Source organism: Somniosus microcephalus, unplaced genomic scaffold (genome assembly GCF_052327205.1).
Source record: "Somniosus microcephalus isolate GS21.2 unplaced genomic scaffold, FLI_Smic_1.0 unresolved_chr7, whole genome shotgun sequence".
Lineage (NCBI taxonomy): Eukaryota > Metazoa > Chordata > Chondrichthyes > Squaliformes > Somniosidae > Somniosus > Somniosus microcephalus.
In genome coordinates this window covers 9,599,885-9,670,600 of record NW_028225185.1, presented here as the reverse complement: position 1 = coordinate 9,670,600, position 70,716 = coordinate 9,599,885, and the positions used below count along the sequence as shown (strand labels likewise).

General features: G+C 52.6%; 1 protein-coding gene and 1 long non-coding RNA gene across 3 annotated transcripts; both read right to left on the bottom strand.

Moving 5' to 3' along the window:
• Window positions 1-2,952: 2,952 nt before the first annotated feature.
• Window positions 2,953-12,483, bottom strand: LOC147086497 (uncharacterized). Its single transcript, XR_015075732.1, has 4 exons — window positions 12,390-12,483; window positions 12,196-12,284; window positions 9,025-9,076; window positions 2,953-5,765 (listed from the first exon to the last, which is right to left on the bottom strand). It is a non-coding gene; the product is annotated as an uncharacterized LOC147086497 (long non-coding RNA).
• Window positions 12,484-21,934: 9,451 nt separating this feature from the next.
• paqr6 (progestin and adipoQ receptor family member VI) lies at window positions 21,935-58,879 on the bottom strand. 2 transcript variants are annotated; one of them, XM_085978584.1, is made up of 8 exons: window positions 58,701-58,879; window positions 49,712-49,900; window positions 46,026-46,153; window positions 44,991-45,196; window positions 39,616-39,742; window positions 32,555-32,651; window positions 31,619-31,763; window positions 21,935-27,867 (listed from the first exon to the last, which is right to left on the bottom strand). In XM_085978584.1, exons 2-8 carry the CDS (start codon window positions 49,760-49,762, stop codon window positions 27,596-27,598), a joined length of 1,026 nt encoding a protein of 341 aa, XP_085834710.1. In that variant the 5' UTR covers window positions 49,763-49,900; window positions 58,701-58,879; the 3' UTR covers window positions 21,935-27,595. The 2 variants fall into 2 exon arrangements, with proteins under 2 accessions (XP_085834710.1, XP_085834711.1); XM_085978585.1 differs by lacking the exon at window positions 49,712-49,900 and having other exon boundaries at window positions 58,705-58,879.
• Between the last annotated feature and the right edge of the window lie 11,837 nt (window positions 58,880-70,716).

The following is a 70,716-nucleotide window of genomic DNA, read 5'->3' as shown; positions in this document are numbered from 1 at the left end:
CCACAGGCGCGTGGCCTTTCCAGCGAGGGAGGCGGAGAGGCTGGTGGACCCTGATCGGGAACAGGGAACGCCCCCCCCCACCACCCTGCCTGAAAGACCTCGGTCCTTGTACAAGACCTTGGTCAGGCCACACTTAGAATACTGTGTCCAGTTTTGGTCTCCTCACATGGTGGGTGATATTGAGGCTCTGGAAAGGCTGCGGAGGGCGGCCATTAGACTAATTCCCAGTCTAAAGCATTTTGGTTATCAAGATAGGCTAACAAGAGTTTGGAGTCTAAACATCAGAGAAGCGTAGATGTAGAGATGATCTGATTTGGGTCACAAATTTAAGTTGTACGAGGCCAGATCTAGATCTCAGGAGGTGGTTCTTCTCCCCAGAGAATAGTGGCCCTCTGGAACAGGCTGCCGTCTCGTGCGGTCTCGCTGAATTCCTTCGCGCGAGCGCTGGATTTGTTTCTGGCTGGGGCGGAGATCACCTCTTACAGAAGGTAGGCACAGCAGGGAATTCAGGCCCAGAGCGATCTCCTGGACCAGTTTCGATTGCCTAGATGGTTTGGAGAGGAATTTCCCAGGTTTCCCCCCCCCCCCCCACCACCAAATTGGCCTGGTTTTTTTTAGCCTCTCCCAGCAGATCACACGGTTTCGGGTGGGGTGGGGAGTGTAGATATCGTGATACACAAGGTATCGCAATTGTGCGGGACAAGCTAGATGGACCAGAGGGTCTTTACCCGTCTGCCGTTGTTCGTAGGATCTGTTCTCCTCACTAGCTGAGGCGTTGAGACCAATTGCAAACCCTTTGACTGTAGCCCTGCCCCACACCAAGATCAGGCAACTTTGCACAGGCTGGGAATCAAACCTGGGATTCTCTGGCCTGTATCATTCAGTGCTGTGACGGAGGAGGTACCTTCACTCATCAGGGCAGGAGGGGGACCTCATCCCCATGAGTCAGAGAGTCATACAGCACAGAAAGAGGCTCTTCGGCCCATCGTGTCCGCGCCGGCCATCGAGCCCCGTCTAATTCTAATCCCATTTTCCAGCACTTGGTCCGTAGCCTTGTATGCTATGGCGTTTCAAGTGCTCATCTAAATGCTTCTTGAATGTTGTGAGGGTTCCTGCCTCTACCACCCTTTCAGGCAGTGAGTTCCAGATTCCAACCACCCTCTGGGTGAAAAGTTTTTCCTCAAATCCCCTCTAAACCTCCCGCCCCTTACCTTGAAACTATGTCCCCTGGTTATTGACCCCTCTATCTACCCTATCTATGCCCCTCATAATTTTGTACACAAATATGGGAATATAATGACTTGGATTAAACGGTGCCAGAGTACCTTGAACTTTGCCCATTGAATGTACAACGGCTATACGCAAGCAAATTAAGAGTACAGGCTAATCTAATAGATTACATGGTGTACATACAGAACAGTGGCTGCATATAATGACACCACTAGCCCCGGCCAGAATGGAGATGATTGGGTAATTTCCCTCGTCAATCATGCCTGGAGACTGCACTTCTGTAAGTGACTGGGATTGATTTGACTCACAGAATTTGTATTCTGTACCTACCCTCCACTCACCGCATTCACAGAATCACAGAAACCCCACAGTGCAGATAGAGGCCATTTCGGCCCATCGAGCCTGCACCGACACATATCCCACCCGATCCCCGTAACCCCTACACCAACACATATCCCACCCTATCCCAGTAACCTCACTTATTTAATCCCCCTAACACTAAGGGTCAATTTTTTATCATAGCCAATCAACCTAACCCGCACATCTTTGGACTGTGGGAGGAAACCGGAGCACCTGGAGGAAATCAACGCAAACACGGGGAGAATGTGCAAACTCCACACAGACAGTCACCCGAGGCCGGATTCGAACCCGGGTCCCTGGCGCTGTGAGGCAACAGTGCTAACCACTATGCCACCGTGCTCTGGAGAAATCACCCTGCTATTATCGGGAGACGCTGCTGCAGTTTCGGTCATGAGTTCTGTTTTGCTGTAGTACGCAGAGGCTCTTTGCAATTAGACTCTGCAGATGGTTTGCTGTAGTGTGCTGTTTAAATAGACCCTGTAGACTGTTTGCTGTAGTGTGCTCTTCAAACAGACTCTGCAGACTGTTTGCTGTAGTGTGCTATTTAAATAGACCCTGTAGACTGTTTGCTGTAGTGTGCTCTTCAAATAGACTCTGCAGACTGTTTGCTGTAGTGTGCTATTTAAATAGACTGTTTGCTGTAGTGTGCTATTTAAATAGACTGTTTGCTGTAGTGTGCTATTTAAATAGACTGTTTGCTGTAGTGTGCTATTTAAATAGACAATGTAAACTGTTTGCTGTAGTGTGCTATATAAATAGACTCTGTAGACTGCTGTAGTGTGCTGTTTAAACAAACTGTTTGCTGAGTTAGTAGACTTTGTTTGCTCTAAATAGATTGTTTGCTGCGAGTACTGTCCTGCTTCCAGCTCACTGACTGACACAGTGGTGTCAACAGACACTACTGCATTTATATAGGTCGCTTGATGGCTCAATACAGAAATGCACTAGTGGCGGTGTGGCATGGAGTCCGAAGTCTGTGGTTGATGCCTGATCTGGGTCGAGTTAGCTGGATCGCAGCCAATGTCAGCAGTCGGAGGGGGGGGATTGCGACAGCGGGCTCTTCGACCGAGGGAGGAGCACCGAGGCCAGTTGTAGCATTCCCCCCCGCCGCCAATCACCGACTCTCTTACTGGAAAATGCATGCGCGTGGATACCGGGTTGAGGAGAGGGCCGCGGCTCGGCTCCGGTGCCCCCTCCTGCAGTCGAGCAGCCGGTTGCCGTTCACCGTCTGGGCTCACCCGACGCACGGCCAGCCGGTAGGGGTACCGGAGGCGCCTCCCCCCTCCCGGTGAAACCGCCCCGCGAAGAGTCTGCGCTTCGGAACGCCGCGGCGAAAACAGGCGAGGGAAGAAAAATGGTGCGTTTTCTTTTCAAGACAGAAGCCACTTTAAGTAGCGGATACAGAGTATTAGGTTATACAGGTTTACAGTCAGTGGGTACAACACACAGGCTAAGTTCAGAACCGTATACAGCAAGTGAAGGTCAGTGAAAGACCCTTTTAAAATATATACATACACAGCTAATCGCAAAGGGGGGGCAAAATGCAAAGTACTGCGGATGCTGGCAATTTGAAATGAAAAGAGAAAATGCTGGACAAACACTCGGCCAGTCAGGCAGCATCTGAGGAAAGGCCATCGACCTGAAATGCCAGATTTCCAGCAATTCTTGCTCCCCAGATGCCACCTGACCTGCCGAGTCCTTTTCCGCTGATAGCGGGCGGAAGTATAGGACAAGGCGGGTGAGGGGACTGTAATGTTAAAATCAGCGCCAGGCCATTCAGGAGAGAAGTTGGGAAAGGCTTCTCCACCGCAAAGTGCGGAACTCTCTCCCCCCCCCGCCTCCCCTCCTCACCCGCCCCCAACAAAAGCGGTAGACGCTAGCTCAACCGGTAATTTTTTAGCCGAGGGTGTTGAGGGGAGATGGAGCCGAGGCGGGGCAGATGGAGTTAGGATACAGATGGGCCGTGATCTCACTGAATGACGGAGGGGCTGAATGGCCTCCTCCTGCCTCTGAATGGCAATAGATTGGGAGAAGGGGAAGTGCAACGAGACCTGGGTGTCCTTGTGCACCAGTCGCTGAAGGTAAACATGCAGGTGCAGCAGGCGGTTAAGAAGGCAAATGGTATGTTGGCCTTCGTAGCGAGAGGGTTCGAGTACAGGAACAAGGATGTCTTGCTGCAGTTGTACAGGGCCTTGGTGAGACCACACCTTGAGTATTGTGTGCAGTTTTGGTCGCCTTATCTGAGGAAGGATGTTCTTGCCATGGAAGGAGTGCAGCGAAGATTCACCAGACTGATACCTGGGATGGCAGGAATGATGTACGAGGAGAGATTGGGTCGATTGGGCTTGTACGCGCTGAAGTTTAGAAGAATGAGAGGGGATCGCATTGAAACTTATAAAATTCTGACAGGACTGGACAGACTAGATGCAGGAAGGATGTTCCCGATGGTGGGGGAGTCCAGAACCAGGGGTCACAGTCGAAGGATAAGGGGTAAGCCATTTAGGACAGAGATGAGGAGGAATTTCTTCACCCACAGAAGGGGGTGGAGGCCAGTTCATTAAATATATTCAAGAAGGAGTTGGATATATTTCTTAAGGCTAAAGGGATCAAGGGGTATGGGGAGAAAGCAGGGACAGGGTACTGAATTTGGATGATCAGCCCTGATCTGATTGAATGGCGGAGCGGGCTCGAGGGGCTAGCTGAGTATCAGCTCAGTGTTAGACTGGGTATTTAATCAGTAATTAGGAGCAACACTACAGAACACGAGTGAAAGAGCCACACGCACACACAGAGAAAGAGGGGGATAGATACCGGGCTCCCACTAATGACTTTCCCTTGACTGGGGGATGCCAGTCCCAACTGCGAGCCCATTTTGGGAGTGGTCAGAGCCTGCAGCTGATGAGTGACAGAAAGGGCTGCTGACCAATCAAGACAAGGGTGTGAGCCTCCTCCAGCTGAAGTTTGGTGTTCAGGACACTAACTTCTCCCCCAGAGAAATGACCCCGGGCCAGCTGTGATTGTCCAGTCTGCTTAAGCAGTACAGGAAACTCTCGATTTACTGGCACCTAAATAACCGGAAAACTGTTAACCGGCAAAATTCAGGAGTAGGTTCAGGTAAGTTTCACCTCATATTAGTGGCCGTTTCTGGATCTGTGACTGTGTAACCGGGGTTCCTGCACCTGTTGCTAAGCAACAGGGACGCTTGGATCTTGTGGCCGGGGTTCCTGCATCTGTTACTAAGCAACAGGGAAGTCTGGATCTGTTGCTGTGTACGGGGTTCTCGTACCTTTCACTATACCTATCTGTAATCCGGACTTTTTGATAAACCGGCACCACGCCGGTCCCGTCGGTGCCGGATAATAAAGAGTTTCCTGTAGTTGGGGGGCTCCCCTGCAGTAGCTGTGGCGGACTTGCCTCAGCCACCGTCCCACTGCACTGTACAATCCAAACGCTTTGCTAATCGGTCCATTTAACTTTGCCATCTCCCCTTTCCTCATGGCGCTGACTGTTGCTGGGGTGTAGTTGTGGGGGGGAAATGACAGCCCTCACCAGTGAGGCCGCTCTCGCTAGGTGAACCGCCGCGGATCGGCCATTTGACCGCGGGGGGCGTCATGGCCCCAGCCCCAATCCGGTCCATGGCCGACAGCCGCACGCACCGCCCAGCGTTAAAATTGTCGGATTGTGATCGGGAAAACCGTGGCGAATTCTTTTCTTCCCTCACCACTCCACACACCCCCCCCACCCCCCACTCTTACCGCACCCCCAACGCCCCCTTAGCGCCACTATCCACCAGTGCTAACGGGAGTGACCTCTGACACCGCAGACCTCCGCTCCTTTTCGAGCTCTCATTCAGCTGGGGGATGACGAGGGGGAAGGGAAGCAAAGCAAAAACAAAAATAGGTCCGAGCACAACCGCCGGCTATACATAGAAACAATGCAATCAGGGGTCTTGGTTGACGCAGGTACAGCCAGCTCACTGCGTTGTGGCCGCGCGCGACAGTCCATACAACGTTCTGCCACGCCGCCCCGGGGCCTGCAACTGTCCGCCGGTTACATCGTGTAGTACAATACCGGCTTATCCAGCCTACTCACTTTCCGCTCTTCCGCGGCCTTCTGTTCCTTCTGCTTGATCTTGTCGTGCAGCTTCTTTTTCCTCTTCTCGGGGACCTTGACTTCTGCTCGGGAGCCCAGAAAAAAACCATACAAAAACAGGAGCTTTAAATCAAAAGGACCTCGCGTTTCTCCAGCACCTTTCACCACCTCCCGACGTCCCAAAACCCTTTACAGCTGACATGAATCAGTCATTCATGAAAGAAAGACTTATGAAATAATACTGAGCGGCCTGCGGGCGGCGCTGTCCAGGGAGAGTATAAATACTCGGGCACGGGCCCAGCTTGCGCAGGACATTCTTAGCAGGAACTAGTGAAGGACACAACTCGACCTCCATGTTGTAAAACAGTTGATTAAATCTTTGTTTAACGCTTAGACCAAGTGCCTAGTAGTTTTCTTACGTCAACAGCCAATGAAGTACTTTTTTTGAAGTGTGGTCACTGTTGTAATGTAGGAAACGCAGCAGCCAATTTACGCACAGCAAGCTCCCACAAATACCAATGTGATAATGACCTGATCATCTGTTTTTAGTGATGTTGACTGAGGGATAATTATTGGCCCCAGGACACCGGGGAGAACTCCCCCTGCTCTTCTTCCAATAGTGGTTGCACGATCTTTTACATTAACCTGAGAGGGCAGACGGGGCCTCGGTTTAACGTCTCATCCGAAAGACGGCCCCTCCGACAATGCGGTGCTCCCTCAGTACCGCCCCTCCGACAGTGCGGTGCTCCCTCAGTACTGCCCCTCCGACAGTGCGGCGCTCCCTCAGTTCTGCCCCTCCGACAGTGCGGCGCTCCCTCAGTACCGCCCCTCCGACAGTGTGGCGCTCCCTCAGTACCGCCCCTCCGACAGTGCAGCGCTCCCTCAGTACCGCCCCCCCCCCGACAGTGCGGCGCTCCCTCAGTACCACCCTTCCGACAGTGCGGCGCTCCCTCAGTACCGCCCCTCCGACAGTGCGGCGCTCCCTCAGTACCGCCCCTCCGACAGTGCGGCGCTCCCTCAGTACCGCCCCTCCGACAGTGCGGCGCTCCCTCAGTACCGCCCCTCCGACAGTGCGGCGCTCCCTCAGTACCGCCCCTCCGACAGTGCGGCGCTCCCTCAGTACCGCCCCTCCGACAGTGCGGCGCTCCCTCAGTACTGCCCCTCCGACAGTGCGGCGCTCCCTCAGTACTGCCCCTCCGACAGTGCGGCGCTCCCTCAGTACCGCCCCTCCGACAGTGCGGCGCTCCCTCAGTACTGCCCCTCCGACAGAGCGGTGCTCCCTCAGTACTGCACTGGGAGTGTTGGGCTGGATTTTGTGCTCAGGTCTCTCGAGTGGGACTTGAAGCCACAACCTTCTGACTCAGAGGCAAGAGTGTGACCCACTGAGCCATGGCCCACATCAGAATGCATTGGACCAACGAAAATATACCCCACTGCTCAACGTGGGGACAAGGGAGGAGACGAGAGGGGGCTGAAAGTGCAGCCATGTCGTGAGGGAGAGAACCTTGTGTGGCAAAAATGTGCATAGCAGAGAAACAGACCATTCGGCCCCTCTGCTCCGTGCCGGTGTTTCTGCTCCACACCAGCCTCCTCCCGCCCCTCTTCATCTCACCCCATCAGCATATCCTTCTATTCCTTTCTCCGTCATGTGTTTATCCAGCTTCCCCTTAAATGTATCTATACTATTCGCCTCAACCACTCCCTGTGGTAGCGAGTTCCACATTCTCACCACTCTCTGGGTAAAGAAGTTTCTCCTGAATTCCCTGTTGGATTTATTGGTGACTATCTTATATTGATGGTCCCGAGTTCTGGTCTCCCCCACAAGTGGAAACATCTTCTCTACGCCTACCTTGTCAAAACCCTTTCATAATCTTAAAGACCTCGATCAGGTCACCCCTCAGCCTTCTCTTTTCTGGAGAAAAGAGCCCCAGCCTGTTCAGTCTTTCTTGATAGTTATAAACCTCTCAGTTCTGGTATCATCCTTGTAAATCTTTTTTGCACCTTCTCCAGTGCCTCAATGTCATTTTTATAATATGGAGACCAGGACTGTGCGCAGTGCTCCAAGTGCGGTCTAACCCAGGTATATGGGGACCAGAACTGTGCACAGTGCTCCAAGTGCGGTCTAACCCAGGTATATGGGGACCAGAACTGTGCACAGTGTTCCAAGTGCGGTCTAACCAAGGTATATGGAGACCAGAACTGTGCACAGTGCTCCAAGTGTGGTCTAACCAAGGTATATGGAGACCAGAGCTGTGCACAGTGCTCCAAGTGCGGTCTAACCCAGGTATATGGAGACCAGAACTGTGCACAGTGCTCCAAGTGTGGTCTAACCAAGGTATATGGAGACCAGAACTGTGCACAGTGCTCCACGTGTGGTCTAACCAAGGTATATGGAGACCAGAACAGTGCACAGTGCTCCAAGTGTGGTCTAACCAAGGTATATGGAGACCAGAACTGTGCACAGTGCTCCAAGTGTGGTCTAACCAAGGTATATGGAGACCAGAACTGTGCACAGTGCTCCACGTGTGGTCTAACCAAGGTATATGGAGACCAGAACAGTGCACAGTGCTCCAAGTGTGGTCTAACCAAGGTATATGGAGACCAGAACTGTGCACAGTGCTCCAAGTGTGGTCTAACCAAGGTATATGGAGACCAGAACTGTGCACAGTGCTCCAAGTGTGGTCTAACCAAGGTATATAGCGACCAGAACTGTGCGCAGTGCTCCAAGTGTGGTCTAACCAAGGTATATGGGGACCAGAACTGTGCACAGTGCTCCAAGTGTGGTCTAACCAAGGTATATGGAGTCCAGAACAGTGCACAGTGCTCCAAGTGTGGTCTAACCAAGGTATATGGAGACCAGAACTGTGCACAGTGCTCCAAGTGTGGTCTAACCAAGGTATATGGAGACCAGAACTGTGCGCAGTGCTCCGAGTGCGGTCTAACTAAGGTATATGGAGACCAGAACTGTGCACAGTGCTCCAAGTGTGGTCTAACCAAGGTATATGGAGACCAGTACTGTGCGCAGTGCTCCGAGTGCGGTCTAACCAAGGTATATGGAGACCAGAACTGTGCACAGTGCTCCAAGTGTGGTCTAACCAAGGTATATGGAGACCAGAACTGTGCACAGTGCTCCAAGTGTGGTCTAACCAAGGTCTATGGAGACCAGTACTGTGCGCAGTGCTCCAAGTGCGGTCTAACTAAGGTCCGCCACAAGTTTAACACAACTTCTCTGCTTTTTAATTCTCTCTCTCTAGAAATGAACCCCAGTGCTTTTTATGGCCTTATTATTCCTCCTGGCCCCCTGCCCCACCCATCCTTCGAGTGCGGCTAATCCCGTCGTACCTGATTGTTTTACTTCTTGCGTGCACCGTTCCTCCTCATCGTCCCAGTTATCCTGCACAGGAAGAAGACTGCCAGTTACAAGGAGCCGATTTACAACATCCATTTGTACAGCACCTTCTGGCCTGAAGAGCAATTTCCCTGATTTCACCCATTCCCCCCCGCCCGCTGCTAATTGGTCCGGGTTTTTAAAAATCTGCCTATCCCAGGAGACGAGATGGTTCCGGAGGTGGGTGAAAAAAAAAGTGTCTGCATCAGTACTAGACGGGACAGGCTAGACGCACCAGTGGGGCTTTTCCTGTCTGTCTTTTTTTTAAATGTATTTGTTCCTGGGATGTGGGCGTCGCTGGCAAGGCCCAGCATTTATTGCCCATCCCTAGTTGCCCCTTGAGAAGGTGGTGGTGAGCCGCCTTCTTGAACCGCTGCAGTCCGTGTGGTGAAGGTGCTCCCACAGTGCTGTTAGGGAGGGAGTTCCAGGATTTTGACCCAGCGACGATGAAGGAACGGCCCGATATATTTCCAAGTCAGGATGGTGTGTGTGACTCGGAGGGGAACTCGGAGGTGGCGGTGTTCCCATGCGCCTGCTGCCCTTGTCCTTCTAGGTGGTGGAGGTCGCGGGTTTGGGAGGTGCTGTTTCGTACGGTGTTCCCTCACCTGTGCTCTCTGCAGCTCCCCCTGTATACAGTGCATTCAACACAGGGGGGAAGTGTGTTCTGCTCCGATAGTGCCCAGCTCCTGTCATTCTATCCATCCTACAAGGTCATGAACTCTGCATGTGCAGGGATTGGTGGACAAGGAACACGAGAACTGCCCTCACTCTGCACCAACTTCATAAAAAGGAAAGACTCGCATTTCTACAGCGATTTCACCACCTCAGGACGTCCCAAAGAGTTTTACAGCCAACGAAGTACATTTTTTGAACCGCAGTCACTGTTGTAATGTGGGAAACGCAGCAGCCAATTTGTGCATAGCAAGCTCCCACAAACAGCAATGTGATAATGGCCAGATCATCTGTTTTTATTGATGTTGGTTGAGGGATAAATATTGGCCCCAGGACACCGGGTGAGAACTCCCCCCCGCTCTTCTTCCAATAGTGGCCATTGGATCTTTTATGTCCACCTCAGAGCAAATGGAGCCTCAGTTTAATGTCTCATCTGAAAGACGGCACCTCCGGCAGTGCAGCGCTCCCTCAGTACTTCCCCTCCGACAGTGCGGCGCTCCCTCAGTACCGCCCCTCCGACACTCCCTCAGTACCGCCCCTCCGACAGTGCGGCGCTCCCTCAGTACCGCCCCTCCGACAGTGCGGCGCTCCCTCAGTACCGCCCCCCGACAGTGCGGTGCTCCCTCAGTACCGCCCCTCCGACAGTGCAGCGCTCCCTCGGTACCGCCCCTCCGACAGTGCGGCGCTCCCTCAGTACTGCCTCTCCTACAGTGCGGTGCTCCCTCAGTACCGCCCCTCCGACAGTGCGGCGCTCCCTCAGTACCGCCCCTCCGACACTCCCTCAGTACTGCCCCTCTGACAGTGCGGCGCTCCCTCAGTACTGCCCCTCTGACAGTGCGGCGCTCCCTCAGTACTGCCCCTCCGACAGTGCAGCGCTCCCTCAGTACTGCCCCTCCGACAGTGCGGTGCTCTCTCAGTACTGCCCCTCCGACAGTGCGGCGCTCTCTCAGTACTGCCCCTCCTACAGTGTGGCACTCCCTCAGTACTGCCCCTCCTACAGTGTGGCACTCCCTCAGTACTGCCCCTCCGACAGTGCGGCGCTCCCTCAGTACTGCCCCTCCGACAGTGCGCCGCTCCCTCAGTACAACCCCTCCGACAGTGCGGCGCTCCCTCAGTACAGCCCCTCCGACAGTGCGGCGCTCCCTCAGTACAGCCCCTCCGACAGTGCTGCGCTCCCTCAATACTGCCCCTCCGACAGTGCGGCGCTCTCTCAGTGCTGCCCCTCCTACAGTGCGGCACTCCCTCAGTACTGCCCCTCCGACAGTGCGGCGCTCCCTCAGTACTGCCCCTCCGACAGTGCGGCGCTCCCTCAGTACTGCCCCTCCGACAGTGCGCCGCTCCCTCAGTACAACCCCTCCGACAGTGCGGCGCTCCCTCAGTACAGCCCCTCCTACAGTGCGGCACTCCCTCAGTACTGCCCCTCCGACAGTGCGGCGCTCCCTCAGTACTGCCCCTCCGACAGTGCGCCGCTCCCTCAGTACTGCCCCTCCGACAGTGCGGCGCTCCCTCAGTACTGCCCCTCCGACAGTGCGCCGCTCCCTCAGTACGGCCCCTCCGATAGTGCGGCGCTCACTCAGTACCGCCCCTCCGACAGTACGGCGCTCCCTCAGTCCTGGCGCTGTGGATGTCGGCCTGGATTATGGGCTCAAGTCTCTGGAGTGGGACTCCAACCCACGACCTTCTATTTCGGCTGGTTGGGGAGTCCAGGACTAGGGGGCAGAGTGTCAAAATTAGAGCCAGGCCTTTCAGGAGTGAAATTAGGAAACACTTCTACACACAAAGGAAGTTTGGAACTCTCTTCCGCAAACGGCAATTGATGCTGGATCAATTGTTAATTATAAATGTTGGATTTTTGTTAACCAAAGGTATTAAGGGATATAAGGGCCAAAGGCGGGTAGATGAAGTTAGGTCGCAGATCAGCCATGATCTCACTGAATGGCGGAACAGGTTGGAGGGGCTGAATGGCCTCCTCCTGTTCCTGTGTTCTGACTCAGATGGCAAGGGAGTGCTACCCACTGAGCCACGGTGGATACAGTCCGGACGTTGTTGGGTTTTGGGGTGGTTGGCAGGCTACGGCGCAGTGCGATAGCGGAGGAGACGTTAAACCGAGGCCCCCGTCTGCCCTCTCGGGTGGACGTGGAAGATCCCACGGCCACTATTGGAAGAAGGGGGGGGGGGTGGAGGAGTTCTCCCAGGTGTCCTGGGGCCAATATTTATCCCTCAACCAACATCACTAAAAACAGATTGCCTGCTCATTATCACATGGCTGTTAGTGGGATCTTGCTGTGCGTTTCCCACATTACAACAGTGACCACACATCAAAAAAAGTACTTCATTGGCTGTAACCAGTTGTGAGACGTCCTGAGGTGGTGAAAGGTGCGATAGAAATACAAATATTTCTTCATGCCAACCCCTGGATTATGTATATTGTTTGAATTAATTTTTTTTTGCACCTTCACCGTCTGCTCTTCGTCTTCTCCTTCCCACCGGTCTGACGCCGCCATTTTCCGCCCAGCTTCCTCCGGCTCGAAGCCTTCCGCGTCTGGGACGAGAGAATTTTTTTAAAAAAGAAGCGGAGGGGGAGGGTTAAAAATTGACTAAACTGGCGGCCGCCGGGCCCGAACCCGCCGCCACCATCGCCACTTACCCCAGGTATCCATGGTCGCCATCTTGTCTCTGGCACCGCGCCTGCGCTTTCAGCTCGGTCCTCCCAGCCGCCGGGTGGCGCTGCAGATTTAATACATCCTCATCCCAGCCGCTGGGTGGCGCTGCCGGTTTATTATCTCCTCATCCCAGCCGCTCGGTGGCGCTGCAGAATAAATGTATCCTCATCCCAGCCGCTCGGTGGCGCTGCAGATTTACTACATCATCCTCCCAGCCGCTGGGTGGCGCTGTAGATTTTATACATCATCCTCCCAGCTGCAGATTTTATATATTCTTATCCCATGCGCTGTGTGGCGCTGTATTTGGAGGACAATTAAACCAATGGATGTATGGACTCTTGTAATCTACAGCAGCAATTGCACTACTGGATTAATTGCACCCTGCCCAAGGATTAATTTTTTTGATGAAATATATTGAAATGCATCCTAAATATATAACTAAATTTATTAAAACGCCCCCTCAGTACTGCCCCTCCGACAGTGCAGCGCTCCCTCAGTACTGCCCCTCCGACAGTGCGGCACTCCCTCAGTACCTCCCCTCCGACAGTGCTGCGCTCCCTCAGTACTGCCCCTCCGACAGTGCGGCACTCCCTCAGTACCGCCCCTCTGACAGTGCTGCGCTCCCTCAGTACTGCCTCTCCGACAGTGCGGCGCTTCCTCAGCACCGCCCCTCCGACAGTGCGGCACTCCCTCAGTACTGCCCCTCCGACAGTGCGGCGCTCCCTCAGTACTGCCCCTCCGACAGTGTGGCGCTCCCTCAGTACTGCCCCTCCGACAGTGTGGTGCTAACTCAGTACTGTCCCTCTGACAGTGCGGCGCTCCCTCAGTCCCGCCCCTCCGATAGTGCGGCACTCTCTCAGTCCCACCCCTCCGACAATGCGGCGCTCCCTCAGTACTGCCCCTTCGACAGTGTGGCACTCCCTCAGTACTGTCCCTTTGACAGTCCGGCGCTCCCTCAGTACTGTCCCTCCGATAGTGCGACGTTCCCTCAGTCCCACCCCTCCGACAGTGCGGTGCTAACTCAGTACTGTCCCTCTGACAGTGCGGCGCTCCCTCAGTCCCGCCCCTCCGACAGTACGGCACTCTCTCAGTCCCACCCCTCCGACAGTGCGGTGCTCCCTCAGTACTGCCCCTTCGACAGTGCGGTGCTCCCTCAGTACTGCCCCTCCGACAGTGCGGCGCTCCCTCAGTACTGCCCCTCCGACAGTGCGGAGCTCCCTCAGTACTGCCCCTCCGACAGTGCAGTGCTAACTCAGTACTGTCCCTCTGACAGTGCGGCGCTCCCTCAGTCCCGCCCCTCTGACAGTGTGGCACTCTCTCAGACCCACCCCTCCGACAGTGCGGCGCTCCCTCAGTACTGCCCCTTCGACAGTGCGGCGCTCCCTCAGTACTGTCCCTTTGACAGTCCGGCGCTCCCTCAGTACTGTCCCTCCGACAGTGCGATGTTCCCTCAGTACTGCCCCTCCGCCAGTGCGGCGCTCCCTCAGTACTGCCCCTCCGACAGTGCGGCGCTCCCTCAGTACTACACTGGGAATGTCAGCCTAGATTATGTGCTCAAGTCTCCGGAGCGGGACTTGAAGCCATCACCTTCATGACTCGCTCGGGAAGGTGTTACCAACTAGGCCAAAGCTGACATCTAAAGTAGGACAGAATGCTGCTGCAGTGTATACAACGAGCAATCTCACTTAATGGATCAATTGGTAAGAACAATGAATAGCTGAGCCACCTGGATCAGGAAGATCCCAGGTTGGAAAGTATCAGTTGGGTTAGCAATGTGGCTCAGCATGCTGAGGTTTGGGAGGTGAAGAAATAATTGGTCAGGGTTAGCGCTCCAGAAACTCCCCTTGAAATGGCCCATGTATGGATGTCATATTAAACGACAATTGGTTCCAATACCCACCAATCCATTGACAGACACTGTCTAGATTCACACATAAGGAATGGCTACTAGGCTGAGGCACGAGAGGGCAATTGGAGCCCATGGAACTGTACCCAAGTAAGGGGCTGAATGCCTTCAGGACTAAAACAGGGGGGCATAACCTTAAAATTAGAGCCAGGCCATTCAGGGGTGATGTCAGGAAGCACTTCTTCACACAAAGGGTGGTGGAAATCTGGAACTCTCCCCCAAAAAGCTGTTGAGGCTGGGGGGTAATTACAAATTCCAAGACTGAGATTGGTAGATTTCTGTTGGGAAAAGGGATTAAGGGATACGGAACCAAGGCGGGTCGATGGAGTTAAGATACAGATCAGCCAGGGTCTAACCTGTTGGGCCGAATGGCCTGTTTCTGTGCTGTGAATACGATGGAATACTATGAATTTGAATGGGGAGAACTGGCTCGAGGGGCCGAATGGCCTCCTCCTGTTCTAAGGCTCCTAGAGGAGTAGGAGAAGGGAGACCACTTAACAGAGAAAGAAAACAAAAAAAGTTCTAAGGTGGAATCTATATAAAAGCCGTGACTGATGTGTTTTTATTCATTCTTGGAATGTGGCGTCGCTGACAAGACATGCATTTACAGTCCATCCCTAGTTTCCCCGAGAAGGTAGTGATGGGCCTTCCTCTGCTTGAACATAACATAAGAACATAAGAAATAGGAGCAGGAGTCAGCCACACGGCCCCTCGAGCCCGCTCCGCCATTCAATGAGATCACGGCTGATCTTCGCCCTCAACTCCACTTTGTCGCCCGATCCCCATATCCCTCGATTCCCCGAGAGTCCAAAAATCCATCGATCTCAGCCTTGAATATACTCAATGACTGAGCCTCCACAGCCCTCTGGGGCAGAGAATTCCAAAGATTCATAACATAGAAACATAGAAGATAGGAGCAGGAGTAGGCCATTCGGCCCCTCGAGCCTGCTCCGCCATTTAATGAGATCATGGCTGATCATCCAAATTCAGTACCCTGTCCCTGCTTTCTCCCTATATCCCTTGATCCCTTTAGCCTTAAGAAATATATCTAACTCCTTATTGAATATATTTAATGAACTGGCCTCCACCGCCTTCTGTGGTAGAGAATTCCACAGGTTCACCACTCTCTGGGTGAAGAAATTCCTCCTCATCTCTGTCCCAAATGGCTTACCCCTTATCCTTAGACTGTGACCCCTGGTTCTGGACTCCCCCGCCATCGGGAACATCCTTCCTGCATCTAGTCTGTCTAGTCCTGTTAGAATTTTATAAGTTTCAAAGAGATCCCCTCTCATTCTTCTAAACTCTAGCGAATACAAGCCCAATCAACCCAATCTCTCTTCATACGTCATTCCTGCCATCCCAGGTATCAGTCTGGTGAATCCTCGCTGCATTCTCTCCACGGCAAGAACATCCTTCCTCAGATAAGGCGACCAAAACTGCACACAGTACTCAAGGTGTGGTCTCACCAAGGCTCTGTACAACTGCAGCAAGGCATCCTTGCTCCTGTACTCGAATCCACTCGCTATGAAGGCCAACATACCATTTGCCTACTTAACCACCTGCTGCACCTGCATGCTTACCTTCAGCGACTGGCGCACAAGGACATCTTAGTTTTAAATTGCCGACCCCTTATCCTGAGACTGTGACCCCCATTTTCTAGACTCTCCAGCCAGGGGGAAACAGCCTCTCAGCATCTACCCTGTCAATCCCCCTCAGAATCTTGTACGTTTCAATGAGATCACCTCTCATTCTTCTAAACTCGAGAGAGTATAGGCCCATTCTACACAATCACCCCTCATAGGACAACCCTCTCATCAATTTAGTGGTATAATTGAATGGCTCGCTAGGCCACTTGTTTTTCTTCTTCTTAGGCAGTCCCTCGGATCCGAGGATGACTTACATCCACATTAAAAATGAGTTCTCAGGTGACTGATGAGTCCAATGCGGGACCTACAGTCTCTGTCACAGGTGGGGCAGACGGTGGTTGAAGGGGCGGGTGGGTGGGGTGCTTGGGTTGACATGCGCTCCTTCCGCTGTTTGCACTTGGCTTCCGCTTGCTCCCGGCGAAGAGACTCGAGGTGTTTGGCGCCTTCCCGGATGCTTCTCCTCCACTTTGTGCGGTCTTGGGCCAGGAATTCCCAGGTGTCGATAGGGATGTTACACTTTTTCAAGGAGGCTTTGAGGAGGTCCTTGAAGCATTTCCTCTCCCCACCTGGGGCTCTGTTGCCGTGCTGGAGCTCCGAGTAGAGCGCTTGTTTTGGGAGTCTCGTATCGGGCATGCAGACAATGTGACCCGTCCATTGGAGCTGATTGAGCGTGGGCAAAGCTTCGATGCTGGGGATGTTGGCCTGAGGAAGAACACCGACGATGGTGCGCCTATCCTGCCAATGGATTTGCAGGATCTTGCGGAGGCAGTGTTGGTGGTACCTCTCCAGTGCTTTGAGGTGCCTGCTGTACATGGTCCACATCTCCGAGGCATACAGCAGGGCGGGTATCACTGCTGCTCTGTAGACCATGAGCTTAGTGCCGGGTTTGAGGTCCTGGTCTTCAAACACTCTCTTCCTCGGGCGACCGAAGGCTGCACTGGCACACTGAAGGCAGTGTTGGACTTCGTTGTCGACGTCTGCCCTTGTTGACAGTAGGCTCCCGAGTTATGGAAAGTGGTCCACGTTGTCCAAGGCCTTGTCGTGGATTTTGATAATCGGGGGGCAGTACTGTGTGGCGGGGGCAGGTTGGTAGAGGACCTTTGTCTTACGGATGTTTAGTGTAAGGCCCATGCTCTCGTACGCTTCGGTGAAGGTGTTGACGATGGTTTGGAGTTCGACCTCCGAGTGAGGCCACTTGAGAGGGGCAGTTAAGAGTCAACCACACTAGCGTGTGGACTGGAGTCACATATAGTCCAGACTAGGTAAGGATGACAGGTTTCCTTCCCTACAGTACTTTATATTGCTGACCCTTGATTTGGCCATGAGTTGGTTCATGCTGAATATTTCCCACAGGCCCTGATGCACTCATTTGGAAAATAAACAATAAGAAAGCAGTTCGGATTAAACTTTTATTATAGATTTTATTCCAGATAATGGGACATTCTTTTTTTTTTTGCACACATGAAGGAAATGACACAGTTACTTTTGGCCAAGCGTCATCCAATCAAATGACCAAGGCCACCATATTATCTTGACCAATCCTCGCCGCTGGACACAGGAGCTTGGAGCAGTTCAACCAGCGAGAAAAACTGACCCACTGTAATGGGAACAATCGCTGAGTTTTGGACGTATGAATTGGATGGCTTTCCCCCTCCCCCCCCCCCCGTGTCAAGCTGGAGGTGACTCAAGATGGTCATACAGGCCCAAGGGCTCACCACATTGAGGAGGCAACAATTCCCCCCCCACCCACCCCACGTTCCTGGCTCCTCACCAAGTCAAACCATTTTGGTGACTGATGTTACACAGCCACGTGTCAGCAACAGCCCACGGACAGCCGCGAGGTGATTGAGCAGTTAACTTGTTGGTGTTGGTTGAGGGAAAAATGTTGGCCAGGAGACCCTCCTCCGATCCCACCCCCCAACCTTCTCTTCTTGGAATAGTGCCACAGGGTCTTTAACATCCAACTGACCCCTTCAGTTTAACATCCTGCCATGGAGGGAGTGCAGCGAAGATTCACCAGACTGATACCTGGGATGGCAGGAATGACGTATGAGGAGAGATTGGGTCGATTGGGCTTATACTCGCTGGAGTTTAGAAGAATGAGAGGGGATCTCATTGAAACTTCTAAAATTCTAACAGGACTAGACAGACTAGGTGCAGGAAGGATGTTCCCGATGGTTGGGGGAGTCCAGAACCAGGGGTCACAGTCTAAGGATAAGGGGTAAGCCATTTAGGACTGAGATGAGGAGGAATTTCTTCACCCAGAGAGTGGTGAACCTGTGGAATTCCCTACCACAGAAGGCAGTTGGGGCCAATTCATTAAATATATTCAAGAAGGAGTTAGAGATATTTCTTAATGCTAAAGGGATCAAGGGATATGGGGAGAAGGCAGGGACAGGGTACTGAGTTTGGATGATCAGCCATGATCTCATTGAATGGCGGAGCAGGCTCGAGGGGCCGACTGGCCTACACCTGCTCCTATCTTCTATGTTTCTATGTTAAGAGCCGTAATTGGACAATGCAGCGCTCCCTCAGTACTGCAGGGGAGTGTCAGCCTAGCTCAGGAAAGCCACAATTTCTGACCCTGACCTCAGGCCACTGTGATGTCCATCGGGAATGCCATGAACCAATCAATCAAACTCTATTTCAGATCTGGTAGCAAGGAAATGAAAATCTCACACCTTAAAAGAAATTTGATAAACAGGAGATGGAGTGTTTCTTGTGGGTGCTGCCCCCTATGCTGTCCAATTGGCGCCTGGTTAAGTTTGGCTTCAATCCAGGTCCTTCGCATTTCTACTTTGGGGAGGGGCCAAGGGTCGAGGATTGGTTGGCAATATGGTTGACAAAGTGACAAGGCAGGTAAGTGCTATTAAAATAACGGTGTCCACATTTTGACATCGCAGGAGAATTGATTGGTCACCATGCTTGGCGGCACTGGGAACATGTTCTTCCCCAACGGGCTTGTGGTGTCGCTACACATATCAAACGGTCTTCTCCCCCCACGTTCTTACACAGATTCAGGCACTTGGAAGGACATCTGTTCCATGTTAGCATTTTTACTCATACAGAGAAACACAACAAGAGGAGACACAAGCATGGAGTCACACTTCAGGTGGGCGGTGTACAATATTAAGCGTAACCCTTGGCTACACAAGGATCTAAGGCACCCGTGATGACGGCAAGGTAACTTCGAAAGAAAAAAAGAGCGAGGTTTTTTCCCCCCCTTGCTTGGGATGAGGGGATTGACCTTTCACCTTTTTTGCCCATGGATGTACAAGGTGAAAGGCGTTCAATCGAACACGAAGTAGGCAACGGTGGGACAAAACACAGTGTTTTTCTAATCCTGCGCCCAACGTGGAGGTTTGCATCTTTAGCTGAGGCGGTTTTGAAAGCAGCTGGGGTCAAAGTTGAATGAAAAGGGAATTTCAAGATGGAGGACTGCTGACTGGAAATCTGGGCTGAAGCTTCAATGACCTTTGAACTCAAGCCAATCAACTCAATCGGTCCTTTGGCCGCACAACGGGTATTTTATATGTGAATCCCAGCTTGTGTCGATTATGTTTTCAACCCAATCTTTATCTACACAGGAATTATAAGTGGTTAACATCTAAATTGCTTGACCATTGAGAAGGAATTATTTGATCACCGAAAGGACCTGCCTTTAACATCAAAGGAAAGACATGCCGTATAATCGACGGTCAGTCTCAAGGTCCCCCGAGTGCTCCGCGTTGGATCGGCACTGCCGCGTGAGGGCATGGCGGCGAGGGCTCTGTGCGAGGGTTATGCCAAGACTTAATGTTGTGAATCTTATGATCCATGAAGAAAGACTCATGAAATAACACTGGACGGCCAGCTGGTGGCGCCGCCCAAGGAGTATAAATACTCAGGCGTGGGCCCAGCTTGCCCAGGACATTTTGTAAACAGGAACTAGTGAAAGATAACTAGACCTCCGTGTTTTGAAACAAGTTGATTAAAGCCTTGCTTTACACTCGAACCAAGTGCGTAGTGAGTTTCATTACGTCACTTAACTTCTATCCGGCAAGAAGGCCAGTCGCCAAGGGCTGGCCTTTACCCACCCTTGTTCGGAAAGTGGGCGATGAGAGGCCTAACGCTGACAACGCGACCTTTGGACCCACGGCCCTCGAGAGTGTCCCGCGGTTGTCGATGGCGGTACAAGCCCAGCCCTTCGCACGTTTCAGAAACGCGCCGAGGGTGACTTCAACTTTGAGGACGATAGCGGATTGGCCGCCCATTGTACATTGACGCCAATGGGGGAGGAACATTCGGGAGGGGTGTATAACGGGATTGGCCAATCTGATGGTGCCCGTCTGGCACTAGCACCAAAACTCAATGCTGCCCTCTCCACTACCTTTGGAAACAGGCCCCCCCTGTACGAGTAGGGTATCAGCTCGCTCCGGACTGGTGTCTTTGTAGAACTCAGACTGGCTGCACAACTACTCGAACACACTGATACCTGGTATTATTGACCTAGGGTGGAAGTTCTTGCTCGGTGAGGTTACCGGTGGGCCAGGAGATCCTTCCTGAGCAATCTTTGGTGTATCTGGTGACTTCGTGCCTATATTCGACAAGAAGCTGAAGTACTTTCCCTGCGCCGTTACACACATGGCACGCCCAGTCTCATAGGATTAAGAACATAAGAAATAGGAGCAGGAGTCGGCCATTCAGCCCCTCGAGCCTGCTCCGCCATTCAATCAGATCACGGCTGATCTTCGACCTCAACTCCACTTTCCCGCTCGATCCCCATATCCCTCGATTCCCCGAGAGTCCAAAAATCTATCGATCTCGGCCTTGAATATACTCAACGACTGAGCCTCCACAGCCCTCTGGGGCAGAGAATTCCAAAGATTCACCGCCCTCTGAGTGAAGAAATTCCTCCTCATCTCAGTCCTCAATGGCCGAGCCCTTATCCTGAGACTGTGACCCCTGGTTCTAGACTCTCCAGCCAGGGGGAAACACCCTCTTAGCATCTACCCTGTCAATCCCCCTCAGAATCTTGGACGTTTCAATGAGATCACCTCTCACTCTTCTAAATTCCAGAGTGTACAGGCCCGATCTGCTCAATCTCTCCTCACAGGACAACCCTCTCATCCCAGGAACCAATCTAGTGAACCTTCAGTACACCGCCTCTTAAGATAATGCCAATTCTGGTTTGACGTATTCTAGGAGGTTTTGTCACATGACCTCTCACCCCCACCCCCCCCAACCCCCCGCCATTGGCCGCCCAACACACCTATTCTCGCGTCGCCCCGCATTCCCACGGCCAATCGGAAAGCGAACAGACTCTTTGTTATCCGATTGGATAATTCTTGACTGTTAGTCGGACTGCCTTTATTCCCTGCTACTAAATAAGCCTTGGCCAATAATATGCCTACAAGGCCTTGGTGGGTAGGCCTCAAATGGCTTTCATTTTTTAATAGTGGTTAATACCCATTGTTCCAGTTACACCAGTGGTTTATTGAATTTTCCTAGTTATCAACTAGTTAGTTCATGAAACGTACTTTCTAAGCACCAGTTATTCTGTCATTGTCAGTACTTAAGTCCTAAATGTTAGTTTCGAAGTGTACATCACAATAAAAACAGGAGCAGGGAGGGATTATTCCCCTGGGAGCTGTACAGGAGGGGAGCTAACTGCACCGGAGAGTAGGAATGCAGCCCAACGGATCAGTCACTGTATTTACGTCTGTTTAAAGGGCTGTGGTGGGGAAAAGTGGAAGGTTCCTCCCTATGTGTTCCTCCCTATAAGGACACCCTCAAAGCCTCCTTGAAAAAAGTGCAACATCCCCACCGACACCTGGGAATCCCTGGCCCAAGACCGCACAAAGTGGAGGAGAAGCGATCCGGGAAGGTGCCGAACACCTCGAGTCTCTTCGCCGGGAGCAAGCGGAAGCCAAGCGCAAACAGCGCAAGGAGCGCACGTCAACTCAAGCACCCCGCCCACCCGCCCCTTCAACCACCGTCTGCCCCACCTGTGACAGAGACTGTAGGTCCCGCATTGGACTCATCAGTCCACCTGAGAACTCGCTTTTAATGTGGAAGCAAGTCATCCTCGGTTCCAAGGGACTGCCTAAGAGAGAGAGAATTCCCACTGGGAATGGGCCCAATCTGCGGCCCTCAGTAGCTCCTCTTGCCCGGCCGTTCGGCCAGAAGGCGGGAACCCTGGCTGGGAGTGCGGCGGCCATCTTCTCATCTGGGAACCCGGCCGGCGAGCGTCGGCCGGTTATTCGACTGTGGAGGGCACCGCGCTCGATCCTGTCAGTACCCGATGCCCACCCGTGCGCCCTGCGGGTCACTGGGTAGCATTCAGCGGTTTGGGGGGCCGCCTGACTGATGTCGGATCTCCCTCGTCCGGGGTGGGCCGCTGAGGGTTAACTGGCCGCTCCGACGCAAATCAGCAAAGATCGGAGATCCAAGCTGGGACCTACCCGGTCAGTGTGGCTCAATGCCACATTAGGCCAATGAAGCCACTGGGGCAAGTTTGGCCATTAACATCGAACACAGTGTAACATTGCCATTGGGAATGGGACCCCTGGTCTCCATAGTATAAAAAGGATATCGAGGCACTGGAGGAGGTGCAAGTGCAAAAAAGATTTACAAGGACGATACCAGAACTGAGAGGTTATAACTTTCAGCAAAGACTGAACAGGCTGGGGCTCTTTACTCTAGAAAAGGGAAGGCTGAGGGGTGACCTGATAAAGGTCTTTAAAATGATGAAAGGGTTTTGATAAGGTAGGCATAGAGAAGATGTTTCCACTTGTGGGGAGAGACCAGAACTAGGGGCTATAAATAGAAACATAGAAAAATAGGAGCAGGAGTCGGCCATTCGGCCCTTCGAGCCTGCTCCGCCATTCAATGAGATCATGGCTGATCCTCTATCTCAATACAGGAAACTTTCAATTTACCAGCACCTAATAACCAGAAATCTCGGTTAACTGGCAAAATTCAGGAGTAGGTTCAGGTAAGTTTTACTTCATATTGTACTTGCCTTCCTCCATCTGTTGCTGTGCAAGGGTGTGGCTGCAGCTGTTGCTAAGCTACAGAGATGCTTGGAACTTGTGGCCATTGTTCTGAACCCGTTGCTAAGCAACAGGGTTTGTTGCTTTATACAGAGTTCTCATCTCTCTGTATCTTTTACTGTAGCTGAACCGGCACCACGTCGGTCCTGTCGGTGCCGGATAAAAAAAAGTTTCCTGTACCATATTCCCGCTCTCTTCCCATACCCCTTGATGCCTTTTGTGTCTAGAAATCTATCGATCTCCTTCTTCAATATATTCAGTGACTTGGTCTCCACAGCCTTCTGTGGTAGAGAATTCCACAGGTTTACCACCCTCTGAGTGAAGAAATTTATCCTCATCTCAGTCCTAAATGTCCTACCCCGTATCCTGAGACTGTGACCCTTCATTCTCGACCCCCCCCCCCCAAGCCAGGGGAAACATCCTCCCTGCATCCAGTCTGTCTAGCCCTGTCAGAATTTTATACGTTTCAATGTGATCCCCCTCTCATTCTTCTAAACTCTAATGAATAGTCACTAATAATTCCAATCGGGAATTCAGGAGAACTTTCTTGACCTAGAGAGCGGTGAGAATGTGGAACTCGCTACCACAGGGAGGGGTCGAGGTGATTAGCAGAGATGCATTTAAGGGGAAGTTGGACAAACACATGAGGGAAAAAGGAATAGAAGGTAAGCTGATGGGGGGGGCGATGAAGAGGGGCGTGGAGCAGAAACTCCGGCATAGACCAGATGGGCCGAATGGCCTGTTTCTGTGCTGTAGACTCTCAGTAATTCTATGTAATGGAGAAGAGGTTTGTGCAGGCTGGCAGGGAGAGGGTTATTCTCCCCATTCAGGCAGGACGCCGATGCAATTGACAAACTAATTCTGATAGTTGTGTTAGCCCTAATTTCCTACCATTACTATTTTAACGCATTAGCTTAACCGTTTAAAAGTAACAGGTTGCACTAAATTAGCACAGACAGGAAGTTAACTGCTGTTGTTTTAAGATCCGTGACACTCTGAGGTGCAATGCATGACGCGTGACATCTCAAGTGTGACAGATGTGACCTCAAAGCACTGGAGAGGTACCACCAATGCTGCCTCCGCAAGATCCTGCAAATCCATTGGCAGAATCGGCGCGTCAACGTCAGTGTGCTCGCTCAGGCCAACATCCCCAGCATCGAAGCTCTGACCACGCTCGATCAGCCCCGATGGACGGGCCACATTGTCCGCATGCCCGATACGAGACTCCCAAAACAAGCGCGCTACTCGGAGCTCCGACATGGCAAGAGAGCCCCAGGTGGGCAGAGGAAACACTTCAAGGACAGCCTCAAAGCCTCCTTGAAAAAGTGCAACATCCCCCACCGGCACCTGGGAATCCCTGGCCCCAAGACCGCACAAAGTGGAGGAGGAGCATCCGGGAAGGCGCCGAACACCTCGAGTCTCTTCACCGGGAGCAAGCGGAAGCCAAGCACAGGCAGCGCAAGGAGTGCACGTCAACCCAAGCACCCCACCCACCCGCCCCTTCAACCACCGTCTGCCCCTCCTGTGACAGAGACTGTGGGTCCTGCATTGGACTAATCAGCCACCTGCGAACTCATTTTTAGTGTGGAAGCAAGTCATCCTCGATTCCGAGGGACTGCCTAAGAGAGACAAATGTGCGCCAGATGCAAGACTCCTATACAGTTATACGAACACTGGAAACTTCAAACTAACCTACGGACATGATCTGAGTTTCAATGTAAGGGACTGATTCACTCAACCCCCACTCCCAGCACAGGAGGCCGCCATTTGGCCCATCGTGCCATTTCCGGCTCTTTGAAAGAGCTCTCCAATTAGTCCCACTCCTTCACTCTTTCCCCACATAGCAAATTTCTCCATTTCAAGTATTTATCCAATTCCTTTTTGAAAGTCACTATTGAATCTGCTCCCACCGCCCTTTCAGGCAGCGCGTTCCAGATCACAACAACTCGCTGCGTAAAAAATATTCTCCTCATCTCCCCCTCTGGTTCTTTTGCCAATTATCTTAAATCTGTGTCCTCTGGTTAGAGTCATAGATTTATACAGCACAGAAAGAGGCCCTTCGGCCCATCGTGTCCGCGCTGGCCATCAAGCCCCGTCTATTCTAATCCCATTTTCCGGCACTTGGTCCGTAGCCTTGTATGCTGTGGCGTTTCAAGTGCTCATCTAAATGCTTCTTGAATGTTGTGAGGGTTCCTGCCTCTACCACCCTTTCAGGCACTGAGTTCCAGATTCCAACCACCCTCTGGGTGAAACAGTTTTTCCTCAAATCCCCTCTAAACTTCCTGCCCCTTACCTTGAAACTATGCCCCCTGGTTATTGACCCCTCTACTAAGGGGAAAAGTTCCTTTCTATCTACACTATCTATGCCCTTCATAATTTTGTACACCTCAATCAGGTCCCCCCTCAGCCTTCTCTGCTCTAAGGAAAACAACCCCAGCCTGCCCAGTCTTTCTTCATAGCTGAAGCGCTCCAGCCCAGGTAACATCCTGGTGAATCTCCTCTGCACCCTCTCCAATGCAATCACATGGTTACCGACCCTCTTGCCAGTGGAAACAGTTTCTCCTTATTTACTCTTATCAAAAATGCCTCATCACTTTGAACGCCTCCATTAAATCTTCCCCTTAACCTTCTCTGCTCGAAGGAGAACAATACCAGCTTCTCCAGTCTCTCCACATAACTGAAGGCCAGCATCCCTGTTTTGTGGATAATCTCTCAAACTGGCGCTCGATGGAAAGATGAAGCCCATGATAAGTTGCTCCGTGGCAGCACACTGTAGGGTGAGAGTGTGTCCATTGAACAGTGGAGAATTAAACACTGCAACCACCAGCTCCTCCAGCCCTTTAGAATTCTTAGATTGATTATTTTACACCATCTAACATCTATTATAGGTCGCTCTTGTTCGGTACTGGTATGGACTAAGATGATTTAGGGATAAGAATCTGATGTCATTGTTGAATGTTAAAGAAGACAATCTGTACAAACATTGCTGTCGAAAGCAGTAAACAAATGTTCCGTTAAAACCTCCAGATATTCAGTTTAAATACTCGATTAGTGTTGAAGACCATGAAAAGCAGCATTATTCTGAGAGTTTTACGTGTTATTGAGGGGAGAAGGGCACACTCCAGATCGTAAGGCACATGGGTCCTTCGTTTCAGTCAGAGCTATGACCTTATGGGCGTCCATGTTATAGCCACAAGAGACAGAACACACACACACACACACACACACACACACACACACACACTAAAACTAGCAGCTCTCTGTGGCATTGTTTGCAGGTAGTTTGGGATTGGGCGCGTGGTTACGGTGTTAAGTCGCTAACGGTGTTTAAGCTGACCCGTACCTTTCGGGACACTGCTCAGATACTTCCTGCGGGGGCAGTGGTCTGACCAGCCACACCCTGAAGTCAATGAGGGAATAATTGCTGAGGGGGGGGTTTCCGTACATTGGCGGAAACTGGTAAATTTCCCTTGTGGGGAAGGGGGGGGAGGGGAGGCAAGGCAGCGGGGTCTGAAAAAGCATCCATGACACTGTGACGCATGACATGCAACATCCCAAGTGTGAAGTGGGATGTGTGCCAGATGTGCATAGCTGTACAGCTGTGAATTGCAAACTTTGAACCAATCTCTTACTGAACCTATTTTGGGTGAGCTCTGGATATGACTTGATGTGTGACTTAACTCACCCACCTTCAGGCCTTGCGGACAGTCTTCGAGCAGCACTAAGTCCCGGCCGTTATGTTGGTCCCTTGCTGGTTTCTGAGTGGATCGTAGGGGTTAGATTGGGGGATGTGGTAGCTCAACGGGTAGCTGTCTGAATATTAGTGGAGAGTTTTAAGATCCCTTTGGGACCAGAGGGTAAATGGTTTCTGTACATGTGCATATAGGAATTGGAAGAGGCCATTCAGCCCCTCAAGCCTGTCCCCCCTCATTCAATTAGACCATGGCTCTTCTGTACATCAATTCCATTTATCGCCATAATCTTCTAATGATCTTGCGTAAGTGCTTCTCTGCGGTTGGTGGGAGAGGGGAAGAGGATGGAATATTAAGAAGACTTTGTTCTCTCGCAGCGTGGCCCAGATCTCTGCTATGCCTCACTCGCTCTCTCCCATCGAGTGGCTGACAAGACTCCCACTGACTGAGCACGGCCCAGGCCACCAGGAGCAGCTAAAAACCAACCCTGGTCAAAATACCCGGCCACGCTTTCCTGCGAGCGCAATTTCCGTCAGCAGATTGAGGCTGACCAATTGATTGGACCAATCAGGCATCTGGAAGGCCGGGGGTCCAGGCTTGGAACGTGAAAGTGTTCCAAAGTGGACTTTTCAAGGGCGGTCCAGTTCGGGCCTACCGACTATTGCCAGGGTGCCCGTCGCGCGTAATGGCACCGTCCACCATCTTGGTAAAGGCAATCGCCTCGCCTGCTAGCTGGCCAACCGAGACACGTTGGCGAGACGCGGCAGAGATGGGCTCGGGGTGGAGCCATGACCCAACGTGTCTCCCCAATGGCCAAGGGGGTTCGCTTCGCATCTCGCGTTTCCTTCCGAAAGGTGGTCAAAACCTCACGGCCTGCCAATCCCCCCCCGCCGCCCTCTCACCCACTCCGTCTCACTCCCTCTTCTGCTTGATCCTGTCGGGGAAGTTGCTCTGGAGAAAGGAGGAGGAGCTGGGGGACCAGGTCAGGAGGAGGACGAAGATTCCGATGACCAGGAGGTTGAGGAACACGGCGGCCACCATGACCCCCAGGGTCCCCTCCAGGGACGGGAGTGGGGTGTTGACCAACAGCCAAGCGTGGCGGCAACCCATGTCCACGATGATGGCCTCCAGCTGGAAGTGCGTGCCCGCCACGGCACTGATGTGGAACAGCTGGTGGCTGTGACCTGGGAGACACAAATATGCAAATCAGGAACGCGAAGCCACGGGTCCCGCCCGGCGATCGGGTTATCTAGCAACAGGAGGAGGCCATTCAGCCCCTCGAGCCTGTCCTGCCATTCAATGAGATCGCGGCTGATCTGTATCTTAACTCCATCTGCCCGCCTTGGTTCCGTAACCCTTAATCCCCTCACCCAACAAAAAATCTATCGCTCTCAGTTTTGACATTTTCAATTGACCCCCCCAGCCTCAACAGCGCTTTTGGGGGTGAGAGTTCCAGATTTCCACCACCCTTTGTGTAAAGAAGTGCTTCCTGACATCACCCCTGAATGGCCTGGCTCTAATTTTAAGGCGACGCCCCCCCTTGTTCTGGACTCCCCCCCACCAGAGGAAATAGTTTCTCTCTGTCCCCCCCATCGAATCCTTTAAACACAGAAACATAGAAGATGGGAGCAGGAGTAGGCCATTCGGCCCCTCGAGCCTGCTCCGCCATTCAATGAGATCATGGCTGATCATCCAAAATCAGTACCCTGTCCCTGCTTTCTCCCCATATCCCTTGATCCCTTTAGCCTTAAGAAATATATCTAACTCCTTCTTGAATATATTTAATGAACTGGCCTCCACTGCCTTCTGTGGTAGAGAATTCCACAGGTTCACCACTCTCTGGGTGAAGAAATTCCTCCTCATCTCTGTCCTAAATGGCTTACCCCTTATCCTTAGACTGTGAACCCTGGTTCTGGACTCCCCGGCCATCGGGAACATCCTTCCTGCATCTAGTCTGTCTAGTCCTGTTAGAATTTTATAAGTTTCAATGAGATCCTCTCTCATTCTTCTAAACTCCAGCGAGTATAAGCCCAATCGACCCAATTTCTCCTCATACGTCATTCCTGCCATCCCAGGTACAATCAGTAACGTTGAGCTTCAATGCGTTTGACAGCTTCAACCGAATGGAAGAAACCCCGACATTTATTCATGAAGGTGTTTTTTCTACATCGACTCCCAGTCCACCAACACCTCGATTTTAAAACTCTCATCCTCGCGGTAAAATCTCTCCATGGCCTCCTCTCCCCTCTCCCTATCTCCGTAACCTCCTCCAGCCCCACAACCCGCCCAGATCTCTGCGCTCCTCCAATTCTGGCCTCTTGAGCATCCCCCCGATTTCCATCGCTCCACCATTGGTGGCCGCGCCTTCAGCTGCCTGGGCCCCAAGCTCTGGAATTCCCTCCCTAAACCTCTCCGCCTCTCTCTCCTCCTTTAAGACGCTCCTTAAAACCGACCTCTTTGACCAAGCTTTTGGTTCACCTGTTCTAATATCACCTTACGTGACTCGGTGTCAAATTTTGTCTGATAATGCTCCTGTGAAACACCTTGGGACATTTTACTACATTAATGGTGCTGTATAAATAGAAGTTGCTTTTGATGATGATGATGATGAAGGCGCACCGTGGCTGCAGCCTGCACCATCTACAAGATGCACTGCAGCAACTCATCAAGGCTTCTTCGGCAGCACCTCCCAAACCCGCGACCTCCACCACCTAGAAGGACAAGTGCATAGGAACTTAGGAATGCGAGGAGGCCATTCAGCCCCTCGAGCCTGTTCCACCATTCAGTGAGATCATGGCTGATCTGCGACCTAAGTCCATCTACCCGCCTTTGGCCCATATCCCTTAATACAAAAATCTACCAATCTCAGATTTAAAATTAACAATTGACCCAGCATCAATTGCCGTCTGCGGAAGAGAGTTCCAAACTTCTACCACCCTTTGTGTGTAGAAGTTGACAAGAATCTTGTCACTCAGCTTTGAGTACAGGAGCAAGGATGTCCTGCTGCAGTTGTACAGGGCCTTGGTTAGACCACACCTTGAGTATTGTGTGCAGTTTTGGTCACCTTATCTGAGGAAGGATGTTCTTGCCATGGAAGGAGTTCAGCGAAGATTCACAAGGCTGATCCTTGGGATGGCAGGAATGACGTATGAGGAGAGATTGGGTCAATTGGGCTTATACTCGCTGGAGTTTAGAAGAATGAGAGGGGATCTCATCGAAACTTATAAAATTCTGACAGGTCTGGACAAACTAGATGCAGGTAGAATGTTCCCGATGGTCAGAGAGTCCAGAACCAGGGGTCATAGTCTAAGGATAAAGGGTAAGCCATTTAGGACAGAGATGAGGAAGAATTTCTTCACCCAGAGAGTGGTGAACCTGTGGAATTCTCTACCACAGAAGGCGGTTGAGGCCAAGTCTTTAAATATATTCAAGAAGGAGTTAGATATAGTTCTTAGACCTAAAGGTATCAAGGGATATGGGGAGAAGGCAGGTACGGGGTAATGAGTTTGGATGATCAGCCATGATCTCATCGAATGGCAGAGCAGGCTCGAGGGGCTGAATGGCCTACTCCTGCTCCTATCTTCTATGTTTCTATGTTTCTGTGAAATGACACATGAAATAATAATGGGCGGCCTGCTGGTGGCGCTGTCCAGGGAGAGTATAAATACTCGGGCAAGGGCCCAGCTTGCGCAGGACATTCTTAACAGGAACTAGTGAAGGACACAACTAGACCTCCATGTTGTAAAACAGTTGATTAAAGCTTTGTTTAACGCTTAGACCAAGTGCCTAGTAGTTTTCTTATGTCAGAAGTGTTTCCTAACTTCACTCCTCAAAGGTCTGGCTCTAATTGTTAGACTCTGCCCCCTAGTCCTAGACTCCTCAATCAGCGGAAATAGTTTCTCCTTAAATATCTGTTCCCCTTAATATCCTGAAAACTTCGATCAGATCACCCCTTAACCTTCTAAATTCCAGGGAATACAACCCTAGTTTGTGTAATCTCTCCTCGTAACTTAACCCTTGGAGTCTGGGTATCATTCTGGTAAATCTACGCTGCACTCCGTCCAAGGCCAATATATCCTTCCTAAGGTGTGGTGCCCAGAACTGCTCACAGTGCTCCAGGTATGGTCTAACCAGGGCTTTGTACAGCTGCAGCATAACTTCTACCCCCTTGTGTTCTAGTCCTCCAGATATAAAGGCCAGCATTCCATTCGCCTTTTTGATTATTTGCAGCAGGCGCACGGGAACCCCACCACCTCCAAGTTCCCCTCCGTGTCACACCCACACCATCCCCGACTTGGAAATACATCGGCCGTTCCTTCATCGTCGCTGGGTCAAAATCCTGGAACTCCCTCCCTAACAGCACTGTGGGAGCACCTTCACCACACGGACTGCAGCGGTTCAAGAAGGCGGCTCACCACCCCCTTCTCAAGGGACAAATTAGGGACGGGGCAATAAATGCCGGCCTTGCCAGCGACGCCCACATCCCGTGAACGATTAAAAAAAAAACTTTACGTCCATGTGTCTGACCTGGATGGGGAATCTGAGACACAGAGGTCAAAGGGCAGCTCTGATACATCAATTAGAGTGAATGTTGGACAAGCGGCCAATTACATTTCTAGCCGGGGTGCAGAGCGGTTGAGGTTAAATACACAATGTTATAAATCTCATCATTCATCAAGAAACTACTTGTGAAATAACGCTGGACGGCCAGCTGGTGGCGCCGTCCAAGGAGTATAAATACTTGGGCGTGGGCCCAGCTTGCCAGGGACACTTTGTAAGACAGGAACTAGTGAAGTACAACTAGACCTCCATGTTCTGAAACAAATTGATTAAAGCCTTGCTTTATGCTCAAACCAAGTTTGTAGTGAGTTTTATTATGTCACACCCCGCCACAATCCCCGTTCCCCTTCCACTCCCCCCAACACGGAAACTCACCGATGTAATCGAAGCAGCCGGGAGCCAAACGTTCCGGGAGGTGCGAGGCAAACAGGAAGCAGGTGAGGAAGGCAAATATCAGGTGGTGGTAGTGAGTGGGGATGGCGTCATTGTGGCTGCAGTCTTCACCCCAACAGAGTAACAGCTGCAGAGAGAGGGGAAAGGGAGAGGGCTGAGCATCCTTATGCCCCAAAGCTCCCGCGCTCTCCGGGAGGACTAACTCGTTCATCTGTCCTTGCCAAAGATTACAAATCCTGCCTCAGTGTTTACCTCCTGCCTACGAAACCTCACTTGCGGTTGTCAGATTTGCGATCACCCAATTGTGTTAGTTTCCTCCATTATAAGTTTCTCTGTCCACATTCATAAAAGGAAATGTCAATGTAAATATGTCACACTGCACTTACACCCTTCCGCCAGTGGTGGCGCTGTTGCGGCTCAGTTTTGCTCGTCTCAGCCTGAATTGCAGAGAAACTGCAGTTTTTTCCCCAAACAACTCTGTTTGTTAATTTGCCCAGCAACCCGCTGTGTGCTGTACATGTACAAGAGCTGACACTGAGACATACATGAGCCGTTCAGTACCAGGCAGGAGTGAATCGTTCCCTTTTACCCGGTGTGTACTGTATGTGTACAGGAGCCGAGACTGAGACACACACACACGACCCTTACAGTACCAGACGGGAGTGAATCATTCCCTTTTACCTGCTGTGTACTGTGCGTGTACAGGAGATGAGACTGAGACACACACACGACCCTTACAGTACCAGACGGGAGTGAATCATTCCCTTTTACCTGCTGTGTACTGTGCGTGTACAGGAGATGAGACTGAGGCACACACATGACCCTTACAGTACCAGACGGGAGTGAATCGTTCCCTTTTACCCGCTGTGTACTGTGAGCAACTGCCTATCTCCATTAGCTAGTTAGTTGTTCTCTTACCCTGTAGAAGAGTGGGATGTTGTCAAACAAGAAGGGATAGGTGAAGGCCGTGATCCTCAGTGCTTTACTCAGCTTGGGTTGTTCAATCTCCAGGAACCTGGTGACAGATAAAACAGCCAGAAAGACTTTAACAAGGAACCTTGTGGGGTCATTACTCTTTGTGTCAGCCGTGGCTCAGTGGGCAGCACTCGCGCCTCTGACTCAGAAAGTCGTGGGTTCAAGCCTCACTCCAGAGACTAGAGACCATAATCTAGGCTGACACTCCCAGTGCAGTACTGAGGGAGCGCCGCACTGTCGGAGGGGCAGTACTGAGGGAGCGCCGCACCATCAGAAGGGCAGTACTGAGAGAACGCCGCACTGTCGGAGTGGCAGTACTGAGGGAGCGCCGCACTGTCGGAGGGGCGGTACTGAGGGAGCGCCGCACTGTCGGAGGGGCAGTACTGAGGGAGCGCTGCACTGTCGGAGGGGCAGTACTGAGAGAGCGCCGCACTGTCGGAGGGGCAGTGTTGAGGGAGCGCCGCACTGTCGGAGGAGCAGTACTGAGGGAGTGCCGCACTGTCAGAGAGGCAGTACTGAGGGAGGGCTGCACTGTCGGAGAGGCAGTACTGAGGGAGCGCCGCACTGTCGGAGGGGCAGTACTGAGGGAGCGCCGCACTGTCGGAGGGGCAGTACTGAGGGAGCGCCGCACTGTCGGAGGGGCAGTACTGAGGGAGCGCCGCACTGTCGGAGGGGCAGTACTGAGGGAGCGCCGCACTGTCGGAAGGGCAGTACTGAGAGAACGCCGCACTGTCGGAGGGGCAGTACTGAGGGAGCGCCGCACTGTCGGAGGGGCGGTACTGAGGGAGCGCCGCACTGTCGGAGGGGCAGTACTGAGGGAGCGCTGCACTGTCGGAGGGGCAGTACGGAGAGAGCGCCGCACTGTCGGAGGGGCAGTGTTGAGGGAGCGCCGCACTGTCGGAGGAGCAGTACTGAGGGTGCGCCGCACTGTCGGAGGGGCAGTACTGAGGGAGCGCCGCACTGTCGGAGGGGCAGTACTGAGGGAGCGCCGCACTGTCGGAGGGTCAGTACTGAGGGAGCGCCGCACTGTCGGAGGGACAGTACTGAGGGAGTGCCACACTGTCGGAGGGGCGGTACTGAGGGAGCGCCGCACTGTCGGAGGGGCGGTACTGAGGGAGCGCTGCACTGTCGGAGGGACAGTACTGAGGGAGCGCCGCACTGTCGGAGGGGCAGCACTGAGGGAGCGCCGCACTGTCGGAGGGACAGTACTGAGGGAGCGCCGCACTGTCGGAGGGGCAGTACTGAGGGAGCGCCGCACTGTCGGAGGGGCAGTACTGAGGGAGCGCCGCACTGTCGGAGGGGCCGTCTTTCGGATGAGACATTAAACTGAGGCCCCGTCTGCCCTCTCAGGTGGACGTAAAAGCTCCCAAGGCCACTATTGGGAGAAGAGCAGGGGGAGTCCTACCACTGTAACAGACAGGATATTTTACTTCAAAAATTAAAAATAGGAGGTTTAAAAGTGAACTGGACGATTCCAGTTCTGTCCCTCAGGGATATGATATGTGCAAAACAGGTAACTGACTCTAACACCATTAGCAGGGGTGGGTCTGCACAGTGGAACTAAAAGTTGCAGCAGACACAAAACTGATCTACTTGCATTCTCTGAGGCAAGATACTCAAATCTATGGACAGGAGACACACCTTGAACGTTTGTAGAACAGGTGGGGATGAGGGAGCTTAGGGAGCATGCTGTCTGGCAATCGATGGGCTTTAACTCAATGCCCACTAACAAAGCTGGAATTGTAATCGGAACACTTTCTTTTCACTCCCTCCCCTTCTCCGAGCTCAGTATTTCTTTCTTGTACTTCTGTGTTGCTGCTTCCGGTTCAGGAGGGCAGAGCAGTACCAACCTCCCGGCACGGCCCAGCTCCAAGCCAGCCTCGCGGCTGCAGAATCAAGTCCAGGGGTCTCACCAGAGCAGGGTTGGGATGTTACAAGTATCTTATCTAGGCCCATCTCCCGACCCTGGGGCCTAGTTCAGGTGTCTCTCCTGGCCCTGGGGCCTTGTTCAGGTGTCTCTCCCGACCCTGGGGCCTTGTTCAGGTGTCTCTCCTGACCCTGGGGCCTTGTTCAGGTGTCTCTCCCAGCCCTGGGGCCTGGTTCAGGTGTCTCTTCCGAACCTGGGGCCTTGTCCTGGTGTCTCTCCTGGCCCTGGGGCCTGGTTCAGGTGTCTCTTCCGAACCTGGGGCCTTGTCCTGGTGTGTCTCCCAGCCCTGGGGCCTTGTCCTGGTGTCTCTCCTGACCCTGGGCCCTTGTTCAGGTGTCTCTCCCAGCCCTGGGGCCTTGTCCTGGTGTCTCTCCTGACCCTGGGGCCTTGTTCAGGTGTCTCTCCCGGCCCTGGGGCCTTGTCCTGGTGTCTCTCCTGACCCTGGGGCCTTGTTCAGGTGTCTCTCCCAGCCCTGGGGCCTTGTCCTGGTGTCTCTCCTGACCCTGGGGCCTTGTCCTGGTGTGTCTCCCAGCCCTGGGGCCTTGTCCTGGTGTCTCTCCTGACCCTGGGGCCTTGTTCAGGTGTCTCTCCCAGCCCTGGGGCCTTGTCCTGGCGTCTCTCCTGACCCTGGGGCCTTGTCCTGGTGTCTCTCCTGACCCTGGGGCCTTGTCCTGGTGTGTCTCCCAGCCCTGGGGCCTTGTCCTGGTGTCTCTCCTGACCCTGGGGCCTTGTCCTGGTGTGTCTCCCAGCCCTGGGGCCTTGTCCTGGTGTCTCTCCTGACCCTGGGGCCTTGTTCAGGTGTCTCTCCCAGCCCTGGGGCCTTGTCCTGGTGTCTCTCCTGGCCCTGGGGCCTGGTTCAGGTGTCTCTCCTGACCATGGGGCCTTGTCCTGGTGTGCCTCCCAGCCCTGGGGCCTTGTTCAGGTGCCTCTCCCAGCCCTGGGGCCTTGTTCAGGTGTCTCTCCTGACCCTGGGGCCTTGTCCTGGTGTGTCTCCCAGCCCTGGGGCCTTGTCCTGGTGTCTCTCCCGGCCCTGGGGCCTTGTCCTGGTGTGTCTCCCAGCCCTGGGGCCTTGTCCTGGTGTCTCTCCCGGCCCTGGGGCCTTGTCCTGGTGTGTCTCCCAGCCCTGGGGCCTTGTCCTGGTGTCTCTCCCGGCCCTGGGGCCTTGTTCAGGTGTCTCTCCCAGCCCTGGGGCCTTGTCCTGGTGTGTCTCCCAGCCCTGGGGCCTTGTCCTGGTGTCTCTCCCGGCCCTGGGGCCTTGTTCAGGTGCCTCTCCCAGCCCTGGGGCCTTGTTCAGGTGTCTCTCCTGACCCTGGGGCCTTGTCCTGATGTCTTTCCCAACCCTGGAGCCTTGTCCTGGTGTATTTCCCGGCCCTGGGGCCTTGTCCTGGTGTCTCTTCCAGCCCTGGGGCCTTGTTCAGGTGCCTCTCCTGACCCTGGGGCCTTGTCATGGTGTCTCTCCCAGCCCTGGGGCCTTGTCCTGGTTTCTCCCCCAACCCTGGGGCTTTGTCCTGGTGTCTCTCCCGACCCTGTGGCCTTGTCCTGGTGTCTCTCCCAGCCCTGAGGCCTGGTTCAGGTGTCTCTCCTTACCCTGGGGCCTTGATTTAGGTGACTCTTCCAACCCTGGGGCCTTGTTCAGGTAGCTGTCAAGTGGCAGATGGAATTTAATACAGAGAAGTGTGAGGTGATGTATTTTGGCAGAAGGAATAGGGAGAGGCAATATACACTTAATGGCACAGTTTTAAAGAGTGTGCCGGGACAGAGGGACCTGGGAGTTAATGTGCATAGGTCCCTGAAGGTGGCAGGACATATTGAGAGAGTGGGTAGCAAAGCTGATGTGCCTTCAATAACCACAAAACTAGAAGTTATAGACTTTAACAAGTTGGCTTTTAATCACTAAGATCAGAGCTAACATCTCAACACACTGACTGGCTCGCAGGAATGAGTCATACAGATCCTGGGATCTTTATGTAAGAGAAGTCAGGGGCGGAACCAAGAGCCAAGACCTGGAACCTTCCAGGTTAGTCAGGAAAGAGGAAGTGAAACTATACACCGTGTGGGGGAGGGTAATATACATGAGTGCAAAACGAATACAGGCAAGAACGAATACAGATTTCATTACAAAAGCATATGGGGATCTTGGGCTTCATAAATAGAGGTATTGAGTACAAAAGTAGAGAAGTGATGCTGAACCTTAATAAAGCGCTGGTTAGGCCACAGCTGGAATACTGCGTCCAGTTCTGGTCACCACACTTTAGGAAGGATGTGCAGGCCCTTGAGAGGGTGCAGAGGAGATTTACCAGAATGGTTCTGGGGATGGGGGATCTTAGCTACAAGGACAGGTTGGAGAAGCTGAATTTGTTTTCATTAGAGCAAAGGAGGTTGAGGGGTGATTTGATCGAGGTGTACAAGATTATGACGGGTTTGGATAAGCTAGACGGGGAAAGGCTGTTCCCACTAGTTGATGGTACAAGGACTAGGGGACACAGATTTAAGGTTTTGGGCAAGAGATACGGGGGGATGTGCGGAAAAACTTTTTTACGCAGTGAGTGGTGAGGACCTGGAACTCGCTGGCGACGGAAGTGGTGGAAGCGGAGACACTCAATGTTTTCAAGGGGAGACTGGATAGGCACTTGAGGGAAATAAACTTGCAGGGCTACGGGGATAGAGCGGGGGAATGGGACTGACTGGATCGCTCTACAGAGAGCCTGCACAGACTCGATGGGCTGAATGGCCTCCTTCTATGCCGTTTTGGCTCTATGAATATCCCAGCCCGGAGGCCTTGCTCTGCTGTCTCTCTGGCCCTGAGGCCTGGTTCCGGTGTCTCTCCTGACCCTTGGGGCCTTGTTCAGGTGTCTCTCCTGACCCTGGGGCCTTGTTCAGGTGTTTCTCCCGGCCCTGGGGCCATGTGGTGTCTCTCCTGGCCCTGGGGCCTTGTCCTGGTGTCTCTCCCAGCCCTGGGGCCTTGTTCAGGTGTCTCTCCCACCCCTGGGGCCATGTGGTGTCTCTCCTGGCCCTCGGGCCTTGTCCTGCTGTCTCTCCCAGCCCTGGGGCCTTGTTCAGGTGTCTCTCCCGACCCTGGAGCCTTGTCCTGGTGTATTTCCCGGCCCTGGGGCCTTGTTCGGGTGTCTCTCCCGACCCTGGGGCCTAGTTCAGGTGTCTCTCCCGACCCTGGGGCCTTGTTCAAGTGCCTCTCCCCGCCCTGGGGCCTTATCCTGGTGTCTCTCCCAGCCCTGGGGCCTTGTTCAGGTGCCTCTCCCAGCCCTGGGGCCTTTTCCTGGTGTCTCTCCCAGCCCTGTGGCCTTGTTCAGGTGCCTCTCCCAGCCCTGGGGCCTGGCCCTGGTGTCTCTCCCAGCCCTGGGGCCTTGTTCAGGTGCCTCTCCCAGCCCTGGGGCCTTGTCCTGGTGTCTCTCCCAGCCCTGTGGCCTTGTTCAGGTGTCTCTCCCAGCCCTGGGGCCTGGTTCAGGTGTCTCTCCTGACACTGGGGCCTTGTCCTGGTGTGTCTCCCAGCCCTGGGGCCTTGTTCAGGTGTCTCTCCCAGCCCTGGGGCCTTGTTCAGGTGTCTCTCCCGAACCTGGGGCCTTGTCGTGGTGTGTCTTCCAGCCCTGGGCCCTTTTCCTGGTGTCTCTCCTGACCCTGGGGCCTTGTTGAGGTGTCTCTCCCAGCCCTGGGGCCTTGTTCAGGTGCCTCTCCCAGCCCTGGGGCCTTGTCCTGGTGTCTATCCCGACCCTGGGGCTTTGTCCTGGTGTCTCTCCTGACCCTGGGGCCTTGTCCTGGTGCCTCTCCTGACCCTGGGGCCTTGTTTAGGTGACTCTTCTGACCCTGGGGCCTTGTTCAGGTAGCTGTCAATTGGCAGATGGAATTTAATACAGAGAAGTGTGAGGTGATGTATTTTGGCAGAAGGGACAGGGAAAGGCAATATACACTTAATGGCACAGTTTTAAAGAGTGTGCCGGGACAGAGGGACCTGGGAGTTAATGTGCATAGGTCCCTGAAGGTGGCAGGACATATTGAGAGAGTGGGTAGTAAAGCATATGGGATCTTGGGCTTCATAAATAGAGGTATTGAGTACAAAAGTAGAGAAGTTCTGCTGAACCTTTATAAAATGCTGGTTAGGCCACAACTGGAGTATTGGGTCCAGTTCTGGTCACCACACTTTAGGAAGGATGTGAAGGCACTTGAGAGGGTGCAGAGGAGATTTACCAGAATGGTTCCGGGGATGGGGGATCTTAGCTACAAGGACAGGTTGGAGAAGCTGGATTTGTTTTCATTAGAGCAAAGGAGGTTGAGGGGTGATTTGATCGAGGTGTACAAGATTATGACGGGTTTGGATAGGCTAGACGGGGAAAGGCTGTTCCCACTAGCTGATGGTACAAGGACTGGGGGACACAGATTTAAGGTTTTGGGCAAGTGATACGGGGGGGGATGTGCAGGAAAACTTTTTTACGCAGCGAGTGGTGAGGACCTGGAACTCGCTGGCGACGGAAGTGGTGGAAGCGGAGACACTCGATGTTTTCAAGGGGAGACTGGATAGGCACTTGAGGGAAATAAACTTGCAGGGCTACAGGGGATAGAGCAGGGGAATGGGACTGACTGGATTGCTCTACAGAGAGCCGGCACGGACTCGATGGGCCGAATGGCCTCCTTCTGTGCCGTTTTGGCTCTATGAGGCCTGGTTCGGGTGTCTCTCCTGACCCTTGGGGCCTTGTTCAGGTGTCTCTCAGGCCCTGAGGCCTTGTTTAGGTGTTTCTCAGACCCTGAGGCCCGGTTCGGGTGTCTCTCCTGACCCTTGGGCCTTGTTCAGGTGTCTCTTAGGCCCTGAGGCCTTGTTTAGTTGTTTCTCAGGCCTTGAGGCCTGGTTCGGGTGTCTTTCCTGACCCTTGGGCCTTGTTCAGGTGTCTCTCAGGCCTGGAGACCTTTATATCCCGTGCAGGAGTTTGAAGTTGAACACATATTTTGACAAGTGCAGGGTCGCGATTTGGAGAGTAAAGTTGCTGACAAGCTCACCGCCGACACCAAAAGAGTGTCTGAAAAGCTCAAGTCTGACGTTCAGCCGCATCGCCATGGTAACCGGGCCTACCTGGAGTAACAGGCGAGGGTTGTGCAAACCACGGTGTTGAAGACTGCCACGGGGATAAAGCAGGAATGTAGAGTGCTGTTAATCCAGCGGTCAGGCATGACATAGGCCCTGTAGGTGACCGCACATCCTGCAACGGAGAAACAAGGGAGCGTGTCGAGTTACAGCACGGTTGGTGGGGGTACGAAAAGGCCCTCCACTGGCTTTGTGATAAAATGCTTTATAAAATGCGATCAGCTAACTCAGCACAGGCCGGGGACGGAGCCTGGGCCTTTCCTGCTCTGTGTGTGTGGGGGTCGCATTGCGACTCTGAGGTCGAATGCCAAACCATCGTCAACACCTTCTCCGAAGCGTACGAGAGCATAGACCTTACACTACACATCCGTAAGACAAAGGTCCTCTGCCAACCTGCCCCCGCCACACAGTGCTGCCCCCGATTATCAAAATCAACGACAAGGCCTTGGACAATGTGGACCACTTTCCATACCTCCTGAGCCTACCGTCAACAAGGGCAGACGTCGACGACGAAGTCCAACACCGCCTTCAGTGTGCCAGTGCAGCCTTCGGTCGCCTGAGGAAGAGAGTGTTTGAAGACCAGGACCTCAAACCCGGCACTAAGCTCATGGTCTACAGGGCAGCAGTGATACGCGCCCTGCTGTATGCCTCAGAGACATGGACCATGTACAGCAGGCACCTCAAAGCACTGGAAAGGTACCACCAACGCTGCCTCCGCAAGATCCTGCAAATCCATTGGCAGGATAGGCGCACCAACGTCAGTGTTCTTGCTCAGGCCAACATCCCCAGCATCGAAGCTTTGACCACGCTCAATCAGCTCCGATGGATGGGTCACATTGTCCGCATGCCCGATACGAGACTCCCAAAACAAGTGCTCTACTCGGAGCTCCGACACGGCAAGAGAGCCCCAGGTGGGCAGAGGAAACACTTCAAGGACACCCTCAAAGCCTCCTTGAAAAAGTGCAACATCCCCACCGACACCTGGGAATCCCTGGCCCCAAGACTGCACCAAGTGAAGGAGAAGCTTCCGGGAAGGCGCCGAACACCTCGAGTCTCTTCGCCGGGAGCAAGCGGAAGCCAAGCGCAAACAGCAGAAGGAGTGTACATCAACCCAAGCACCCCACCCACCCGCCCCCTTCAACCACCGTCTGCCCCACCTGTGACAGAGACTGCAGGTCCCGCACTGGGCTCATCAGTCACCTGCAAACTCATTTTTAGTGTGGAAGCAAGTCATCCTCGGTTCCGAGGGACTGCCTAAGAAGAAGTAGTGTGGGGGTTGGTACCACGATTAAATTAATTTTAATCCCCTACATCATCGCTGGTCGCTGACTGCGCAGAAACCCAGGGGAACATTCAGCATTAATAAACTTTGAATGCAGGCAGTGTGACCGTGTACCGCCGCAATGTCTGTGCTCTGTGGATTCGAGTTCGATTCTCTCCCTCTGTAAGGAAGTTAAAAAGGACACGGCACTCTTGCCGAAATGTTCCCTTCGGTTTAACTTTTCGGCCATTCAGTGCGCGATATCTACTTAAAAAGCATCCCTGTGAGGCTTACATAGTGGAAAACAAGGGCAGTTTGTACGCTGTAAATGGATGCAGCACTGCGCTCAATAACAGGGCTGTGAATTGAGCCTTTATTCCCGGAGACAATGCCTCTGTCTATCTCTCTCCCAGTCAGGCCTGTTTGACTCAGAAAGCCACACAGAGCAGCTGGTAGGGACTACCCCCTCCCCTCTGTTTTTTTTTAAATGCCAGGAACTGCGTGATCTCAATCTCCCGGAGATCGCACTGATGCAGCTAAATTGTAAAGGCTCTATTAGGACAGGTTGTCAAAGAGGTAGGTTTGGCATAAGAACACAAGAAATAGGAGCAGGAGTCGGCCATTTGGCCCCTCGAGCCCGCTCCGCCATTCAATACGATCATGGCTGATCTTCGACCTCAACTCCACTTTCCCGCCCGATCCCCATATCCCTCGATTCCCCGAGAGTCCAAAAATTTAGCGATATCAGCCTTGAATATACTAAATATTCAGCATCAACAGCCCTCTGGGCTAGAGAATTCCAAAGATTCACAACTCTCTGTGTGAAGAAATTCCTCATCTCGGTCCTAAATGGCCGACCCCTTATCCTGAGACTGTGACCCCTGGTTCTAGACTCTCCAGCCAGGGGGAAACAGCCTCTCAGCATCTATCCTCTCAATCCCCCTCAGAATCTGATATGTTTCAATGAGCGTCTTAAAAGAGGAGAGAGAGAGGCGGAGAGGTTTAAGGAGGGAGTTCTGGAGCTTAGGGCCTAGACAGCTGAAGGCACGGCCCGCCAATGGTGGAGCGATGGAAATCAGGGAAGCGCAAGAGGCCGGAATTAGAGGAGCGCCGAGATCTGGGAGGGTTGCAGGAGGAGGTTAGAGAGATAGGGTGGGGGGGGGGGGCTGGTGGGGGGGCGAGACCATTGAGGGATTTGAAAACAAAGGATGGGGGGATTTCAAAGTGGAGGTGTTGCTGGACTTGGAGCCAAAGTAGGGCAGCGAGCAACAGATCAGCGTGGGCCGGGAAACAGACCTTGGAACTCCCTGGTCCTTCCAGATAACTCAGTAGCACAGTGGAGAGTGGACTTACCCTCTGAGCCTAGGGTCGTCAACGCTCCAGAGTTGGGCCTGGAGTCTCCAGGGAATGAAGATTAATCTCTAGGACACTGCTACAAGCAACCCTGGAGAAAAATCATAGGGGGCATTACAAAAAATGGCGTTTTCTTTCCATTTTTATTGAACAGTTTGGGCGAAAAATTGAGTCTCTACCCCTTTGGGGTGTTAACTTCATCAGGACGCTACTTTTAGCGCCCCCACAACTGAAATTGAGTGGTTGTGCCCCAAGAGGGAAGCGGGGTGCTACTGAAAGCGCTCCGCCTCCCTCTTATTGCGCTGCGAGGGAATATCGCGGCGCTGCGGCACGTCGCGCCGTGGTACTGCAGGCCTTCCTCCCCTTCTTAAAGGGGAGGGGCCTTGCGCAGTGCGAGCCGGGGCCCAGCTGGGCCGGGGATCGGCAGTGCCGGCAAAAGAGCTCCCGGCACTCAAGAGAAGTGCCGGGCTGACGGAGCGTGGCCGGTACTCCGAGGGGGGAGGCGGGTAAGGAGGACGGGGAGGGGGAGCGCAGGCAGGTGCTGGCAGCCGGGCCAGCAACAAAAAATGGCCGCCCGGTACCGCGCCTTTAATTAGCGCCGCCCCGGCCGCAGGTAGGCCCCCGTGACATAGAGTCCGGCGGTAAGTCAGGGGCGCTCCCAAAGATCACGGTCTGGGCGCGAGGGGAGACGCTGCGCATGGCGATGACGTCATCGCTGGCAGTGTAGCACCACGGGGCGCTAACGGTTAGTGCCGCCGCTAACCTCCCGCTGAATTTCGTGGAGGCGTTGGCGACAGTGCGCCCGGACGCTAGATGCTTTGCGCCCCGTTAGCTAACGGAAGGCGCAAAGCAACCGAATTTTTCTCCCTTTGTGTTTATTTGTATTGGAGACGGGGAGCGAAAGCCTGCCTGATTGGATGATTCTTCGCGGTCAATCGGATTAATGAAGAATCTGTTTGCTTTCCGACTGGACATTTTGGGCGACCAATGGTGGGAGAGCCGGGGGCGGGGGGGTGGTGGAGGCGGGGCAGTTGGAGATCATGTGATGAAAAACCTCCAACCAGAGTTGTCAACCCCCCCAATCCCTCAACTGAGCTACTGTGTGGGGGGGGGGGGGGGTGGGGGGTGGCGCAGAGAAATGACCCCACTTTTAACCACTTGATCACACGATGGTAGACAGTGAGTAGATAGTATCATAGAATAATACAGCACAGAAGGAGGCCATTCGGCCCATCAAGTCTGTGCTGGCTATTTCAAAGAGCAATCTAATCCCACTCCCCACCGCTCTTTCCCCAGATCCCTGCAATATTTTCACCTTCAAGTCTTTATCCAATTCCCTTTTGAAGGCTACTATTGAATCTGCCTCCACCGCCCTATCAGGCAGCGCATTCCAAATCCTAACCACTCGTTGCGTAAAAAAGTTTTCCCTCCTATCGCCTCTGGTTCTTTTGCCAATCACCTTCAATCTGTGCCCTCTGGTTACCGACCCTTCAGCCATTGGAAACAGTTTCTCTTTATCTACGCTGTCTAAACCCCTCATGATTTTGAACACCTCTATCAAATCTCCTCTTAGCCTTCTCTGCTCCAAGGAGAACAACCCCAGCTTCTCCAGTCGATCCACGTAACTGTAATCCCTCATCCCTGGAACCATTCTAGTAAATCTCCTCCGCACTCTCTCCAAAGCTCTTCACGCCCTTCCTAAAGTGTGGTGCCCAGAATTGGACAGAGTACTCCAGCTGGGGCCGAACGAGTGTTTTATAAAGGCTTAGCATAACTTCCTGGCTTTTGTACCCTATACCTCTATTTATAAAGCCCAGGATGCAGTATGTGTTATTAACTGCTTTGTTGGCCTTCATAGCGAGAGGATTCGAGTACAGGAGCAAGGATGTCTTGCTGCAGTTGTACAGGGCCTTGGTGAGACTGCACCTTGAGTATTGTGTGCAGTTTTGGTCACCTTATCTGAGGAAGGATGTTCTTGCCATGGAGGGAGTGCAGCGAAGATTCGCCAGACTGATACCTGGGATGGCAGGAATGACGTATGAAGAGAGATTGGATCGATTGGGCTTGTATTCGCTCGAGTTTAGAAGAATGAGAGGGGATCTCATTGAAACTTATAAAATTCTAACAGGACTGGACAGACTAGATGCAGGAAGGATGTTCATGATGGCGAGGGAGTCCAGAACCAGGGGTCACAGTCTAAGGATAAGGGGTAAGCCATTTGGGACAGAGATGAGGAGGAATTTCTTCACCCAGAGAGTGGGGAACCTGTGGAATTCTCTACCACAGAAGGCAGTTGAGACCAATTCATTAAATATATTCAAGAAGGAGTTAGATATATTTCTTAAGGCTAAAGGGGTCAAGGGATATGGGGAGAAGGCAGGGACAGGGTGTTATAAATCTCATCATCAAGAAACTACTTATGAAATAACGCTGGACGGCCAGCTGGTGGCGCCATCCAAGGAGTATAAATACTCGGGCATGGGCCCAGCTTGCCAGGGACATTTTGTGAGACAAGGAGCTAGTGAAATACAACTAGACTTCCATATTCTGAAACAAGTTGATTAAAGTCTTGCTTTATATGCTCAAACCAAGGGCGTGGTGAGTTTTATTACCTCACAGGGTACTGAATTTGGATGATCAGCCATGATCTCATTAAATGGTGGAACAGGCTCGAGGGGCCCAATGGCCTCCTCCTGCTCCTATCTTCTACATTTCTATGTTGATGTGGGAGTGAGCGTTTCTTACCTACCCAGGCTGTAGAGGCTGAGCGCCCCGTAGTCGAAGAAGTAGCAGATGTGCCGGGCATGGGCGGACATGGTGCTGAAGGTATGGGCACAGCTGGAGGTGAAAGGGTAGAGGCAGATGAAGAGCATGTAGACAAACAGTGGCCAGTTGTAAGCCTCGTTGTAGAAATCCACGGCGTGCGAGAGGACTAGAAACTTCCAGAGGAAGTACCTGCCAGAAAGAAGGAAAAGGCGTGAGCCGACTGGCGTGTCAATAAGTGAGGCGAGGGCCAATTGACGTGCCTCTTGGAGCAGGCATGCAAGGCGCTAGTGAGGGATCTGTTGTCCATTCTGGAGCCGCGAGGTCAATGGGGTTCACTCTGCTGTGGTCTAGTCTCTAATCTCAACGACACTCTGTGGGATCAATCTCAGTCATGTTACATGGAAGGCGGCTGAATAGAAGTCTTCAGAATTATGAAGGAGATTGATCGGGTAGACGTAGAGAAGATGTTTTATAAGAAATAAGAGCAGGAGTCGGCCATTCGGCCCCTCGAGCCTGCTCCGCCATTCAATAAGATCGTGGCTGATCTTCTACCTCAACTCCACCTTCCCACCCGCTCCCCATATCCCTTGATTCCCTTGTGGGGGGAGACCAGGACTAGGGGCCATCAGTATAAGAGAGCCACTAATAAATCCAATTGGGAATTCAGGAGAAACCTCTTTACCCAGAGAGTGGCGGGAATGTGGAACTCACGAGCACAGGGAGTGGTTGAGGCAAATAGCACAGATGCATTTAAGGGGAAGCCTGATAAACACACGGGGGGGAAAGGAATAGAGGGTTACGCTGATGGGGTGAGATGAAGAAGGACGGGAGGAGGCTCGAGTGGAGCAGAAACACCGGCATGGCCTTGTTGGGCTCAATGGCCTGTTTCTGCACTGTTAATACTTTGTAAGAGGGAACGCACGTCTAAAACATCATCAACAAACAGATTCGCCCCCTCCCCTTCCCCTCTCCACTGTACACCCGCCCTCCGCACCTCACCTCTAGACCAACCACATACCACGTAGGGAGGAAGTGGGTCCAAATGTTAAGCGTCTCATTGGTCATTTGAAAGGTGCTGAGGAGGCAGTCCACGGCGGAGCTCTTTGGGTGGCGGTAGCCGGAGATGATTCCATCTTCGCGGAAAACCTGGACATCGCGGAAAACACAAAGTAAAGAATGAGCTTGCATTTCTACAGCAACCTTCATGACCTCAGCGCTTTACAGCCGACGAAGTACTTTTTTTGAGGTGTTGTTAGGTAGGAAAGGCGGCTGCCAATTTGCGCACAGCAAGCTCCCACAGGCAGCCGCGAAATAAATGACCAGGTAATTGAGGTGCTAGTTGAGGGATAAATATTGGTCCCAGGACACCGGGGAGAACTCCCCCCTGCTCTTCTTCCAATAGTGGCCGTGGGATCTTTTACGTCCACCTGAGAGGGCAGACGGGGCCTCGGTTTAACATCTCATCCGAAAGACGGCCCCTCCGACAGTGCGGCGCTCCCTCAGTACTGCCCCACCGACAGTGCGGCGCTCCCTCAGTACTGCCCCTCCGACAGTGCGGCGCTCCCTCAGTACTGCCCCTCCGACAGTGCGGCGCTCCCTCAGTACTGCCCCTCCCACAGTGCGGCGCTCCCTCAGTACTGACCCTCCGACAGTGCGGCGCTCCCTCAGTACTGCCCCTCCAACAGTGCGGCGCTCCCACAGTACTGCCCCTCCGACAGTGCGGCGCTCCCTCAGTACTGCCCCTCCGACAGTGCGGCGCTCCCTCAGTACTGCCCCTCCGACAGTGCGGCGCTCGCTCAGTACTGCCCCTCCGACAGTGTGGCGCTCCCTCAGTACCGCCCCTCCGACAGTGCGGTGCTCCCTCAGTACTGCCCCTCCGACAGTGCAGCGCTCCCTCAGTACCGCCCCTCCGACAGTGCGGCGCTCCCTCAGTACTGCCCCTCCGACAGTGCGGCGCTCCCTCAGTACTGCCCCACCGACAGTGCGGCGCTCCCTCAGTACTGCCCCTCCGACAGTGCGGCGCTACCTCAGTACTGCCCCTCCGACAGTGCGGCGCTCCCTCAGTACTGCCCCTCCGACAGTGCGGCGCTCCCTCAGTACTGACCCTCCGACAGTGCGGCGCTCCCTCAGTACTGCCCCTCCAACAGTGCGGCGCTCCCACAGTACTGCCCCTCCGACAGTGCGGCGCTCCCTCAGTACTGCCCCTCCGACAGTGCGGCGCTCCCTCAGTACTGCCCCTCCGACAGTGCGGCGCTCGCTCAGTACTGCCCCTCCGACAGTGCGGCGCTCCCTCAGTACCGCCCCTCCAACAGTGCGGTGCTCCCTCAGTACTGCCCCTCCGACAGTGCAGCGCTCCCTCAGTACCGCCCCTCCGACAGTGCGGCGCTCCCTCAGTACTGCCCCTCCGACAGTGCGGCGCTCCCTCAGTACTGCCCCTCCGACAGTGCGGCGCTCCCTCAGTACTGCCCCTCCGACAGTGCGGTGCTCCCTCAGTACTGCCCCTCCGACAGTGCGGCACTCCCTCAGTACAGCCCCTCCGACAGTGCGGCGCTCCCTCAGTACCGCCCCTCCGACAGTGTGGCGCTCCCTCAGTACCGCCCGTCTGACAGTGCGGCGCTCCCTCAGTACTGGCACTAGGAGCGTCAGTCTAGATTTTGTGCTCAAGTCTCTGGAGTGGGACTTGAACCCAGAACCTTCTAGACCTAGAGGCCAGAGTGCTACCCACTGAGCCACGGCTGACACTAAGAGAGATGAAGTGAGCTGAGCAAGATCCCTCAAATCTTGGAAACCACTTTCCAGCATCCTCCATTCTGGAGTCACCTCTAGCGAGGAGAGGTTTCCGATCATAAGCTGCATTGCCACTGGGGTTGAGATTCCACTAGTTTCCGGCAGTACAGCGCAATCCCAGCGGAATCGAACGAACCAGTGTGAAAGACCGGGGAACTTTAAACGCAAGTGAACTATGCCCATAACCACTTCTATGTTTTCTGCAAACCGTTACACCAGTTCAAGACCCAATGTCGACTAACCACACCCCCAGGAAGACATTGCGAGACTCCGCCAATTGCGCTGGTTCGGTAAGGCTCTTCAAATTGAATTCATTTTTTGAGCTGCACTAGCAGGAACGTTGTAAAAGTTTTTTTTTCAGATCAAAAGATATTTAATTTCTTAAGAAAATGACTGGTGTACACCCCAATGAAACTATTAAATGGTTCAGTATAGTTTTTTTTTTAAGCCATCTTCAATGATTTTAAATCAGGTTACTCACAGGGGGAGCGCCGGACACCCTTATGAAAAATACATATTTTTGCAGATAAACCCATTTTCAGCTGTGCTAATTAATCATCACTAGGACTCCAGCAGGGGACATTGCTAAGTGATCAGGAGCAAGAAATGTTAACGCTAATTTTTAACCTGATAGCAGGAAGGGGGTCAGATAAATGATATTTCTGAGTATTATTCTGATAAATCTTTTAAATTTCGCACAGTCAGTTGATGAGTATGTAGTTTTTTTATATACATACAAGATTGGTGTTGGAATTGGGAGGGAGAGACTTTCGTAGCCTGCGCTATAGAGCCACCAAGTGGTCAGAGTCTGAAACTACACCGTGACCGTTTACATAGCAAATCTGATTGGGAAATGTTGACATAGCAAGTTATCATTGGACATGATGTCACAAAAGCGTGACCACAAACGTGACAGCAAGAAGTAAGGTTTGTGGACAGGAAGTGGGTGTCCTACGCAAGATTTTGTTGATTAATGTAGAGGTATAATAGACATGCAACAAGACCTGGACGATAATCAGGCTTGGGCTGATAAGTGGCAGGTAACACTCACGCCACACAAGTGCCAGGCAATGACTATCTCCAACAAGTGAGAGTCTAACCACCGCCCCTTGACATTCAATGGCATTACCATCGCCGAATCCCCACCATCAACATCCTGGGGGTGACCATTCACCAGAAACTTAACTGGACCGGCCATATAAATACAGTGGCAACAAGAGCAGGTCAGAGGCTAGGTATTCTGTGGCGAGTGTCTCACCTCCTGACTCTCCAAAGCCTTTACACCATCTACAAGGCACAAGTAAGGAGTGTGATGGAATACTCTCCACTTGCCTGGATGAGTGCAGCTCCAACAACACTCAAGAAGCTCGACACCATCCAGCACAAAGCAGCCTGCTTGATTGTCACCCCATCCACCACCTTAAACATTCACGCCCTCCTCCACCGGCATACCGTGGCTGAAGTGTGTACCATCTACAAGATGTACTGCAGCAACTCGCCAAGGCTTCTTCGGCAGCACCTCCCAAACCCGCGACCTCTTCCACCTAGAAGGACAAGGGCAGCAGGCGCATGGGAACACCACCACCACCAAGTTCCCCTCCAAGTCACACACCATCCTGACTTGGAAGTATATCGGCCGATCCTTCATTGTCGCTGGGTCAAAATCCTGGAACTCCCTCCCTAACAGCACTGTGGGAGTACCTTCACCACACGGACTGCAGTGGTTCAAGAAAGCATCTCACCACCACCTTCTCAAGGGCAATTCGGGATTGGGCCTTGCCAGCGACGTCCACATCCCATAAACGAATTAAAAAAAGTATTGTGATCACTATCGGGGTAATTAGTCCACAGTTCCAGAATGAATGAATTCTCTTTGCTCTGAAAGTTTGGATGAGATGTCAGTTACATTGGACTTACTCTGGGGACCTGGTGATTGTTTAAGAGGTGGGGCAATTTGACTGTTAACATCTCGGAGTTCTGTTCCCGGACAAGATGACGCACTACCCTGGTTTTCCGTAGGCGTCCTGTATTGGAAGACCAAGGTGGCTCAGTCTGGTGCCCTCCTCACCTTCTCTTTCTCAACTCCATTGCTGGTCCAGTGCCTGTCTGCAGGAAACACGTTAGAAAGTGTTTTAGAACAGAGAGAACAGACCATAAGGAAATTCCATGAATAACACTACAGCAGCTTGCATCTACAGAGCGCCTTTAATGTAGTAAAATTTTCCAGGGTGCTTCACAGGAGCGATTATATAACAGAATTTGACACCGAGCCACATAAGGCGATATTAGGACAGGTGACCAAAGCTTGGTCAAAGAGGTGGGTTTTAAGGAGCGTCTTAAAGGAGGAGAGAGAGAGGCGGAGAGGTTTAGGGAGGGAATTCCAGAGCTTAGGGCTGAAGGCACGGCCGCCAATGGTGGAGCAATGGAAATGACTATTTGGTCCAACTTGTCTGTATCAGTGTTTATACTCCACACGAGCTAACTCCCACTCTAATTGTCTCTTTCCTCCTTGCCCCTGTATCCCTCTATTCCTTTGTCCCCCATCTAGGCGTCAAGACTCCTCTTAAATGCGTCAATACTCAACCACTCCCTGTGGTAGCACATCCTACATTCTCAACACACTCTGTGGAAAGAAATGTCTCCTACATTCTTTATTTGATCTGTTAATGATTTGGCCGAGGGAACCAAAGTGTAACATTTCCAAGTTTGCTGATGACACGAAACTAAGTGGGACTGTGAATTGGGGGGAAGGATGCAAAGAGGCTCCAAGGCGATTTAGACAAGTTGAGTGAGTGGGCAAATACATGGCAGATGCAGTATAACGCGGATAAATGTGAAGTTGTCCACTTCGGTAGAAAACACAGAACGGCAGAGTATTATTTAAATGGTGATAGACCATGTACAGAGGGACCTGGGGGTGTTCTTGTACACCAGTCACTGAAAGCAAACATGCAGGTGCAGCAAGCAGTTAGGAAGGCAAATGATACGTTAGCCTTCATTGCAAAAGGATTTGAGTACAGGAACAAGGATGTCTTACTACAGTTATACAGGGCCTTGGTGAGACCACACCTGGAGTACTGTGTGCAGTTTTGGTCTCCTTACCCAAGAAAGGATATACTTGCCATAGAGGGAGTGCAGCGAAGATTCACCAGATTGATTCCTGGGATGGCAGGACTGTCGTATGAGGAGAGATTGGGTCGACTAGGCCTGTATTCACTAGAGTTTAGAAGAATGAGAGGGGATCTCATTGAAACGTATAAAATTCTGACAGGGCTAGACAGACTGGATGCAGGGAGGATGTTTCCCCTGGCTGGGGGGTGTCTAGAACGAGGGGTCACAGTCTCAGGATACAGGGTAGGACATTTAGGACTAAGATGAGGAGAAATTTCTTTACTCAGAGGGTGATGAGCCTGTGGAATTCTCTACCACAGAAGGCTGTGGTGGCCAAGTCACTGAGTATATTGAAGAAGGAGATCGATAGATTTCTAGACACAAAAGGCATCAAGGGGTATTGGGAGAGAGCAGGAATATGGTATTGAGATAGAGGATCAGCCATGATCATATTGAATGGTGGAGCAGGCTCGAGGGGCCGAATGGCCGACTCCTGCTCCTATTTTACTATGTTTCTATTAAGGGCTATATTATATTTATGTCCCCTAGTTCTGGAATCTCCCACAAGTGGAAACAATTTCCACACATTTACCCTATGGAACTTTTCCATAATTTGGAATTCAGATTTCCTCTCAGTCTTCTCGTTTCCCAGGGAAAAGAGCCTCAGCCTGCTGAATCTTTCCTGACCGTCGCATCCTCTCGATTCTGGCAATATTCTTGTAAATCTTTTCTGCACTTTCTCCAGTGCTTGAATGTCCACTGGGGTTTGTTTCTAGGGGGATAGAATTGAAAAGTAGGGAAGTTATGCTAAGCCTGTATCGAACCTTGGTTAGACCACAGTTGGAGCACTGCGTACAGTTCTGGTCCCCATATTATAGAGGCACTGGAGAGGGTGCAGAGAAGATTTACAAGGATGATACCAGAAATGTGAGGGTATACATATCAGGAAAGGATGAACAGGCTGGGTCTCTTTTCTCTTGAAAAAAGGTTGAGGGCTGGCCGAATAGAGGTCTTTTAAAATTATGAAAGGTTCTGTTAGAGTGGATACAGAGAGAGTGCTTCCAATTGTGGGGAAGAGAAAAACTAGGGGCCATCAATATAAGATAGTCAAAAGAATTCCAATAGGGAATTCAGAATTCTGTAAAAGTATCCTCCGGACTCAAAGGAAAACCATAAACAATGCATGCAGGGCAGAACTAGGCCAATTTCCACTAATAATTACTATCCAAAAAAGAGCCACCAAATTTTGGAAACACCTAAAAATGAGCAACCCCCACTGCTATCATTACGAAGCCTTGAAATGCCAAGAGAGGACCATAAAGAATAACTCCCTCAGTCAACTAGTCCTGGGACTCAGTGAAGCAACCACTAACACTACTAACAACAACCAGCCCCAGGACAGTGACATCGTAGCAGAGAGAATTCGACCCAACACAATTGTCACTAAACAAAAGGAAAAATACCTGTCATATTGGGCAGAAACAAAAACCCAAAGCAAACTCAATTGCTACTTGGCCCTAAACAGACAATACAACATGGCTGAGTACCTGACCATGGTAAAGGATAACAAACTGAGAAAAACCTTGACAAGGTACAGACTTAGCGAACATAGCCTAGCGATCGAAAAAGGCAGACACAGGCAGACCAGGCTGCCAAGAGAGGACAGGATATGCTCTCACTGCAGTCAGGGAGTAGTGGAGACAGAGATGCACTTCCTCACAGCCTGTGGAAAATATCAGGGCATCAGGGAGAATTTCTACCAAAAATTCTCACAAATATGCCCTGAATTCAGAAATCTGAATGACGACCAAAAACTCCCATACCTACTAGGGGAGGAGAGAAGCTGTGTAGCACTGGCAGCACACTATGTTACAGCTTGCCATGAACAGAGGGATAACCAGCAAACCTAAGAAAAGAGTATATATAAATAATGCGAATGTATATTTATACACTCAGGGATATACCTGTTTATACACTGTATGAATAGAACTGCGTTTATGTGTTCAACCATAAGTGTATTTTGATGCTTTGGCAACATAAGATGTACCTTATCATGCCAATAAAGCGATTTGAATTGAATTGAATTGAATTGAGTGGTGAGAATGTGGAACTCGCTACCACAGGGAGTGGTTGAGGTTAATAGTATAGATGCATTTCAGGGGAGGCGTGTGAGGGAGAAGGGAATAGAGGGTTATGCTGATAGATTTAGATGAGGAAACATGGGAGGAGGCTCGAGTGGAGCATAAACGCCGGCATGGACTGGTTGGGCCGAATGGCCTGTTTCTGTGCTGTATATCCTATGTAATCCTTTTGGTAGTATGGAGACCAGAACTGCACATGGTACCCTAACCAAGGGTCCAAATAAATTTAACATTGGCTGCTTGCTTTTGTAATCTACTCCTCTAGAACTGAACCTCAGAACATTGTTTCCATCTTTATGACCTTATCTATGACATTTAGCGATTTATGTAACTGTGTTCCCAGGTCTCTTTGACCCTCCACCCTATTCAGTTTCTTACCTTATAAGGAATAACTGGCCTCCTTATTTCTCCAACCAAAATGAACCACCTCACACTTTGCTTTCCTGAATTTCTTTTGCCATATATCCACCCAGTCTGCACGCCTGTTTATATCTTCCTGTATTTTCTTGCAGTCCACCACTTTATGAGCTATACCCCTCCAGTTTGGCATCGTCTGCAGATTTTCACACCATTCCTCCAATTTCCGAGTCCAAGCAATTGAGCGGTGTCAATTGGTAACACGCTCATCTCTGAGTCAGAAGGCAGTGGGTTCAATTCTCATTCTAGACTTGGTCACTTGAGGGAGCGCCGCACTGTTGGAGGGGCAGTACTGAGGGAGCGCCGCACTGTCGGAGGGGCGGTACTGAGGGAGTGCCGCACTGTCGGAGGGGCAGTACTGAGGGAGCGCCGCACTGTCGGAGGGGCGGTACTGAGGGAGCGCCGCACTGTCAGAGGGGCAGTACTAAGGGAGCGCCGCACTGTCGGGGGGGCGGTAATGAGGGAGCGCCGCACTGTTGGAGGGGCGGTACTGAGGGAGCGCCGCACTGTCGGAGGGGCAGTAATGAGGGAGCGCCGCACTGTCGGAGGGCGGTACTGAGGGAGTGCCGCACTGTCAGAGGGGCAGTACTGAGGGAGCGCTGCACTGTCGGAGGGGCGGTAATGAGGGAGCGCCGCACTGTTGGAGGGGCGGTACTGAGGGAGCGCCGCACTGTTGGAGGGGCGGTGCTGAGGGAGCGCCGCACTGTCGGAGGGGCGGTACTGAGGGAGCGCCGCACTGTTGGAGGGGCAGTACTGAGGGAGCGCCGCACTGTCAGAGGGGCGGTACTGAGGGAGTGCCGCACTGTCAGAGGGGCAGTACTGAGGGAGCACCGCACTGTCGGAGGGTCGGTACTGAGGGAGCGCCGCACTGTTGGCGGGGCAGTACTGAGGGAGCGCCGCACTGTCGGCGGGGCGGTACTGAGGGAGCGCTGCACTGTCGGAGGGGCAGTACTGAGGGAGCGCCGCACTGTCGGAGGGGCAGTACTGAGGGAGCGCCGCACTGTCGGAGGGGCAGTACTGAGGGAGTGCCGCACTGTTGGAGGGTCAGTACTGAGGGAGCGCCGCACTGTCGGAGCGGCAGTACTGAGGGAGCGCCGCACTGTCGGAAGGTCAGTACTGAGGGAGCGCTGCACTGTCGGAGGGGCAGTACTGAGGGAGCGCCGCACTGTCGGAAGGTCAGTACTGAGGGAGCGCTGCACTGTCGGAGGGGTGGTACTAGGGGAGCGCCGCACTGTCGGAGGGGCGGTACTGAGGGAGTGCTGCACTGTCGGAGGTGCCGTCTTTCAGTTGGGATGTTAAACCGAGGCCCCGTCTGCTTTCTCAGGTGGACATAAAAGATCCCACGGCCACTATTTCGAAGAAGGGCATGGGGGTAGTTCTGTGTCAATATTTATCCCTCAATCAACATCACTAAAACAGGTGATCTGGTCATTATCAGATGCTGTTTGTGGGAGCTTGCTGTGCGCAAATTGCCTGCCATGTTTCCGACATTACAACAGTGACTACACTTCAAAAAATGTACTTCATTGGCTGTAAAGCACTTTTTGATGTCCTGAGGCTGTGAAAGGCGCTATATCAATTCAAGTCTTTCTTTAATATGCGCGAACAACTGTGGTCCCTATGGGAAACCACTTCCCACTTACCGCCAGCCCGGGAATCAGACTTCAAATCTGTTTTTGTAGCCATCTTTCCATCCATTCTGCTAGCTGACCCCTGACCCCCTGCTCCCCATGCACCCTGACCTTTGTCATAGCACTTCCAGAAACCGCAGCAGCAACTCCATCTCCTCCCCGGGCGGCGCAAAACAGAACATTTACAAGTTGCTGCAACCATCGCTAAGCCTATATATTTTTAAAAGAAATTCCTACAGTCTTTCTGCTCCGAAATACAACACATTGTGCGGGAACTTTGCACAATTACTTTCGCAAAAACATTTGTTCGAAAGAAATTGCGGCTTGTTTGCTTGTAGTCAGCTAGTGTCAGCTGTGGCTCAGTGAGGTCCTACTCCAGAAATCCAGGCTGCCACTCCCAGTGCAGTACTGAGGGAGCACCGCACTGTTGGAGGGGCAGTACCGAGGGAGCGCCGCACTGTCGGAGGGGCAGTACTGAGGGAGCGCCGCACTGTCGGAGGGGCGGTTCTGAGGGAGCGCCGCACTGTCGGAGGGGCAGTACTGAGGGAGCGCCGCACTGTCGGAGGGGCGGTACTGAGGGAGTGCCGCACTGTCGGAGGGGCAGTACTGAGGGAGCGCCGCACTGTCGGAGGGGCGGTACTGAGGGAGTGCCGCACTGTCGGTGGGGGAGTACTGAGGGAGCGCTGCACTGTCGGCGGAGGGGGGGGTGGTTACTGAGGGAGCGCCGCACTGTCGAAGGGGCGGTACTGAGGGAGCGCCGCACTGTCGGAGGGGCAGTACTGAGGGAGCGCCGCACTGTCGGAGGGGCGGTACTGAGGGAGCGCCGCACTGTCGGAGGGGCGGTACTGAGGGAGCGCCGCACTGTCGGAGGGGCGGTACTGAGGGAGCGCCGCACTGTCGGAGGGGCGGTACTGAGGGGGCGCCGCACTGTCGGAGGGGCGGTGCTGAGGGGGCGCCGCACTGTCGGAGGTGCGGTACTGAGGGAGCGCCGCACTGTCGGAGGGGCGGTACTGAGGGAGCGCCGCACTGTCGGAGGTGCGGTACTGAGGGAGCGCCGCACTGTCGGAGGGGCGGTACTGAGGGAGCGCCGCACTATCGGAGGGGCGGTACTGAGGGAGCGTCGCACTGTCGGAGGGGTGGTACTGAGGGAGCGTCGCACTGTCGGAGGGGTGGGACTGAGGGAGCGTCGCACTGTCGGGGGGGGTGGTACTGAGGGAGCGCCGCACTGTCGGAGGGGCGGTACAGAGGGAGCGCCGCACTGTCGGAGGGGCGGTAATGAGGGAGCGCTGCACTGTCGGAGGGGGGGTTACTGAGGGAGCGCTGCAGTGTCGAAGGGGCGGTACTGAGGGAGCGCCGCACTGTCGGAGGGGCGGTACTTAGGGAGCGCCGCACTGTCGGAGGGGCGGTACTGAGGGAGCGCCGCACTGTCGGAGGGGCGGTACTGAGGGAGCGCCGCACTGTCGGAGGGGCGGTACTGAGGGAGCGCCGCACTGTCGGAGGGGCGGTACTGAGGGGGCGCCGCACTGTCGGAGGGGCGGTGCTGAGGGGGCGCCGCACTGTTGGAGGGGCGGTACTGAGGGAGCGCCGCACTGTCGGAGGGGCGGGTACTGAGGGAGCGCCGCACTCTCGGAGGGGCGGTACAGAGGGAGCGCCGCACTCTCGGAGGGGCGGTACAGAGGGAGCGCCGCACTGTCGGAGGGGCGGTAATGAGGGAGCGCTGCACTGTCGGAGGGGCGGTACTGAGGGAGCACCGCACTGTCGGAGGGGCGGTTCTGAGGGAGCGCCGCACTGTCGGAGGGGCGGTACTGAGGGAGCTCCGCACTGTCGGAGGGTCAGTACTGAGGAAGCGCCGCACTGCCGGAGGGAAAGTACTGAGGGAGTGCCGCACTGTCGGAGGGGCGGTACTGAGGGAGCGCCGCACTGTCGGAGGGGCGGTACTGAGGGAGCGCCGCACTGTCGGAGGGGCGGTACATAGGGAGCACCGCACTGTCGGAGGGGCTGTACTGAGGGAGCGCCGCACTGTCGGAGGGGGAGTACTGAGGGAGCGCCGCACTCTCGGAGGGGGGGTTACTGAGGGAGCGCCGCACTGTCGAAGGGGCGGTACTGAGGGAGCGCCGCACTGTCGGAGGGGCGGTACTTAGGGAGCGCCGCACTGTCGGAGGGGCGCTACTGAGGGAGCGCCGCACTGTCGGAGGGGCGGTACTGAGGGAGCGCCGCACTGTCGGAGGGGCGGTACTGAGGGGGCGCCGCACTGTCGGAGGGGCGGTTCTGAGGGAGCGCCGCACTGTCGGAGGGGCGGTACTGAGGGAGCGCCGCACTGTCGGAGGGGCGGTACTGAGGGAGCGCCGCACTGTCGGAGGGGCGGTACTGAGGGAGCGCCGCACTGTCGGAGGGGCGGTACTGAGGGAGTGCCGCTCTGTCGGACGGGGAGTACTGAGGGAGCGCCGCACTGTCGGGGGGGGGTTACTGAGGGAGCGCCGCACTGTCGAAGGGGCGGTACTGAGGGAGCGCCGCACTGTCGGAGGGGTGGTACTTAGGGAGCGCCGCACTGTCGGAGGGGCGGTACTGAGGGAGCGCCGCACTGTCGGAGGGGCGGTACTGAGGAAGCGCCGCACTGTCGGAGGGGCGGTGCTGAGGGGGCGCCGCGCTGTCGGAGGGGCGGTACTGAGGGAGCGCCGCACTGTCGGAGGGGCGGTACTGATGGAGCGCCGCACTGTTGGAGGGGCGGTACTGAGGGAGCGCCGTACTGTCGGAGGGGCGGTAATGAGGGAGCGCTGCACTGTCGGAGGGGCGGTACTGAGGGAGCGCCGCACTGTCGGAGGGGCGGTACTGAGGGAGCTCCGCACTGTCGGAGGGTCAGTACTGAGGAAGCGCCGCACTGCCGGAAAGAAAGTACTGAGGGAGCGCCGCACTGTCGGAGGGGCGGTACTGAGGGAGCGCCGCACTGTCGGAGGGGCGGTACTGAGGGAGCGCCGCACTGTCGGAGGGGCTGTACTGAGGGAGCGCCGCACTGTTGGAGGGGCGGCACTGAGGGAGCGCCGCACTGTCGGAGGGGGAGTACTGAGGGAGCGCCGCACTGTCGGAGGGGCGGTACTGAGGGAGCGCTGCACTGTCGGCCGGGCGGTACTGAGGAAGTGCCGCACTGTCGGAGGGTCAGTACTGAGGGAGCGCCGCACTGTCGGAAGTGCTGTCTTTCGGATGAGACATTAAACCGAGGCCCCTTTTGCCCTCTCAGGTGGATGTAAAAGACCCCGCGGCCACTATTTCGAAGAAGAGCAGGGGGGAGTTCTCCCCGGTGTCCCGGGGCCAATATTTATCCCTCCATCAACATCACTAAAACAGATGTTCTGGTCATTATCATATTGCTGTTTGTGGGAGCTTGCTGTGCGCAAATTGGCTGCAGCGTTTCCTACATTACAACAGTGACAACACTTTAAAAAAAAAGTACTTCATTGGCTGTAAAGCGCATTGGGACGTCCGGTGGTCGCTGTCTAAATGCAGCACTCTCTCTTCTTTTAGTCTTTTTGCAGTTATCGGCTGCTGCTCGGGGACTGATTGAAATGACTTCAAACAGACTGTTTGTAAAAGATTTAACGGGAAACTCACCAACCTGTTGTGGAGCGAGGTGCCTCTCTCTATTCCGGACTGTTTTGCCCCTGAGTTTTCCGACTGCTCATGATGCCTGGTGACACCATATGTGTGTGTGTGTGTGTGTGTGTATGTGTATTTCAAACTGCAGCCTGCTCTCCAGCCCCTTTCCCCCTTTGCTCCCTTCTCTTCCCCTCTCCTGCCTGAGCTTTGCTTTCACTGGACTTGGAGCTGGACTCAGTCTCCGCCTTCTTGGAGCGGGCTGATTGGAGGAAGGGTGAAGAAAGGGGCCTCTTGTTTTCCGAGGATCAGCCGAGGGAGGAAGCTGCCGTTTAAAGGGGCAGTGTCCTCCTCCTACTCCTCCCCAGGATTGCCCCTCTCTGTTTCAAAGAGGTGCGCTCACTGCAGTACGGTCCCTGCAATTTAAAGGGACAGTGTCCCGATGCTGTGCAGCCGCCAGTCCCATTTAAAGCGATAGTGTCGCCACTCTGCAAGGTGGCTCCTGCCATTTAAAGGGACAGTGTCGCCACTATGCAAGACTGTTCCCTGCCATTTAAAGGGACAGTGTCGCCACTATGCAAGACTGTTCCCTGCCATTTAAAGGGACAGTGTCGCCACTATGCAAGACTGTTCCCTGCCTTTTAAAGGGACAGTGTCGCCACTCTGCAAGACAGTTCCCGCCATTTAAAGGGACAGTGTTGCCACTCTGCAAGACTGGTCACTGCCATTTAAAGGGACAGTGTCACCATTCAGCAAGATGACTCCTGCTGTTTAAAGGGACAGTGTCGCCACTCTGCAAGGTGACTCCTGTCATTTAAAGGGACAGCGTTGCCATGCTGCAAGATGGCGCCTGCCATTTAAAGGGACAGTGTTGCCACTCTGCAAGACTGTTCCCTGCCATTTAAAGGGACAGTGTCACCACTATGCAAGACTGTTCCCTGCCATTTAAAGGGACAGTGTCGCCACTCTGCAAGACAGTTCCCGCCATTTAAAGGGACAGTGTTGCCACTCTGCAAGACTGGTCACTGCCATTTAAAGGGACAGTGTCACCATTCAGCAAGATGATTCCTGCTGTTTAAAGGGACAGTGTCGCCACTCTGCAAGGTGACTCCTGTCATTTAAAGGGACAGCGTTGCCATGCTGCAAGATGGCGCCTGCCATTTAAAGGGACAGTGTTGCCACTCTGCAAGACTGTTCCCTGCCATTTAAAGGGACAGTGTCGCCACTCTGCGAGACAGCTCCTGCCATTTAAAGGGACAGTGTCGCCACGCTGCAAAGCAGCTCCTGACGTTAAAGGGACAGCGTGCCTCTCTGGGGGATGGTGCCCTGCCATTTAAGAACAAAAAATCTCCTCTCGACAAGGCTGTCTCCACAATTTAAAGAGACCAATCTCCTCTTTACAGAATCCTACAAGTGCCATTTCTAATACTTTTTCTACGTTCACTTTTAATCTTGATTTGCTTCCTTCAAGTCTCCCACATCAAAATCATAAAGGATTTTGATAGAGTAAATAAGGAGAAACTGTTTCCAGTGGCAGGAGGGTCGGTAACCAGAGGACACAGATTTAAGAAAATTGGCAAAAAGAATGAGGCACGTTGAAGAGAATTTTATTTACACAGGGGACACAAGACCGGGAAGTCAGCGAAAGACCAGGGAGGTAAGACTAACTGGTAAGTACTTTCCTCAAACCTTCCTAGAAAGTAAAACCAAAACTAGTGGGATTTGGTTAGTTTAAAAAGGAATAAGAGGAGTACAGTATACATTGGTCTAAGTAAGCTTCGGGAAAACAAAAGTCGATAAATAAACTAAAACTAGAAAATTAAAAGTAATATAAGGGTTAAGTCATGGCAGTAGAGCTCGGACCTGTGTCATGCTCCTCCTGTAACATGTGGGAAATCAGGGACGCTTCCTGTGTCCCTGACGACTATGTGTGCAGGAAGTGTGTCCAGCTGCAGCTCATGTGGGACCGCATGACGGCCCTTGAGCTGCAGGTGGACTCACTTTGGAGCATCCACGATTCTGAGAGGGGTGTGGATAGCACATTTAGTGAGTTGGTCACACCGCAGGTTAAGGCCAGCGTAGACAGTACATGGGTGACCAAAAGGCAGAGCAAGGGCAGGAAGGTAGTGCAGAAATCCCCTGGGGTTGTCTCCCTTAGCAACAGGTTCACCGCCTTAGGTACTGTTGTCGGGGGGGGTGACACATCGGGGGAAGGCACCAGCAGCCAGGCTCATGGCACCATGACTGGCTCTGTTGCAAAGAAGGGAGGGAAAAAGAGTGGCAGGGCTATAGTAATAGGGGATTCGATTGTAAGGGGAATAGATAGGGGTTTCTGTGGTCGCGACCGAGACTCCAGGATGGTATGTTGCCTCCCTGGTGCAAGGGTCAAGGATGTCTCGGCGCGGGTGCAGAACATTCTGGAGGGGGAGGGGGAACAGCCAGTTGTCGTGATACATGTTGGTACCAACGACGTAGCTAAAAAAAGGGAAGAGGTCCTACAAGTAGAATTTAGGGAGTTAGGAGCCAAACTAAAAAGTAGGACCTCGAAGGTAGTAATCTCTGGATTACTACCAGTGCCACGTGCTAGTAAGAGTACAGAGAACAGGATAGTTAGGCTAAATACGTGGCTTGAGCAGTGGTGTAAGAGGGAGGGTTTTAAATTTTTGAGGCATTGGAACCAGTTTTGTGGTAGGTGTGACCTATACAAAAGGGACGGTCTACACCTGTGCAGAGATGGAACTGATGTTCTCGGGGTAATTTTTGATAAAGCAGTTCGGGAGCATTTAAACTAGTATGGCAGGGGGCTAGAAACCTATGTAGTGAAATAGAGGAAAGTGAAAGGCAGACAGAAATAAATGATAAAAGGGTGAGGAACAAAAAACAAAGGGCCAAACTAATTCATAAAAAATGTGAGCATAAAAAAAGCCTGAGGGTTTTATACCTTAATGCGAGAAGCATCAGGAACAAGGTAGATGAATTAGCTGTGGAAATAGAGGTTAATAATTATGATCTAATTGGGATTACGGAAACATGGTTGCAGGGTGAGCAGGGCTGGGAGCTTAACATACAGGGGTATTCAGTATTTAGGAAGGATCGACAAAAAAGAAAGGGAGGAGGGGTAGCATTGCTAGTAAAAGAGGGGATAAATGCAATTGAAAGGAAGGATATTAACTCAGTTAATACAGAATCTATATGGGTGGAGCTAAGAAATAGCGAGGGGCGAAAAACATTAATAGGAGTGGTATATAGGCCTCCAAATAGTAAAATAGAGGTTAGGGAGGGCATCACGAGGGAAATTAGAGAAGCGTGCAATAAGAGCACAGCTGTCATCATAGGTGACTTTAACTTACATATAGATTGGACTAGCCTAATCAGTAAAAATAATGAGGAGGAGGAATTCCTTGAGTGTTTGAGGGATGGTTATCTGGATCAATATGTCGAGGAACCAACTCGGGAACAGGCTATATTGGACTGGGTACTGTGCAATGAGAAGGGACTAATCAGTAATCTTGTTGTACGGGGACCCTTGGGTCAGAGCGATCATAACATGATCGATTTCTCACTCGAAATGGAGAGCGAAGAAATTGACTCAGAGACTAAGGTCCTGAATTTAAACAAGGGGAATTATGATGCCATGAGACGGGAACTGAGTAGGTCTGAGTGGACAACGTTCCTGGGAGGACTGGAGGTAGATAAACAATGGCAAACATTTAAAGATAGAATGACAAAATTGCAAAAATTGTTTATACCAATCTGGCATAAAAGGAAATCTAAAAAGGTGACTCAACCGTGGATAACAGGGGAAATTAGAGACAGCATAAAATCCAAAGATAGGGCGTATAAAATAGCCAAAAAAAGCGCCAGAGCGGAAGATTGGGAACAGTTTAAGATAGAGCAAAGGAGGGCAAAGGGCATAATCAAGAGGGGCAAAATAGCTTACGAAAACAAGCTGGCGGAAAATATAAAAACTAACTCCAAAAGCTTTTATAAGTATATCAAAAGGAAAAGACTGGTGAAAACCAAAGTTGGTCCATTGCAGTCAGATACGGGGGAATATATAATGGGAAATAAGGAAATGGCAGATCAACTAAATGCATACTTTGGGTCAGTCTTTACGAAGGAAGACACAAAAAACCTCCCTGGGATATCGGGAAAAATAGGGACATTGGCAAAGGAGGAACTGACGCAAATCAATATCTCTAAGGATATGGTGTTAAGGAAGCTAAAGGGATTGAAGGTGGACAAATCCCCAGGGCCTGATAACATGCATCCTAGGGTACTGAAGGAGGTGGCCCTAGAGATAGCGGATGCACTAAGGATGATTTTTCAGAATTCATTAGACTCGGGAACAGTACCGATGGATTGGAGGGTAGCTAACGTTACCCCACTATTCAAAAAGGGGGGTAGGGAAAAAGCAGGTAATTACAGACCTGTAAGCCTTACATCAGTTGTGGGCAAAATGCTGGAGTCCATCATTAAGGATGAAATAGCGGAGCACTTAGCAAATGGGGACAGGATAGGACAGAGTCAACATGGATTTACAAAGGGTAAATCGTGCTTGACTAATCTATTGGAATTTTTTGAGGGAGTAACTGGTAGAATAGATGGGGGAGAGCCAGTAGATGTGGTGTACCTGGACTTCCAAAAGGCCTTCGATAAGGTCCCACATAAAAGATTAGCATGGAAAATTGAGGCTCATGGGATAAAGGGGAAAGTTTTGGCGTGGATAGGGAACTGGCTGTCAGATAGAAAACAGAGAGTTGGAATAAACGGCTCATTTTCTGAATGGCAGGCAGTAACAAGTGGGGTACCACAGGGATCTGTCCTGGGCCCCCAGCTGTTCACAATTTACATTAATGACCTGGATCAGGGAGTCGGATGCAGCATTTCCAAATTTGCAGACGACACTAAACTAGGAGGGGGGGTGGGCTCAGAGGAAGAGACCAGGAAGCTCCAGAGCGATTTGGACAGACTGGGCGATTGGGCGGATAAATGGCAGATGCACTATAATGTGGACAAGTGCGAAGTTATCCACCTTGGGTGCAGGAACGGGAGGGCAAATTATTATTTAAATGGCAATAGATTGGGAGAGGGGGAAGTACAGAGAGACCTGGGTGTTCTTGTACACCAGTCACTGAAGGCGAGCATGCAGGTGCAACAGGCGGTCAAGAAGGCAAACGGTATGCTGGCCTTCATAGCAAAAGGGTTAGAATACAGGAACAGGGATACCTTGCTGCAGCTGTACAGGGCACTGGTGAGACCACACCTCGAGTACTGTGTACAGTTTTGGTCGCCTCATCTGAGGAAGGATGTTCTTGCCATGGAGGGGGTGCAGCGGCGATTCACCAGGCTGATACCAGGAATGGCGGGAATGACCTATGAGGAGAGACTATGTAGTTTAGGGATGTACACACTGGAGTTTAGAAGATTGAGAGGGGACCTCATAGAAGTGTATAAAATTCTGACAGGTCTAGACAGACTGGATGCAGAAGGAATGTTTCCCTTGGCGGGTGAGAACAGAACTAGAGGACATAATTTAAGGATAAGGGCTAAACCATTTAGGACAGAGATGAGGGGGAATTTCTTCACTCAGAGAGTGGTGAACCTGTGGAACTCATTGCCACAGAGGGCAGTGTACGCCAGCTCATTAAATATATTTAAGAGGGAATTAGATATATTTCTACGGGCAAAAGGGGTTAAGGGTTACGGAGAGAAGGCGGGGACGGGATACTGAATTAAAGGATCAGCCATGATCTCATCGAATGGCGGAGCAGGCACGAAGGGCCGAATGGCCTACTCCTGCTCCTATCTTCTATGTATCTATGTATCTATGTGATCTGGATCGTGCTGCCTGAAAGGGCGGTGGAAGCTTCGCCATAAAAAATGAACTGGTCGGACATCTCAGAGACTCCCCTAGTGGTATAAACGAGCACCTCATGACTCTTCGACTCACCCTAGCCCGAAACCAGTGCGCTACGGTCATCAGTGCGTATGCCTCAACACTGGAAGCCACAGATGAGACCAAAGAGGAATTCTACTCCAGCCTCGAACAATCCCTATCCCGAGTCCCAACGGGCGACAAGCTGATCCCCCTTGGCAACTTCAACGCCAGAGTTGGAAAGGACACAGACCTCTGGGGAGGTGTGATCGGCAGAGAGGGGGTAGGGAAAGCCAACTCCAATGGTACCCTCCTCCTGTCGAAATGCTTAGAACATGGCCTCGTCATAACCAACACCTTGTTCCATCAGGGAGACAAGTACAAGGCTTCATGGCAGCACCCTCGTTCCAAGCACTGGCATCTGCTGGACTATCTCATCATCCGAGTGAGGGACCGCAAGGACGTCCGCATCACCCATGCCATGACAGGAGCTGACGACTGCTGGACAGACCACCGCCTAATCTGCTCTGTCATCTCCATCAATGTAGCCCCAAAACAGCGGCGGTAACAGAAACAATGCCGCAGGAAAATCAATGCTGGAGCACTCAAAGACCCCGCTAAGAAAGCCCTATTCAGCCTGCACCTCACAAACAACCTGACGACTCCCAGTGATGCAGAGACACAGAGTGCCCACAGCATCTGGTCTGCACTCAAGGCCTCCATAATCAGCACCTGTGAAGAGACGCTCGGTCACTCAGCCAGGAAACACCAAGACTGGTTCGACGAGAATGACCAGGAGATCCAGGAGCTAATAAGCAACAAGCGCAAGGCATTCCTGATCTGGAAACAGCAACAGAACTCGAGAGCAAGAAAGCAGCTCTACAGATGCCTGAAGGCCGAGGTCCAACAAAAAACTCATGACCGAAAGAACAGATGGTGGGTGGAGAAAGCGCAGGAGATCCAGCAGCTAGCCGACAACCATGACGTGCGTGGATTCTTTAGCGCAGTCAAGACCATCTACGGGCCAAGCACCCAAGGCCCTTCCCCACTGCGGGCCAAGAACAGAGAGGTACTCATCAAGGACAGGGAAGCAGTCAGTGCCCGCTGGAAGGAGCACTTCGAAGATCTCCTTAACCACGACTCTGTCTTTGACACGAGTGTCCTCAACTCCATCCCACAGCATGCTACCCGCCACCCTCTCAGCACAACCTCAGCCCAGCATGAGGTTGAAAAGGCCATCCGACAACTGAAGAACAACAAGGCCTCGGGAGCAGATGGAATCCCCGCCGAGGCACTAAAGCATGGTGGAGAAGCACTACTGGCGCGAATTCATGAACTCATTTCTCTTATCTGGAAGGAGGAGAGCATGCCAGGGGATCTCAGAAACGCCGTAATTGTGACCATCTTCAAGAAAGGTGACAAGTCCGATTGCGATAATTACAAAGGAGTTTCCCTGCTATCTGCCACAGGGAAAGTCATCGCAAGAATCCTCCTCAGTTGCCTTCTCCCAGTGGCTGAAGAGCTCCTCCCAGAGTCGCAATGCGGATTCCGCCCACTAAGGGGCACAATGGACATGATCTTCACCACACGTCAATTACAAGAGAAATGCAGGGAACAGCACCAACCACTGTACATGGCCTTCTTTGATCTCACAAAGGCCTTCGACACTGTCAACCATGAGGGATTATGGAGTGTCCTCCTTAAATTCGGCTGCCCTCAAAAGTTTGTCACTATCCTCCGCCTGCTTCACGACGACATGCAAGCCGTGATCCTGACCAACGGTTCCACCACAGGCCCAATTCACGTACGAACCGGGGTCAAGCAAGGCTGTGTCATCGCACCAACGCTCTTCTCAATCTTCCTTGCTGCAATGCTCCATCTCACCCTCAGTAAGCTCCCCACTGGAGTGGAGCTAATTTACAGAACAAATGGGAAACTGTTCAACCTCCGTTGCCTCCAGTCCAGATCCAAGGTCATCCCATCCTCTGTCATCAAATTACAGTATGCAGACGACGCTTGCGTCTGCGCTCACTCGGAGGTCGAACTCCAAACCATCATAAACACCTTCACTGAAGCATACAAGAGCATGGACCTTACACTAAACATCCGTAAGACAAAGGTCCTCTACCAACCTGCCCCCGCCACACAGTGCTGCCCCCCGATTATCAAAATCCACGACAAGGCCTTGGACAACGTGGACCACTTTCCATACCTCGGGAGCCTACTGTCAACAAGGGCAGACGTCGACGACGCAGTCCAACACCGCCTTCAGTGTGCCAGTGCAGCCTTCGGTCGCCTGAGGAAGAGAGTGTTTGAAGACCAGGACCTCAAACCCGGCACTAAGCTCACGGTCTACAGGGCAGCAATGATACCTGCCCTGCTGTATGCCTCAGAGACATGGACCATGTACAGCAGGCACCTCAAAGCTGCCTCCGCAAGATCCTGCAAATCCATTGGCAGGATAGGCGCACCAACGTCAGTGTTCTTGCTCAGGCCAACATCCCCAGCATCGAAGGTCTGACCACGCTCAATCAGCTCTGATGGACGGGTCACATTGTCCACATGCCCGATACGAGACTCCCAAAACAAGTGCTCTACTCGGAGCTCCGGCATGGCAAGACAGCCCCAGGTGGGCAGAGGAAACACTTCAAGGACACCCTCAAAGTTTCCTTGAAAAAGTGTAACATCCCCACTGACACCTGGGAATCCCTGGCTCAAGACCGCACAAAGTGGAGGAGAAGCATCCGGGAAGGCGCCGAACACTTCGAGTCTCTTCGCCGGGAGCAAGCGGAAGCCAAGCGCAGGCAGCGCAAGGAGCGCATGTCAACCCAAGCACCCCACCCACCCGCCCCTTCAACCACCATCTGCCCCACCTGTGACAGAGACTGTAGGTCCCGCATTGGACTCATCAGTCACCTGCGAGCTCATTCTTAATGTGGAGGCAAGTCATCCTCGGTTCCGAGGGACTGCCTAAGAAGAAGAAGAACTTTCAAAAGGGAATTGGATAAATACTTGAAAAGGAAATATTTGCAGGGCTACGGGGAAAGAGCATGGGGAGTGGGAGTAATTGGAGAGCTCTTTCAAAGAACCAGCATGATGGGCTGAATGGCCTCATTCTACACTGTATCATTCTATGAACAAGCCTCTGGAGCCATGGAGGTGGCAGCTGATCGACTCTGGGGACCTTCGCATGCTGATGAGTGCAACCTGGGAGGGTGGGGGTGGGGAGGTGCGGAGGAGACATCACTGCATCACACAGTTGAATAGTCATAGGAACATAGGAACAGGAGGAGGCCATTCAGCCCCTCGAGCCTGTTCCACCCTTCAATGAGATCATGGCTGATCTGCGACCTAACTCTATATACCTGTCTTTGGCCCGTATCCCTTAATATCTTTGGTTAACAGCAATGTGTCAATCTCAATTTTAAAATTAATAACTGACCTTGTATAAACTGTCATTTGGAGAAGAGAGTTCCAAACTTCTACCACCCTTTGTGTGTAGAAGTGTTTCCTAACTTCACTCCTGAAAGGTCTGGCTCTAATTTTTAGACTCTGCCCCCTAGTCCTAGACTCCCCAACCAGCGGAAATAGTTTCTCTCTATCTGTTCCCCTTAATAGCTTGAATACTTCTATCAGATCACCCCTTAACTGTCTAAATTCCAGGGAATACAACCCTAGTTTGTGTAATTTCTGCTCGTAATTTAACCCTTGGAGTCCAGGTATCATTCTGGTAAACCTACGCTGCACTCCCTCTAAGGCCAATATATCCTTCCTAAGGTGCGGTGTCCAGGACTGCTCACAGTGCTCCAGGTGTGGTCTAACCAACAACAACAACTTGTATTTATATAGCGCCTTTAATGTAGTAAAATGTCCCAAGGTGCTTCACAGAAGTGTTTTAAAACAAATAATTTGACACCAAGCCACATAAGGAGAAGTTAGGGCAGGTGACCAAAAGCTTGGTCAAAGAGGTAGGTTTTAAGGAGCATCTTAAAGGAGGAAAGAGAGGTTGAGAGGCGGAGAGGTTTAGGGAGGGAATTCCAGAGCTTAGGGCCTAGGCAGCTGAAGGCACGGCTGCCAATGGTGGAGCGATTAAAATCAGGGATGCACAAGAGGGCAGGATTAGAGGAGCGCAGGTATCTCAGGGGGTTGTGGGGCTGGAGGAGATTCCAGAGATAGGGAGGGGGCAAGGGCCATGGAGGGATTTGAACACAAGCATGAGAATTTTTAAATCGAGGCGTTGCTTAACTGGGAGCCAATGTAGGCCAGCGGGCACAGGGGTGATGGGTGAATGGGACTTGGTGCGAGTTAGGACATGGGCAGCTGGGTTTTGGATGACCTCAGGCAGAATGTGGGAGGCCAGCCAGGAGTGCATTGGAATAGTCAGGTCTAGAGGTAACAAAGGCATGGATGAGGGTTTCAGCAGCAGATGGGGAAGGCGGGCGGAGATGGGTGATGTTACAGAGGTGGAAATAGGCGGACTTAGTTATGGCACGAATATGTGGTCGGAAGCTAATTTCAGGGTCAAATATGACACCATGGCCTCGACCCCCTCTCTATCTCTGTTACCTCCTCCAGCCCCACCCCCCCCGAGATATCTGTGCACCTCTAATTCTGCCCTCTTGAGCATTCCTGATTTTAATTGCTCAACCATTGTCGACCGTGCCTTCGGGGCTTTGCATCGCCTGTGTGACATGAAGCTAAGTGTCTGAATGTGAAGCCATTGGACAGCAGTAATCTGGGAGAAAGATTGGCCCCACAGTGTCTTGGGTCTGTGACCTTGTTGATTTCGTACTGCTGGATTATTTCTGTACCGAGGGGGCGAGGCTAAGTTGACTTGATGCCATAGAGTCATAACAGCACAGAAGGAGAGCAATCGGCCCATCGAGTCTGTGCCGGCTCTCTGTTGAGTGATCAGGTCAGTCCCATTCCCCCACTCTATCCCCGTAGCCCTGCAAGTTTATTTCCCTCAAGTGCCTATCCAGTCTCCCCTTGAAAACATTGAGTGTCTCTGCTTCCACCACTTCCGTCGGCAGCGAGTTCCAGGTCCTCACCACTCGCTGCGTAAAAAAGTTTTTCCTCACGTCCCCCCTGTATCACTTGCCCAAAACCTTAAATCTGTGTCCCCTAGTCCTTGTACCAGCAACTAGTGGGAACAGCCTTTCCCCGTCCATCCTATCCAAACCCGTCATAATCTTGTACACCTCTATCAAATCACCCCTCAACCTCCTTTGCTGTAATGAAAACAAATCCAGCTTCTCCAGCCTGTCCTTGTAGCTAAGATTCCCCATCCCCGGAATCATTCTGGTAAATCTCCTCTGCACCCTCTCAAGGGGCTTCACATCCTTCCTATAGTGTGGTGACCAGAACTGGATGCAATACTCCAGTTGTGGCCTAACCAGCACTTTATAAAGGTTCAGCATAACTTCTCTACTTTTGTACTCAGTACCTCTATTTCTGAAGCCCAGGATCCCATATGCTTTGCTAACCACTCTCTCAATATGTCCTGCCACCTTCAGGGACCGATGCACATTAACTTCCAGGTCCCTCTGTCCCGGCACACTCTTTAAAACTGTGCCATTAAGTGTATATTAAGTGTGCCATGTGACATGAATCAACTGAGCGGCCTGCGGGTGGCGCTGTCCAGGGAGAGTATAAATACTCGGGCACGGGCCCAGCTTGTGCAGGACATTCTTAACAGGAACTAGTGAAGGACACAACTAGACCTCCATGTTGTAAAACAGTTGATTAAAGCTTTGTTTAATGCTTAGACCAAGTGCCTATTAGTTTTCTTACATCACCATGTCTCCGGTGTAACAACGCCGGAAGTCTCCTTCATTTAGTTGGCCCCCGTGCATGTGGCATGAAGCAACTCAAGCTGCTAAGGAGGCACCAGCAATCAGTGCTCGTTCGACAGCATCCAAAGGACGGCTAGTGCAAAAAGTGGAAGTACCACCCTGGTCCAGTAGGCAGAGTGGCTCTGCCTCTAACCTGAGCTCAAGGGGTTTGGATCTCGACACTGGGAGGTAATCGTGTTAAAATGACAAAGAATTACATCGAATGTACAGCACAGAAACAGACCATTCGGCCCAACTGGTCCATGCCGGTGTTTATGCTCCACACCAGCCTCCTCCCATCCCTCTTCATCTCATCCCATCA

Excerpts from the sequence above, each read along its gene's own strand:
- paqr6 (XM_085978584.1), bottom strand. The coding sequence starts at position 49,762 with ATGTTAACAGTCAAATTGCCCCACCTCTTAAACAATCACCAGGTCCCC. Across the intron at positions 45,197-46,025 it reads ACCCACTTCCTCCCTACGTG|GTACTTCCTCTGGAAGTTTC; the intron begins GTATGTGGTTGG and ends TCTTTCTGGCAG. Across the intron at positions 27,868-31,618 it reads CGGCTGCTTCGATTACATCG|GTCACAGCCACCAGCTGTTC; the intron begins GTGAGTTTCCGT and ends TGTGTCTCCCAG.